Source organism: Pezoporus flaviventris, unplaced genomic scaffold, assembly GCF_033815535.1.
Source record: "Pezoporus flaviventris isolate CSIRO_AGI_PZ_B2104156 unplaced genomic scaffold, CSIRO_AGI_Pfla_v1 ptg000083l, whole genome shotgun sequence".
Lineage (NCBI taxonomy): Eukaryota > Metazoa > Chordata > Aves > Psittaciformes > Psittacidae > Pezoporus > Pezoporus flaviventris.
Window position 1 is genome coordinate 1,690,146 of NW_026892631.1, and position 72,089 is coordinate 1,762,234.

A 72,089-nucleotide genomic window follows, 5' to 3' on the forward strand; every position below is an offset into this window, starting at 1 on the left:
TGTGATCTTATATAGTGATGATAAGGACACAATACTGAAAAGAACTAAAAGGGGTGTGTGGAAAGATCCAAATACTTGGTATTTATACTTCCATACCAAAATCATTGCTTTTGTCAAAATCACCTAAATGTAAAGATAACCAACTAGATATCAATTATACTTCTTTGTAATCATCGATGAAGCATTTGTGGGTTAATTCACTTACCAAAATATAATAACTGTACAATATCTACCAGCTATTTTTCTCTGGGGGGTTCAAGAGCTTTAGTTCTGCATATATAGCTACAGCAATGTTTCTGGATATTTTATATGTACGCATGCAGTACATAAAAAACACTCTGCAACATACTGTTTTCAACTAAAGTTAATTTTAAAGTGCAAAGCCATTTTAAATGAGAAAAATATCAAAATGGTTGCAAGTAAATTAAACTCTTCTGGTTTCTTCTGAATAGAGTCAGTGTGAGAGAACAGAGAGCACTGTGAGCAAAAGCCCATCCTAAGGAACAGGACACAGCTCACATTCAACATTGACTTTCTTTAGAAAAGTTAAATATGTCACATACTTACATGTTGATATTTATTTAGCATTTAAGTCAAAATTTGATCCATTTATTTCATTAAGCCTAGAGAAAAATAATAAAAAGAGAAGCAATTGCAACCAAATATATTTTTAAGGGTGTGGGAGGACATTTTATTGACACTATGAAATGTAATAAATTCCTTTTGGAGATGTTACATGTCAGCAGTGAAAGGCTTGTAAAACACCATAAGCATCAGAACTTAAGCATAAGTTAGTTTAACAAAATTTGCAAGCTATTTTCATATTGCCTGTAATTTCCTACAGTTATTAACATACTTTTAATTCATTCAGGATAGTTCTTTCACTTAGTAAAGCTAGGTGTTAGCAGCAGCCATGATTTTCATGGTTTCCATCGGTTACATCTGCACTTCATAGGTTTGGCCTGGGAAAATAGTTATAACCCTTTTCTATCATGTTCTCTTCTTCCCCTCCTTCAGGCAGAAGGCAAAACTGGGAGGGAAGGGGACTTTATCATGCCTCTAATTAGTAACAGAAAACTCCCCCAAATGACAAAATCATCTTGTGGCCATTTCTGAGCACTTGATACAGACCAGTTAGATGTTTAGATGTTTGTGGGGTTTTTGGTTTTCTTGGTTTGGTTTTGTTTGGTTTGTTTGTTTTTGTGTTGTTTTTTTTTGTCATTAAATTATATTTTTTAATATCATTAACATTCAATATAATTAATATACTTAAAAACACCCCAAGAAAAGATTTTCCTCTGGTATAAATAACAAGTTATTACTGTAGATTTGTTGTCTTCATGTAAGTCTGTTCTCTTCCATTTATGTTTGTTCAGAGCTCCTATTTTCTCGCTGGTTTCTTTAGTTGGCTATTTTCTCTTTAACTTTTTTAAAATACAGGTCTTCTCCCTGAAGCCCTGGAGTCCTCTCCACTTAGGGAAAATACAGATAACCCTTTGCTTGCTTTTTAATGGAAAAGAATGAATAAATCTTATGCCTTTCTGTTTCTCTTTAAAAAAAAAAACACAACAAAACATACAAACTACTCTAAATTTAGAGTACTATTTTTGTATGGCTTGATGTTTTATCCTTTGTTTTGTTCCTGGCATCAAGCTTTATTTGTTGGCACAAAGAAATCTTGTACCTCCAAGCTTGTAACTCAGAGGCAAGGAATGACAACCCATAAGTTTTAAAAAGGCCTAATCATGGTTTACTGCCATAACTGTGCAGGAGAGATTGTCCAAAGCCACACATAGCTATTGTACCTTTGTTTAGTCACCCTTCATATCAAATAGCTCTCAAAAACTACAATGCTCATTAAAGATGGCAAAATAAATTATTACAAATAAATACAATTAAATGAGTGAATACTGCCCATAGTAATGATTGAACTTTCCTGCCAAGCTAATTTATTTTAAAAAGGACCTTGATGTGTCAATTACCACAATTATGTTTGTATACTGCAAGTCAGCCGAAAGGTTTCTCTCTGCTAATAGGCACTGGCAATACCGACTTGTTCATGATGGCACTACTTTGCTGGGATTTTGTATTCTTGAATCAGGCAACTAACACTGAAGAAAATTTTAGATGAATCTTCTATTCTCCTCCACCATGCAATTTTCTCATTTCCCCAAATACTGGATTTTTTTTTCCTTCTATTTACTTCTTAGACCTGCTGCAGCATGCTTGTACATATATTAGAAAGACAGATGACACACGTTCTGAAGGGGCATTATATGTAACATGCCATTTGTCAGTGCACATTTAAGTGGGGCCCTAGTATTTCATGGCCTAAATACATAGGAAAATAGTAGTCAAGACAGTAACTTAAACAGAAATATAAGCACAGCATGCTCTTCATATTACACACACACACTGATGTTTCATCTACTTAACCCAGAGGCGATTCCGAAGGTAATAACATGCTACCTCAAGAGGCTAAGGTTTCATTACATTTTTAAGGACTAGCAGGTGTGCCCCTATGGCTTGCCAAAGTCCTTCTTCATGATGAACTGCAAAACTAATCTGTAAACTTGCTGTTCACCCCCTGGGTCGCACTGCACCTGCCTAGTGAAACAGCAATAGCAGGGTTTATGCCTGGTCATTCTTATTCCACTGCCACAGACCTCAAAGCACCCAGCCAGATGGTTAATCTACACATCACTAGGGAAAGAAGTAAGTCTTACAATGTCGGGTATATATAGGTTACCGAAAAATGCAAAAGCTGCTACCCTTATGCCCCTACATCATACCCAGAGCATCACAGTTTTGCTCAGACATGGATTAATGTCAGACAAGCTTTCAAATGTCTATTAGGCCTTTTTAACACCGGCCTTTGCAGGCTTTCTGCAGTGCCTCGGAGGAGCCATCAGAGCCCTCTGCCACCTGCCTCCCCTCAGTTCTCTTGCCAACCCACCCTTCACTCTTGAAAGTATGCACCTGAGGAGGCTGAAGCCTAAATCGCTTTTCCAAACGCATTCAACATGAACGGAGCAACTCCGGTTTACTGTTTGATCACCGATTTGCCTGCTATATAGCACTTCTAAATACGTGCTCTGTACATACCACCGACTGTAAATAGGCTTTGGTAAGGGAGAGCGGTGTAAAAAGTGAGAACTTTAATGTTCTGAGATCGGACGCTCAGCCCTGTCAAACAGACACGGCCGGCGCCCAGGCCCGGCACTGGTTCACCCGGCTGGGGAGTGCTGTGCGCCGGCGCGGTAAGCCACGCTACCGGAGGAGGAGGAGAGCGCTGGGCATGGCGGCGGTTGCGGCGCTGCAGAGGAGCGTGGTGTCCCCCGCGGGCAGGCACACTGCCTCCCTCATCTTCCTGCACGGCTCAGGTGGCTGCTTTGTACCTCTTCTCTCCCCTGAAACCCTGCGGCGGGGCTGGGGCGCGGGGCAGGGGGCTCGGCGGGCGCAGAGGGGGCAGCTGCCGCCTGTTTCTGCGCTGTGCGGGGAGCGGGACAGGAGCAGGGTCGGTCTCTTCGGTCCGCGGTGGCCATGTGCTGCGTGCGGGGCAGCGGGACGGCTCGTAGCTGGGAAGCGGTGAGAAGCGGTGTGAGGTGTCTTGGGTCCCTGCGGGTCTCGGCTCCCTGGGATTAGAGCAGCGCTGGCCGAGAAAGAGAAATGCGCTGTGGGCAAAGTAGTTTGTGTGTGCTCGGCCGGGTGTGACGGCTGGGTCTCCTCGCCCTAAGCGGGGTCCTTGGAGTGTGTTTTAGGGATGGTGCTGTTACCCGCCGGCATGGTTTGCTTCACCGCGAGAGCAAATACTTTCCAGAAGATAGTTGCTTAATTGCTTCACTCTATGCATAACCCCATGCAAAGGGTGACTTTCATAATTAAGGTGAATCTTAGTGCTTTTTGGGTCAGATTGAGAGTACTGCCCGCTTTTAAAAGCCACTGTTTATAGACTGACTTCTGTCTTTTAGAAGGCTCCTAGCCGTGTCCGAGCTGGGTTCATGGACACCACCTGCGGAGTGTAGGGAGTTACCTGTGTCAATGACCAGGCTGAGGCCAGGCCTGCAGTGTGTGTGTTTTGTTTCTTGTTTGTTTCTTAGACATTTTCTAACCTACTAAATCACAATAAAGTCCATGTGACTTAAAATGACAAACCAACCAACCCAAACAACAATCAAACAGTAATGACGGGCCTTGAGCTGGCCATGTGCATATGGCAACATGTTCAACACTTTCCATGACTAGCTTTCAGTTTTGCTTTTGGCTGAATCTTCTTTTTAGCTGAACAAAGATGTACAGGCTTATTAAATTAGCTTCATTTTTATAAACTAATAATTTCATTTTATATCTTTAATTTTGCTTTTTTCAAATTCTGAGTTAGAGAATGAAAGTGGAAGAGAGGTGGCAAGATGCATTCGGCCCTCTTGTTAAGGCTGATGCTTTAATGCTTGAGGAAATAATTTCCCCTCGTCTCGGAGGAGTAAGGGAAGATTATGGTTAGAGGTTAATTCCACATGTGGTTAAAGTACTCTACAATTTTTCATTTTTGATATTATTTCCTTCATAATGTTTGGAGTAGGGAAGCATGAGGGTACTTTTATTTGGTTTTATTTAGTAGTTCAGCAGAATAGAATCTTAAGTAGGTACAGTGCCACTGCTGTGGGCTGGCCTGTAAACCTTCTGTACAGTGCTTGTGATGGAAAGTGGCAATCAAATGGCATGAATCCATTTTGTTCATAATGCTTGCTGCAGACAAATTATAACAAGTGGAGAATGTAAATGCAAAATGATATAAAAAAACATTAGGAGATTCCCAGTCAGAACTGCACTTCAGATTTAGGTGGAAGATCCATTTGGTAGCTCAGCAGGGAAGGCAAGTGGACATAACAAAGGTATAATAATTTTTTTAGACTTAGGTTTACAACTTTGCATGCTGTCACATACATAGAATCATTCAGGTTGGGAAAGACCTTTGAGATCATAAAGTCCAACTGTTCACCTAACACTGCCAAGTCCACCACTAAACCATGTCACTGAGCACCACATCTACATGTCTTTCAGATGTCTCCGGGGTGGTATTTGGTGGTAACTTGCCACTTCCCTGGGTAGCCTATTCCGATGCTTGACAGCCCTTCCAGTGAGGCACCTCTTCCAGTCTACATGTTGCATGTTGTTAAATTTAAACTTCACACAGAAAGAAAATTGGAAATTCAAGCTGTATTTGAAAGGAAAATAAGTTGTTTTATTTGGGAGGGAGAGAAAAGGATAATATTGCTGCCATAAGTTTATTTCAAGTTTGTAAATGAACTCAAGACTCAAGGCAGAATTCTCTGTGCATTGTTTTCTTCTTTTCAGTGTTCATAAGAACATATAATGCTAAAATCAAAGAATGGCCTGAAAGACACACCTTTCAGAAGGTTACTGGGTTTTGTTTGGTGCCAGTTTCTTCTTTCTCCTTCCCCTCCAAATTCTATTCTTACAAATCAAAATGCATTACCTCTGCAGGCAGGTGCTTGCAGCAGTTGCAGAGCATTAGGACCATAGGGACTCTTGGCATAAGGTCATAGTTAAATTTTCTCTCAGTAAGTTTTCCATTAACTTTTCATGGACAAAATAGCTTCATTAACTGTAAGGGTTTCTGCTGATCTTGGCGAAGCTCAAGAAGTGTGAATGAATAGTAAAAGATGTGTCCTGCACTGTTAGGGAGTTTTTAAAGGCCTAAGTAAGTCCCAGTTTTGTAAGCATTCAGATGCTGCTTAAGCTGATGCCTACCTGAGAGTTAGTTGGTCCTGTGAAAGTATTTGCGAAGCCTAGACTTTTGCTTTCAGCTGAAAAAAGAGAAGTGTGTAGGAAAACAATGTTTATTAAAACCTCCTTAAGAGATGTTCATAAATTAGGTGACAGCAACCATGAGGAAACCCTTGCGTGTCAAGCATGTCTACTTGTAAGAGGTGTGTTTGGACTTCAGACCATACTGTGCATATAAGTGAAGTGCTGGTGGGAATGTGTTTTGAAGCATCCAGGTTAAAGATGAAGCTTTGATGTTCCTGCTTAAGGTAGCACAGAATAAGATTTGTGTCAGTTTTATGACCCTATTACTTACTTGTTACTTGGAATATCTTAAGTCAAGGAGAAAATGGTTATACTGTTTGTGCTTAACAGTTAAAATGCTGGGTTTGACTCTTTCTTGCCTTCTGTTTTAATTCTGAAGATGCATTAATTGTATTTGTAAATAAAGATCACTGAATTTTGTTCAAGTGCTAAAGCAAAACAGATCTTTTTCCACTGGGGAGTTATTGTAACAGCAAACTGGTGTATTTGTGGGATATTGTTCAAATGAAACCGTGTGACATGGCAGTAAGCCTGGCTCAGGGCAGTGGTATTTTTTTTCTTGTGGTTTGGCCATTTTAATGAAAAGAGTAGGATGAGTCCTGAAGTCAAACTGATCATCTTGAGATGATAGAGAATATCATTAACTCAGATTAACAGTTTGAGTTGATGAGAATGAAGGAGCCTTGACTTCCAGCAAGACTAAAGTCCTGTGGTGATGTCTAATTGGAGACGTGTGTGAGCATGCTGTTCAGAAGGGTGGCAGTGAAGTTATAGCTGAAGATAACAGTGATGAAAAGGCAAGCTCTAGAAACTGTCTAATGTATATGTGTATAGTTTTTTGAAAGGAGCATATGCTGTCTGCATTAGCACTTCAGTCTGCAGGGTTTTGGCTATAGGTGGAGTTGATAAGACTAGGTAAAAACACATTGACAGCCAAATATTGACTAGCTTTGAAAGAGAACCATGGGATTAAGGTTTTAAAGGAGTCTGACAGATGTTTTAATGTGAACTCTTATGCACTTCTGCAAAATGTTATGTTTGACACTTGCCTTAAGTTCTATGTGTAATATTAGCATAATTAAAAGTGAAGATTATTGCTCTTGACTAGGTTTTGAAGTGGGTAACATAAAATTCTGTAGTAAAAATAATTGTATTTTCTAAGGGGAGCAGCAGGTTTCTTTTAAGATGTTCATCAGTATTTCTTTATCACTGTTACCAGGAAGTAAGGTAAGTTGCAAGTAAGAGGGAAGGCCTTGTGCTTGATTAGGAGATACTTAAGTAAACTATTAAACTTATGCTGTGGGACCTCTTAAGTAGTCTATTTCTATGAAGTTTTGAGTTTGTCTTCCCTGGAAAGGGGATTAAAGTTATTTTGCAAAGTTCTTTTTTAGCATTTTGGAGGATTAACTTTGTGATTTAGAAATTGGGTAAATCTGGTCTGAATGTATTTGACATTGTATAGCTTTCTTTCCAAATGCACAGAATAATTCTTGTACTCTTCTGTGTGATACAGGTGATACTGGCCAGGGAGCAAGAGCATGGATAAAACAAATTTTGAATCAAGACATGGCTTTCCAACATATAAAAGTTATTTACCCAACGGCTCCTGCCAGGTATTGTTTAATATATTTTAACTGTAGGGTTAAATTACTTCATTCCAATACTGTAAAATATGCTTGTGAATATTAGTGTGGGCTGTCATAGCACTTCATTCTTCTTTCTCATATATATGCACCTTTCGGCAAAACTGGAGCTCAGCAGTGCATTGCTGCCCAGGCACTGATTTTTTTTTCAGTGTTAAGACTCTACATGGTTAAGACTTCAAAGAATTAGCAGTCTCTAATTCAGATATTACCCTCACAGTATCTTTCTATCTCCTTGCTATAAAGAAGATACTCCAGTGTGTGTTATAATGGTATAGAGCCATGTTCTGGATCACAGTCCTACCTATATTAACTCCCAGAAATTAACCACTAAAATATGCTGTTGTATTTAATGCCAGGTTTCTTGGTAGGTTTCACATCCTACTTGCCTACTTTTGGCCAGTAGGATGGGAAAGATCTTCAGCTGATGGAGAAAGGACTGGCAGTTTAAAATTACACATTTCTTCTAGTTTCAGTCCTGACCCAACTGTTTCGAAGAGAATTGAGTTCAGCATTTGCTGTAGGCACAAATCTTTGTCTGTTCAGTGGTAGACCAGAAATAAAAGTACCAACTGTTGGGAATTTGAAAGTTAATGAGGTCAAACCTGAAGGCTAAAAGTTGGGCACCTACCTCTCCATTTAGCTACATAAAGACATGGCCTTACATTTCAGTGATGATTTGTGTTTCTTAATATAGTCTTATTTCTAAGGTGTCTCTGGCTCTTAAGTTAGAAAAGTGCTTCCTTGAAATTTAATGGGGCTTAAGTTTCTTTCAGAATTTGGGCATAAGTGTGGATGAATGCTGAAAGGAAAAGGGAATTGTGACATTCTGCACAGACTTCTGAGGTACAGAGGTTTGAAAGTCAGAAAAAGCAGCTCTTGTCTGTGGGGAAGAAAATAATAATTTCCTTGACCACGTAGGTTTATGATCTATGTAGGCAGGAAAAGCAATTGAGAGATGGCAGTGTGAATGTACTCACTTTGTTACAGAAAAATCAAGCCCAAGAGTGGAAGTCTTTGAAGCACTGTGTTTTGGGTTAGTAGGTAATGAATATGATTTTCTGTAAATAATGTACTCATTACTTCATTGATGATAGACTGAAGTATACTAGAGTTATCAGTGGCATATCACCCGTAATCACAGGTTCAATTTCTTCCCTGTCAACACAGCAGGTAACTGAGAAGTGCAGGAGGTTTTCTTTTCTATGAAATGATCTTTCTTCATGTGTTACATGCAGTCAGAGCACCTCAGAGCACATCTGTTTGATCTGTGCTTCACTCTGCCATCCCAGTGTACTTCTGGGATCCAGTCCTTTTCTTATGTGTGTATGTTTGGATACCTACAGATGTAAAATATGTATAAATGATTAACCAGTAAGATCTCCTGACTCCAGTGAGTGGCGTTTATGAGGAATTTCTTTTTTTGTCTCAAGACTTTGGATGTCAGTACTTTGGTAAGCAGTTGGGAAGAAAGACACTGTTGTGATAAAAAGATGTGATTAAACAGTTCATTTCACCATCTTTTAAGTCAAGGCTACTCTTGTTCTTCTGAGTTAATACAGAGGGTTTTTTTAGCAAAACTGTGGTAACTTGTATATTCAAAGAATGAACAAATACCCACACTGTTTGTCTTTGACTTGCAATATAAAGTATACTTGGGAATATTAGTGTGCAGCCTTCTGTTGCTGATAAGCACTATTAACTGATATAGTGAACTAAAACAGATGCCCTTAAGTACCATAATATTTACCACTGTTTGCAGTAATGCTGAAGTGAAGTTTATAAGATACGTGTTGTTGGTCAAAACCAAATTAACAGAGGCTTTACAGACTGATTTCATCTTATTTTGGTATTCAGGTCCAAAACGCAGTATAAGTTTTGAAGCATTTGTAATGGTTACTCTCCTTTCTTCCACAGAAAGGAAAAACAAGGCTTAGAACATCCAAACTTGAGTGGCAGACATTAAAATATTATTTGCATGAGGAGCTTGAGTATATGATCTTATCTTCTGTATGTGCTTTGATAATTTCAAATGCTTCTGACACCAACAGGGGAATTTGGCATCCTTGATAATGAGACCTATAGGTAGATGGTTATGGATGTGCAGATACGCTGAAGAAGATTCTGATCCAGTCTTTGATCATATAGAGACAGAGTGACATACTGGTGGCAGGCTGTGCTGATGTGAAAGTCTCTGTGGGTGGCACAACCTGCAACTGCTTGGTCAGTTACAGGAGCAGAGTGCAAAGCTTGCCAGCAGATTTTTACACTGATGATGAAATCAAAAGCTTGAAGGTGGGCAAGACCATACTAGGATTGCTTGGCTAATGTGCTCTTCTGGCAAAATACTGTGAATGTGGATGTAGTTCATACTCTATAAACTCCTGTCTTTCCAGCATAACTTACTACATACACATTGAGCGCAGTCCGTCAAAGTAGTTATGCCAGCAAAAGCAGGTTTGACTATATAACTGCAGTGCTAGAGGCTTTGGCGGGATAAACTGCAGGTCAGGGATACCTTTTAAATGTTTTTGATGGATATAATTGTGCTGATAGATAGCTCTATAGATTTAGTCTTATACATTTCTTCATCTCTGTTAAAAAGAGTTCTGAAAAGCAGTGGAATTCACTTTTTTCTACAGAATATTGACTTTTATTTCCTTTATGGAGGATGGGTGGGGTTTATATTTACATTTTGTTTCTGGTTTACCCCAGGCACCAGAACAGATGTATCTTCAATTTACTCCAGCATCAGAGACTTAGACATGTTACATGTTTGAATTCAATAGTCAATATGTTTGAAACTTACCTTGGAAAATGAGCCCAATATATAATCTGGAATAAGTCTAAACCTCTTTTCTCCCTCTGTTAGCATTGGTTTCAGCAAACACTGGAGAGGATACTTCCGTTATACAGGTAAAAGCAGTTGAATATTACTAAACTACATTTTATAAAACTCTTTCTTTTACTGTTCTCTCTAGGTCTTTGTAAAAAGTTACACTTTTAAGAAAACATTTACTGTTCTGTAATCATTCTTATAATGTGCAGGGTCTGTGTAGAGACTCATCACCAGATGTCCCATGGACTAGTAAAGTGTTTGCAATGTTTTGTCCAGTCATCCCTTACTGTTTTTGGGAAGTGCTGTGAGTCTCTTTTTTTTTTTTTTTCCTGAGTAAAAAACAAAAAGAGTGTAAAATAATGCAATTTGCTATCAAAAAAGAAGAAACTCACAAAATTTCTAAATAAAATGATGGTAAAAGCCATGCTTAGATAAAAAAGGGGGAAAAATGAGGATTTGAAGTCTCAGTGTAATGTGGTGAGAAGATTGGCATGTGAATTTGTAATAAATGCATGTAGCTGGGACATGTAAATTTTGCTTTACAAATGAAAACTTTTAGATATTGCTTAGAGAGGTTTTGTTTTTTCTCTGTAATGTAAGCCACTGGGATACTTAAAAATGAGTAGAGAACTTGTTTTAATAGGTTGGGTTTTTAACTTTATCTAGCTTTATTTCAAGACCCTTGATTCTGTACATAGATTAAACTTCTTAAACACAACAAAATTCTATTTCCTCTCCCTTGTAATGCTAATATGTATCTTTAATTAAAAAAAAAAGCTCAAATTGTAGCCTCAGCAGCTGATGCAATCCCTAGAACCACGTCTACAGTAATAGTTTTAGAGGAAAGGGTTTCCTTTTTCCCTTTATATTTGGGTCAGGATGGCTACAGTTTTAAATACTGTTTCAGCTGCTACAACTGTGACTTAAACATTAGGTTTCTATTGAGTTTCTAAATTAGAACTGAATACCACCCAGTTTAACCTTTTTCTTTTTTAATAGAAAGTGGTAGTTTAAATTGGCACTGCAGGAGCTAATGTGGTAAAGTTAAAACCATTTATGCTCCACTTGTTTTATCTTGCCTTCCATAATTCCCTTTCAAAATCTAGGTCAAAGATTCTTTGCATTGTCTAGCATTCCATTCTGACAGTCCTCCTCTTTTGCAAGTCAAAGTAAACTGTAAATACTTCTGGGTTTTGTTGTTTTTTTTTTGTGGATCTTTTGGATATTCACTCAATATACCTTTCTGTGTCAAATAATCTATATACAGGGTTTGTTGTCAGGTTTTTGTTTTGTTTGTTGAGGTTTTCTGTAAGTATGTGGCTGGTAAGGACAGCACTATTCCATCCTTTCCCGAGTTCACATCTTTGCTCAGCTCATGGGTGGAAGTGAGTTTCATCTCATCGTAGTTCCCATTTGGCTATATCACAAAACCACCAGACAGTTTGGCACCACTCAGCTGCGTTGGCAGTCTCTACCTGTGAGAGGCCTAGGACTGGAAAAGCAGCGGGGGTACTGCAGGTCAGACTGGAGATGGATTGGCAGAGCTGTGTAGGGGAGTGTGCATGGTGCCTATCATACTATTTTTGGCCCAAGCAAATGTTATTAATCCTTTGCTTTTGTAAGCCCTAACCTCATTCATAAATTCCACACAAAGAAGCCTTTTTAGAGGTGGAAGCTTGAGGGACAGATGGAAAGGGTTTTGGTTGGTATCATGGGGTGGTTCTTTCATCTGCTTCTGTAAGCTGAAGTTTAGCACATTCTGCATTCCTCCTCTTGCATTAGGTGAGGCAAATGGGGATATCCATACATGTAAGGCTTGCATCATATGCTAAATACCATGTGGAATTCAGTAAACACTTGTCAGAGATGCTTTTGTCATGCTTGAGGAAAGCAAAGTAGAACATGATGGCAGTAAGCTTGAATTTCTAATCCCTCTAACTGCGTTGTGCTCTTAGACATTCTTCCTCTTGTTTTTATTCTCTTGGCTGTTTTCAATACAGAAGAATTGGAGACAGTAGGTTTTATATGGCAATAACCCTTCCACTGCTTCCACAAGCAGTTACGGGGTTCTAAGTTATGTGTCATTCTGGTTTTGTCTTTACAGCCTTTTCAGGGGTTTCTGTTCTTACTGTGTGTCATTCATCTATCCTCAATGTTGTCATCAGCTTGTGCAAGATACTACTTTGAATCCCAAAGTATCTTTCAAACCCCATAATAGAAAACTGATTCAGATTGGACCATGGTTTGCCTCTCGCTGCTTTCTTTCAGTAAATTCATAAAGCAGCCACTGTTAACTGGCTGCTGAGGAACTGGCTGATTGTAGGAAGGTCATTTATGGTCTTCTTAACCATAAAGTTGTTGCCCTTGCTCTGATTAGTACAAATCCCCACCATTTACACAAATACAAAACAGAAAAGAACAAACCCAAACCAATCCAACAAACCAACAGAGAAGCAAGGAAATGGAAAGAAACTTGGAATTTGTCCTGATGAGTTTTATTTCAGCTTGTATTGGGCTTCATCTTCCGTGAGTAGGATTTGTCCCAAGTAACAAAAGTTGTGAGCTTTAGTATTTCTTCAGGTAACCATTCTGTACTGGCTCAGTTAGCGCTCATTTCAGGCAATATACATCCAGAACTATCAAAAGCATTTGTGTGTGGTTGAATGAACAGGCACAGCCTTTTCTGTGGAACAGAAAGTACTTGTCCTGTAGATGACTCTCACCTTTCTGATTTTTGAAGTGTACTTCGAAGTTTAAGCTGTTTGAATTTCTGACACATCTTATGCTCTGTTAAACTTTATTTTTAACATAAGATATACCTTGGACTGGAGCTTTGAATTGTACTTCTGATAGAATAGGTGGATTCTCTGCCTGCCCTACCTTTTTCTTTTAAAATTCACTTTCAGCTTCAAGCAGATAGTGGGAATTAAAAAGCAGATTTATGAACTAGATTTTCTATTGTGGTGTACTAGTATCAGGAGCGAGATAATGCTAAAAGAGAATTTGGGACTGGGGAGTAACTTTGCTTTCATTGGAAAAACCTGCCACCAGCTTTTGAGAGAGGAAGGACTTCTTTCTAGTGTCATACAATAGTTTGGGTTGGAAGGCATCTTTTAAAGTTCATCTAATCCAAATCCCCGCAATGAGCAGGGACACCTTCAATTAGACCAGGTTGTTCAGAGCCCTATCCGACTTGACCTTCAATGTTTCCAGGCATGGGGCATGTATCATCTTTCTGGGTGACTTGCTCCGGTGCTTCACCACCCTCATTATAAAACATGTCTTTGTTATATCTAATCTAAATCTACCCTCTTTTAGTTTAAAACCATTACCTGCTATCACTACATGCCTTTGTAAAAAGTTTGATCCCATCTCTCATGTAGCCCCCCTTTAAGTACTGAAAGGCTGCATTAAGGTCTCCTCTGAGAACTCTCCAGGCTGAACAAGCCATACTCTCAGCCTGTCTTCACAGGCTTTAGCCCTCTGATTTGTCCTCTGGACCCACTGTAACAGGTCTATGTCTTTACTATGCTGAGTGCTCCAGAGCCGGATGCAGTGCTACAGTGGGGCCTCACCAGAGCGGAGTAAAGCAGTTTGTCAGTGTGATCTGTGGACTTTTTTTCAAAGGGATGCATAGTCTTCCAGAAGAAGACATTACAGTGTCTCATGTGACACTCTGCCTCATGACTGAGAGGAGATGGGTTTGGGAAGGAAGCAGAAGTGAGGCTTTAAAAAATGTTGGTCTTTCTATATTTGAATCTTGAAGCCTAGCGTCACTGTGAATCCCAGTTCTGTCTGACATCTCAGGAAGTTATCTGGAACTTCCAGAAAGCTGCAAGCCAGCGCCAGCAGTCTGTTTTATGTGACTGCATTAGCTGGTGATCATAGTGCTGAGTGTGAAGAAAGTGATACAATTGTGCATCAGGAGAAGGAGTTGGAGGAAGAATAGTTGCTGTTTATCAAGGTGCTGCCTGCTACTCTTGCATTTTTTTACCTAAAGCAGCTAGCTTGTCGTTTAGGTTGGACAGGGACTGATTTATTGCCTAAGGAACAAAACCACCTATAGTTTTATGTGAATCATTATGCTAGTTGGCATCGTTTTGAAGATAGAATTTGACATGGTTTTAGATCTGAGTGTAAATATTTGTGTAGCATTGTTCAGTTGCTTTCCATTTCTATTAAATTCAGGTAATCTCAAACTATGTAGCACAATTCTAGATGTGATTTAGAAGGTCCAGAATATATAATCCATGCTCCAGGAAGGTGGAGAATGATGGTGCTATTGCTTCCTGCTTTTCATTGTATTTTCATTGTTAGGTTTGTTTCAGCTAATGCAAGTTATCTACTATCTTGAGTTTATTAAAGCTGCAATGATCTGTATTACTTTGAAATTTTTCAGGAAAATCAACAGTGAAAACTACTTCTATTTGAATATGTTTAAAAGATTGAAAGGATGATAAATACTTAGAGATATTACAGGATATGTTTTCCATTTAAGACATTCAAATATTAGGTGTGTATGATCTTGAAACTTCAATCTTGTGCAAGAAGGGTATGTGTGAGGAAAACTACTGTAGATCAATTCACACTCTTAAAAAAAAAAAAAGACCTATAAATAATCAGAAAACAGGGTTTAGAGTGATTTCAGGATGTTGGGAAGCTTTTTAAAGATTCTTTTCCTCAGGGTGTCTACTTTTGTTTAAATGCTATTTGATATTAGCCGTGTTTCCTTTACATCTTCCTTTCTCTTTACTTTTATATAAGAGTTAGTTGAATTTGTAGAAAATTGTGTTTCAAATGTCTCTGAAAAATGGCTTCAATTTTGGAAGTTGAATATATCCAGATAAAGGAGTTTCTAAGTTTTGGTTTTGTTTATATGGGTTTGAGTCTTCCATGTGCTTCAGAGCAAGCAAAACGAAACTGCACTCACCCTTTAAAACTAACCAAACAAAAAATAAAAAAACACCTACAAAACTTGAGGGGCTATATATTTTCATTCCAAGTTTCAACAGCATATGTTGTAGAGACATGGAGCTTTATTTTTAGTATCATTTAACAAAGGGAATAAAGACAGTGAAGTGCAAGGAAAAAAATCATTGGGACTCATGTTATGAGTTTAATCAAACCTAAAAAAAGCAAAAAAAACCCCAAACTTAAAGCTGACCATTTGGTCTGACACCATCCTTAGCTTACCATGCTGATCTTACCTGATGGAGTTTGCACTCTGTATTTCTTTCATGTGTTTCAGCCGAGCCTCCTGTGTCACTGTAACGTAGGGTTTGTTTGTGTTTTTGTCTTTTGTGGTTTAATTGTATGAAAAACTTTTGTGCTGTATTCTTGGAGCTGTACAGATGGTTCCATGCCAAACATATTTGTTTACCATGGTAATGTCTGAGTTGTAGTGTGCCAGCTAATAAAGGGATTTTTTTAAGGAACAAGGTGAATGACTAAAACAGATGTGCCAGTTGGGTGAACTACTAAAAGAATCTCACTTCTCAGCTTTATGTAAAGATTATTTTTAATGCATTTATGAGAAATCAAGAGGGGCTGCAAGGATGTTCTAGAGACTGCTGGAAGTGTCTTGCCATTTGCAGGGGGGTCTCTTCCTGTGGGCTTAAGACCCATTAGTCTTTCATCTGTCTTACTGGAGAATTTGCCAAGACAGCAGGTAAAAGTCCTCAGTTTTGATGCGTGATCAAGTATTATAATATCATAAATTTTTGTCTTGTTTATAAACTATATGAATCTTTCAGTTGTGGAGAAAACTGAGTATTTCTGTAATGTGAGTTTCTGTAATACTTCATTCTGTGGAAAGCCTGGGTCAACTTGCTATAATATTACAACCTTACACATCTTTTCTTACACAAATACCAGGTACTCTGGATTTACTGGAAAATGAAGCACTCTGGCTGCTAACCGGGATTGCTGTCAAAGTGTTTGAGAAAGAAGCTAAAACTATGAGTTCAGCGCTGTTTGCCCAAGCGCTTAGTCTGATGTACAACACATTGTCCAAGTGACTTCCAGAAACTCCACTGATTCTACTGTTATTGATATCATTGACTGGAATATCTGCTGTTAGAAGCTGACTTTTGTGAGTTAGAGATTTATAATCTGGGGGTTTAGGTGTTGATCAATTAATTTGAAAAGAATCCTGGAGACAGTGGCAATACTAAAGAGAAGCTAAGAAAACCAAACCAAAAAAATCAAACACACCAAAAAACCCCAATCCAACAAAACGATGGAGGAGAAAAAAACCCAAAAAAGCAAAAGCATTTTAAGAACATTTTTTAAACTGAGTTTAGGCTTATTGGGAGTATGAAGTATTTCCACTGAATTTCCTTTAACTTAGCATTCACTTTTTTTTTAATAGATAAGTAAAGGCTCATTTAAAATAATTGTTAATTCTGGTGCTTAAGTATACGGTTTGTTTTGGACTGAGCAAATGAAGGACCCACTTAAGGCACACACTGTACTGAACTTGACCACGTTTGTATGCCATTTTAAACTTCAACATGGGAAGTTCAGGTTGGATATAAAGAAGAAGTTCTTTACTATGAGGGTGGTGAGGCATTGGCACAGGGTGCCCAAAGAAGTGGTAAGTGCTCTGTCCCTGACAGTGTTCAAGGCCAGGTTGAGCAGAACCTTAGGTGACGCAGTCTAGTGTAAGGTTTCCCTGCCCATGGCAGGGGTTTGGAACAGTATGATCTTAAGGTCCTTTCCAACCCATCCTATGGTTAGGGACTCATTACTGAAGCTGTGCTTGTCTGTTACTGTTTGTTGCCTCTTTATTTATATTTGGCTTACCGGCTTTTCAAGTCATTGACTTCATTTATTTCGTGTTCATGGTACTGGGCAGATAAAAATCTGCGTTTTCTCATTTTTGACTTGCTTGGCTGCATAATGCAAATAATATACAGCCACTTGTACTAGTGGAGTATTTCTGGTTTAGAAATATCCATTTACATATGTGAAGCCTCTCTGGTATTAATAAAGGCAGAATTTATTCATTCATTAAGGAGAATTATAATAATGGCTTTCTTTTTTTTTTTTAGGTTACTTGCAGGTTTTTTTAATCCTAGCACTGAAAAGAAAGCCCAACACAGAAAGAGCACAGAAGTCAGTGTTAGTGTGTTCTCATCCAGACAGATTTATCAAAGGTGGTCTGTTTGTAGAAAATGATTGTCATATGATCTGAAATAAAAATGAAAAACCTGCCCCCTCATTAAACATTGCATACAAGGATTTTAGGGGGCTTGGTTTTGAGATGGAGCAGCAGTCTCGTACCAATATATGTGGTATTAAATTGTAGAGCCATTGCATGGCAGTAAGTTCACCTTTCTTGGGATTTCAGGGCTCCAGTTGTCATCTATATTTAAAAACAAGAGCTGCTTTGAATTGTAGCTTTCCTGATTATGAGATTTGGGCAGCATGTTAAAGCAGTTAAAATACTAAAATGACAACACAGTATTATGGTGGGGGGGAGCATCATGTCTCTAATTTGTACCTCTGTACCAATCCAGTAAGCACATGGCATTTTGTTCACTTATAAGGTACGTGCTCCATTAAGGTGAGGATGGCTGTATTTATTTAAGAAAAAGAAAAACTGAGAGAAGAAAGAAGATTTTTTTTATAAATACCTGGGTTTTTTTAATACCTATTTCTTGTCAATTTTCACAAGAATAACTGAATCCCATAAAATTAGCTCCTACAAACCTATCTTGTTTAGCAGTTATTTCAGTTTGTCCTAATCCAGGGTGGATTTCAACCCTAACTGTTTTAGGATTAAGAACCTCTTGGTGGGGTTAAGATTTAAAATGGTTAGGTAACCTGATCAACCTTCACATTTTACTGTTTCACACAGCTTCCAAATGCTGTCTTCATTCTTGAATGACCGTGTTTTGAATGCAAGGAAATGCAGTGTGTCTGGATATAAATTGAGTTGGAGCCAAAAGAGGTTCCTTCTGTCCTTTGTTGGAGAGTTGCTGAATTGTTCTTATCACCTATTTAGAAGGCTTTTGGTTTTAGGCTTTGTTAATAATTTGTTTTCTTTCCTTCCAGGCCATATACACCTATGAAAGGAGCCTTCTCCACTGTCTGGTTTGACAGGTACAAGATCTCCATTGACTGCCCAGAACACATCGAAAGTATTGATTCTATGTGCCGGGGACTTACAGACTTGATCAACGATGAGATTAAAAATGGCATTGCAAAGAATAGGATACTAATAGGTGAGACTTACTTCTAATGTGTTTATTAGGAGATTATCTACTTTGAATTTACTCCAGCCTTAAGGCTCATGAGCATGCCTTGCAACTGCCAAACACCCTCTTCAACAGCCAATCCTCAAGAATATTGAATCATTATTTAAACCTGTATTAGGTGGGGAATGTGGCTAGCTATAACTAAAAACGGGTTTTACTGTAAATAGTCATTTGTATTCATTATTTAAAGTAGAGTGGACAGTGATTTGCTTTAAGAAGTACATGTTTTTACTATTTTCTTTTAGCCTTTTCAAGAATAGAAAAGTTTATTTTCCCAAAATGACTTGTATCTTGGAGAGTGGAGATGTAGCATATAAATAATCATTGGCTTTTTCTTACTGCTCTAATAATTTTGAGTTAAATCATGGGGAAAATCATGCATGCAACACATCACTAAAGATTAACGCTTGCTAACAAATGAAGTATTTGCTGTCATAGTTCACATGTGTCTTTCTGTTCCTCTTCATTTCCACAGATTTCCAGTAACTTCACACTACTTTGGTGAAATATATGGTGGGATGTTGAGGCACAGTAGTTGAGGACAATGTAGAACCTGTGTCAGAGAGGGAATGAGAATTCACAAGTCCTTAGCTTCCTATCCCATCCCTAGACCAAAAACTGTTTCGGGTCGGGGAAAAAACTCCTAATGTGGGAATTTATAAATTTATGGCCATCTGAGTCACGCCATCAAAATCCTGTGAGATGCATCCACTACCCCTCGGACTACATATTTTCTTGGTTCAGCCCCATGTTGCTTTTTGAAGGCCTCTGTTTACTTTCTCTTTTTGGCTCTTTACCCTGGCTACAGAATGCATCGTTTTGGATGGCTGTCAGCACAGCCTCTTTGATCTGTCTTTCCTGTGTTATACCTGCTGGCTTGAAAATGGCTGAAGAAGTGCACGTGCTTTTGTGCTTTTCTGTAGAGTGAACTAGGAGATATTCTGTGTACCAACCCAACTTGCTACCAGGCTTTTCTGCTTTCTCTGTAGCCTTCAACATTAGAAATGGTGAAACTGCAGGGTATGAAAGTTGTTTTACAAGTCAGAAGCAGAGTAATGAAGTTGGTATGCACTGATTGTTTCAGCCCATAAATTCTTTGGAAGTCCCTGTCTCAGGGTGTTTACATTCCTTATCTGCATGTCAGAAATAATTTGTACTTGTTTTCTCACTCTGGAGGCTTTGATTTCAGGCTTCTAGAGTAAGATGCTGTTTCCTTGCCTCTGTGACGGAGCCTACGTGCATATATGAGAAATTCACTGGTGGAAATGAATTGTGTCACTTGTGGCTGCACAAGGTTGAGTGTTCTGACACAAGAACTCTCTGTCTTCTTTGCACTGGTTTTGATGATTAATCAGTGTGTGATGCAGTGGAGAGTGAAGCTTAAAGATCCCGTAAAGTTTCTGTACATAAAAGTTGGATTTCTGTCCAAGTCAACCTAATGTGACATTCTTAGTTGCTTTAGATGGGACTTTTAATGCAAATACCCATCTTCTGGAATTGTTTCTTAATGGAAATGAGGAATTCTGCTAAGGCACCTGTTGGCTTTATAACATTTTTGATAAAAAGAGGATATGAGGCTAAGGCTTGGTTATGAGGGTATAGTCAATGAATCACCGAACTGTAATGCCCACTGGGAAATGGGAAGATGGGTGGTCTGAAGTTTTTGAGTTTCAGAAAGGTTGGTGTACAGGACACAATAGAAGATACAATCACTCACTTAGAGTGTCAGAGAATAAGTCCTATCAGATGCTTTTAGATTTTTCTTTGAAAGTTGGGAATATCCATTTGGTACAAGAAGAGGAGGCTTGAGGTAACAGGTTGGGAGCAGACAGTAGAATTGTGGCTGCTGGTACCGAATAATTGGAGGAGGCAGCCTTCTTAAGGTGAAGGGAAAAGTAAGGAAATTATAGTAGAGGAAACAATGGTAAAATTTTGCTATGAATATTTCCTCAGTGCATTTGGTGATGTTGAGTCATTACTAATGAGATCCATAATGGGAATACTGGTATATATCTTACTGTGTTTCTACTTTCCATAATAGTTGAGAGAACAGACTGGAGGACTTGCCTGTGAAGAGCAGTGGGGGCCTTTTCAGGTAGGTCACAGAAGCCAAGAGAGCAGAGCAGTTTTGTGAAGATGTAGGCACAGAGAATGAGCCGATTGTTAAGGGGTTAAGGAAAACTGGGTTGTGGGACTGTGTGTTTTGTAATAAGTGGGAGTTTTAATGAGTGGAAAGAAAATGAGTATGAGGAGGGTAACAAGATTGAAGGTTATGGTTTTATATGGAATAGCAGACTAGAAATTGCAGGCTGAGGATGAGTGTCAGATATTGTTAGATGAGGGCAAGGGAGGTGTTAGGCAAGCAGGAAGGTGGGTAGCTGCTGACAGCTCAGAGGTGTGGGATAAGAAGGCAAGATCTGAAGGAGCACTGTGCAAAGAGTGAGTGGGAAGAGAGGGGAAGCAGGGGCAGGCTCTCAAGCGCTGGAAAATGAGAAACCCAACAGCTGGTGTTCTGGGGATGATTCTCCTTCTGGAGCCATTCAGACTTTCCACAAGGCTCAAGATTGTGGGTACATAAGATAATTTGTTCTGAAAGAAATTATAACCTGTACTGTTTGTTTCGGTAGCACAGTTGTCTCTGAAATCCACAAATGGCAAAAGTCTAAAGCTGAGGATAGAGTCCAGGTTGTGCAATGCCACTCCTCCTTATGTCAAGAAAAATATTGGTGCAGCATTGTTCTTAACAGCTGCTCTATGAATCTACTTCTGAAGAATTAATTTACTTACTGTACTGGAGGTAAAATCTTATTATTAAAGCCTCTGCATCAATTTAGTATAGCAATCAAGACACAGTAGTACAGGGCTCATCTACCCATTCCTATTTCCTGATGGCTTCATGAGTTGCTTTCCTGTTAGTACAGAAGTCTTTTGAAGAAAGTAGACTTGTGGTTCATTGAGGTTTATTTCCCCTGACCTTGGAGGAGGAAGGAAGGGAGACTTGACTGCAATATATAATTATTCAAAAATAATTATATCATCCCCAGAACTTTATAATGGAAGTTACTTTTTAGCCAAACATTCCTGTTGAGTTACTTTTACTGGTCTTCCTGGCTAAAAGACTTCTTGCAAATAGTCCTGCAAGTAGGTTTATATTGACTTTGGAGATAGAAGAGGGTGATAAAGTTAGTCAAATTCTGACACTTGGAGTTTTGATAGTATCCCTTCTTAAAACCTGGATTCTTCCTTCTTTATAAATGCCTGAATTCATCACTAAACAAGCAACCCACAGTTTGAAATGTGGGACAATAATTTCTTTTTCTATTTAAAACTGAAGTGGTTTTTCTGGTGGCTTTGCTTTGTTTTGTTTCCTTGTGGATTGTTTGTTGTTTTGTTTTGAACTGCTTCCATAGTGTTAGTGCACTGTAAAATAACTCCACTTAGGTGGAAATTGACACAGATTAACAATCTTATTCTGGAATATGTTAGAAGCTCTTGAAAGAAGTGGCCACTTCACATTTCGAGCATTATGATAGTGCTCTGTTTATTTGACTACATTTCAGGCAGTCTTTTTGTTCTCTCTTTCCTTAATTTTGCGCTACTTTCCTACTTCTACAGACCGCTTCTGATGTAGTGCAGAAATGCTGATCCAGGCGTGTTGGTCTCTGCCACCTGTAGTCACTCGTATAAGCAGCCAGGGAAAATAAACTTTTGATAACAGTCCTGTAGATTTGACTGTATGCCAAAAAACACATGAATGATTCCTGACCTGGTGTACTGTAACAATAACACAAGACACACAACCACTTTTTGTTTATTGCTAGATTTCTTACATAGCTACTGAACCATGGTGGAAGTAACATGAAAGCTCTGTGCTTCTTGTAAATATTAGCATTTCCATCTCAGTGTGTGTGAGAATGAGGTGGGGAGGAAATATCTTTGCTTTGATACTGCAGAGAAATAGGATTCTGTAAATATGGGAAGGTTAAAAAATCAACAATAAGTTTTTAAAACGTTGGGCAAACTATTTCACCTGCAATCTCAGTATTTTATGTCTTTTGGCTTCTAAGCCTTTTTCTGTCACTCATCCTATCTTGTATCTTCTGCCTTTATTAGGAAAAAGTGGTCTTTCAGTTAGAGGCACTTACTACCTTGCTCTTGCAGAGTAAATTCATGGGTTTGTTTTGCCATTTGTCAGTGCAATTCAAATTACATTTCTCTTTCTGTACCACCCATTATGTGGCTTTGTGGTTTATCTAAATTATGCCTATGAGGTGCTGGGCTCAAAGCAATACTGTTGGTCAGTCTCCCCCATAATAATAGGAAAGGTTACATTAATTTTCAGTGCATCAGTGTAAATGTGCATTGCATTTGTACTTTGGGGAAGATATTTGATGCTCTGGTTTGTTTGCACCTGAACTGGCCATTTATTTTTCTTTACTACTCTTTACTACTCTTTTTACTTCCTGATGAGCAAGCAAGAACAACAACAAATTTCCTTCTTAAATCATTCGGTAGGAGGTACAAATGCTAACAGTTTTAACCAAAGAGTAGGATCCACCACTTGTCACTTTGTTTCCCGGCTCTTGATGGAGTCTGTAGTAATGTATCTAGAAATGAAGGTCTTTGAAAGGTGGCACATTCTCAGTCTTGATCTGCGTGGCGTGTGACAGGATTAGCAAATGATAGTGATGATCAGGAGTAAATAATGCTCACAGCAGTAAACCCCAAAATAATTAAATCATGATATAGTTGTAAAGTCATTTCTTGACTTCGTGAACGAAGATTGGGGAAGGGCTTTACACACGCTTCCTACAAGTGCGCTGATGACTATAAAGACCAATGTGGGATAGGCAAATCCGGTTGCAAAAAGTACAGTGAAAGGTGTCCTTGGGTGGTATAGGTGGGGCGTGATTCTTTCTACGTTGTCTTTTCTTGTCAAGAATAATTCTGTGTGAGTTCTCAAAGGAGACAGCGGTGTTATGGAGCGACCAATGTCCTGAACCATCTGCATGCAGGGTTGGGTCTGCAACTTCCAGTGCACCTTATTGCCTGCCGTTTCGTCCCTCTCCTGTCGCTACAGAGCTTTGCAAGTGTGGGTAAACCCTTCAGGCCTGTGCAGTGGATTTTTTAGGTGAGGCACAGCGTGTGCAGAACTGGCCCCACCCTTTACACCTGAGGTTTATCTGCCAGGGCCTAGCGAGCTTGGATGGTGACAGCAAAGTCCTCAGGTCGTAGGCTTGATTAGAGTATCCTTCTCTTAGATGGATGGCCTTACAGGGCTAAACAAGCTCCATCTGCCTGGGTTTGAAGTTAGAGTTGTCCTTCTCCTAGAATGGTTGCCCGAAGGCTAGTGAGCCCATCCTGCCTATGGACACACTTTGACCCTTCGGTAGAGACATGTCTGGAATGGGAGACACTACTGGAGGCATATGCCACCACCAGCATAGCTCCCAACCTCACAAGGACATGCAAGCTCTTTCCCCACAGCAGGGGGGTGTCCGTGAAAGAGTGTCATAGTGTATTACTATCAAATAGTGTCTTTGGGGGAAGAAAAAAGAATTGCGAAGTGAATCAACTTGGGATTTTTCAGCCTTAGTAGAATTTTTGCTGAAAACATACACTTACTCGTGTTTAATAAATGCCTGAGTTCAGTGCAAAATTAAATGAATGGATGGGCTTTTGGAATGGGCTTTTTGGAGTGCTTGAGAGTCACGTGCACCCTGTGGCACATCTACAGATTTGTGTTTACTTTCTTCACAGTAGTGCCTGCAGAATCGTAGAGTGGGGCTTGACAGCATTTGCTAATCCATCTTCATGTGTCATTGCAGGTTCAGTTCTATTTAGGCAAATCCTTATCGCTTTGCTGCCTTCTAAAAAGTATCCGTTAATGAAAGGTTTACAGCTTTCCACAGCATCCTGTTCCTCTGCTTCTCTGTTCTTCAGTATAGAAAGTCTATTTTCTAGTTTTCTTCCTCTGATTAAGTTTAAAATAATGAATACCATGAGCATAAAGAGGTTATTCTCTTCCTTTTTCCAAGTGGTGCAATTGCAATTAACTGTCATTTTTGCAGCCAGCATAAGTATTGCAGCAGGGCTCTGCTGTCATCCTCATGAAAACACACCAGGTAAATAAAGCAAGCCATAGGTCTGATAGAGTAACATGTTAGTAAAAATTTGTTTGAGACTTTTCATGGATTTTATTTTCCTTCTAGTGCTAAAAATTATGATTCCTTAAGTATACACGTCTGGTTCCCCCTACCACCCATATCATATGAAAATGAAGCTGTAACTATTTCTGATTTTACTGTAAATCAATACATTAGAAACTATTGTATTCTTGGTTTTGACAGAAAGCAGTAAAACTCGTACTACTTAAGCATGCGTTTAAAAATGTGCTTTGTCTGGTGAGAAAGTTGGTTAGTAAATTGATTCATGCTCCTAACAAGAGGAAGTGGCTGAGCCCCTCAAGGGAAGTTGCCTTTGTTCTCAGTTGCTGAGTAACAAACAGAATAAAAAGGCTATCAAGGGAGCAGACCATTCATTGGAGTTCTGCTAGTGTTTAAGGTTAGTATTTAATGATGTTCCATGAATAGATTAAAAGGGGAAAATCACTGCTATGAGGAAATTCACTGGAGACAAAGTACATTTTTGAGCTTTACATTACACAAAAGCATTGTTCAGGGAGTTCTGTGGAGGAGGGAATTAGCTGATCCACTAGCATTTCTACTCTTTGCTGATATTTATATATGAACACTGTTAAAGGTGTATAATATTTCCATTCATGGGTGAGAAAGGAAGGTCAAAACAGAAAGTCAGCTTCTTTGTAGGTGCGTAGAACAAGGTTTTGCTGTTACCATTAATAGAAGGTAGATCACAGAAAGTCCCAAGGGACAACAGAAAGTAAACTGAAATGTAGGAAAATATCAGGAAAAAATCCTGATAACAAGCTGATTAAGGTAACTATGTTGAAATATTTAAGGAAGGGAGAAACTGAGAATCAAAAATGTGGAAGAATGGAAAGAAAATGAGGCAAGAGTATGTAATGTATTGTGATGATAACAGAACAGGCAAAGACAGTTTCTAACTGCTTGTGTAACCTCACACAACAGAGGAGTGTTTGTCTCTCCTTGCATAGTGGTGGTACACGCACTGTATGCTGTAGCATTCATCTCTTGCCACTTTGTTACTAAAGCTGTATTGACAAACTTGAAGAAATAGAGGGAAGGTGAAGAACAACTACTGTCAACTGGAGAGAAACTAGTGAAAAAATAGTGCTTAAAATAAAACGCCTCAAAATCTACCCCTACACACAAGTCTCATCCTTATCTCCTAAAAATCTGAGGCTTAGCTCCTCTTCCTCTTGGTTCTGTGCTGTAATGAAAAAGTTTGTACTCCTGCCACTCAAATTTGTGTGAAATCAGGTTGTTTCTGCAAGGAGCAGAAGATCTGAACTTGGCAGAATTCATGCACTAAATGGTATTGGTAAATAAAATTTGTTTCCTATGGCTGTGATTTCTAATATGGCAAACTTTTCTAATATGGTCACACTTTAGAATTACTCTGGAAAGAAAGACCAAAGAAATGGTCTGGTTTGTTGTTTCCCATATACGTAGACATTATCTGTAACAACCTGACTAAGGTATTTTGCAGTTAGATGTGTATGACTCGAGAAGCAATCAGCAATGTCAAACCTGTTTGTTAGAGAGGTGGGTTTTTCTGTAAAGAAGAATGGAAACCTGAAGAGCTTTCCGAGTATGTTGCAGGCACTAAAGTGGAGCATGGGGGAGAAGGCAGACTTTTTACTATTTCCTCATTCTCTTGTGTCATATACAATATGAGATGCTAAATGAAGAAACCTTTGTGCTAGATAATAGTTAGAAAGTTTCTGATACACAAACACTGTTAGACCAAATACAAAGAAATTAATAAAGCTGAAATTTAACAGTAGTTAAACATTTGGTTTCCTGAACTTGATATAAGGTCAAAGAGTCATCATGGACCAGATTATTATTGCAGACATTAATTTGCGCATTTGTATCTAAACCGAGATCTTTAGCAGAAGTGAACTCAAGGTTTTATGCAAACACTTTGTTTAAAAGTCCCTGAAGGCATTTGAAAACTCTGGAAAGAAGGTTTTATTACTGAAAAAATGGCAGCTGTGATGTGGGTTTCTCTTTTATTCAAGCATAAATAAATTACATATAAGAAATTCAGTCTCTATTCACTCTATTACATCATTGTATGGCTGGGGTTACCTTAACATAGTTACAGATGATATTACAGCAAAGAATGATTTGGTTTTAGTACGATATTGCATGGGAGTTCCCTTCTGATTCAAACTCTTCAATTTGGAAGTGTGACGGTTCTGTGATTTCAGCAGGTCTTTTTCAACTAGCAGTTTTATTCTCACTGCAGAGGGGCGTTGACTAGAAACCAGCACTGCAGAGAAGTAGATCTGAGGCCATAAATGAGTACTTGAGTGAAGTTTCCTTGCAACTATAGGAAGAGTGCTTTAATTGAGTCTGTTCTGTATGTGCTTAGTGCTGACCTTTTAGACTGTGCCTAGGCATCCTTTCTAAAGCAGGAAAGTTAATGCAAATAATTAGATGCTTTTTTGGACTTGTGTCCTAAGCACTGAGGAGCCAACCCTTCTTCACTGTTTTGAAACATTAATCACAGGTCTCTTTAAAAATGGATATAAGGGGGCAAATGGCTAATTCTGAATGTCTGTGCACACCCTTTGTAGTTTTGGAATGAGACTGGTCTCAAGCAAAGGGCTGGCTATTTTCTGCCCATCTAAGGTTGAAATGATGCTGTGTCATTTTGATCTTAACACTTGTGAGACAATCTGCTTAATGCTGTGAGGTTTACGTGTTCCTTATGCTGAGATCATTGGTGTACATAAGCCTACTTGTCCTTTCCTTCTGTGTTTTGCTTATGTTCTGTCACTTCATAAATTTGTGTAATATCTGTACCTGCCTCCTATTTTTTCTTGCTCCAAAATTTGAATTCTTATAAAAGGTCTTGACTTTTGTGTGTTATATCATATTTATGCTTATACTGAAATACTTCTTGTAACTGAAAAAAAAATTGTCTGCAACTACAAATGTTTACTGAAAGGGTTGTTTCCAGAGCATTTATTATACAGTATTTATTCAAGAGATCATTGTGGTATCAAGTAGTGATGAACTTCAGGTTTTCCCCTGGAAAACCAAACTCAAAGAACTAGTCCTTTGTATTACATTTTCTTGTAGTAGTATGAGCCACATAAAAGAACCATTACCTAATATTCTTCTAAACAGAAGGTGACTGCATTGTCAAAGACTGCTGGTGAGTAATTGCAGATAGTGTTGCCAGATTGTGACTAAGTGGGTACAAAATTTTAGATTAAATCATTTACAAACTAGTAATGAGTTTTCAATGCAGCTTTTTTTCCCCTCTATTCTGGAATACTTAAAATGGACTTCAGTTTATATGTGGGCAAAGTATTTCTGTAGTTACTTGTAAGCAAATACAAAATGGTGTCTTAAGAGTATAAGTGCTACTTTTGGGGATTGGGGATGACATAACCATTCAGAGCAATCAAAAGGAAATGAAGTAAATGATTGGATTCCACAGGAGAGAATATAGGGAACTTCAGCACAAGATGATGTTGTTTACATATTAACTTTGCATAGCTTTATTTTATATGCTTTCTCAGAAGGCTGTATTTTTCTCTGTCTGTAAATGGGGTCAGTGATGGATTTTTGTGGTTAATATGGCATTTGTGAGGTATATCAGTTTTGGGTTTTTTTGTTGTAGACTGCTTATATGTGGCAGGAGAACATGTCTGATAGGAAATGGTGTTGCAGATGAAAGGCTTGCAGTGGTATTTTCAATATTTTTATTTTTGTGAAGACAAGTTTGTTCAAAAATGTCAGGTGTGGGCTGTGTGTGAGTTTTTAAGATGTGCTCTCAACTTGTTTACACACATTTACTCCTTTTCCTCAAGTACCTTTGTTTTTGAACTGCCAGTGAGTACTTAGACATCATACACTTAACTTTAACCTGGTTAAAGGCTAAATAGCAGGTCCTGGCTTTCTTTACCAAAGATAAATATCAGGGTATTATCAGCTCCCTGGGTGCATAGCTAAGGGGTCCCAGGTGTATCTCCTAGTTTGAGGATACAGTTCTCAATTCAGTTAAGGGCTTGTTGTGGTTTAAACCCAGTCAGGTAATTCGTTCGCTCACTCCCCCCCCCCCCCTTCTTGCCCTCCCCCTGCTCTCGGAGGGACAGAGGGGAGAATCGAAAAGAATGCAACTCCCACGGGTTGAGATAAGAACAGTTTAGTAACTAAGGTATAACACAAATCACTACTGCTACCACCAATGATAATAATGATAAAGGAAATAACAAGGGAAGAGAATACAACACCTCAGCACCAGCGAACCGATAACTCGCCCCCCAAGCCCGACCAAGCTTCGACCGATACCTCCTCCAACCCTGCAGTCTCCCAGCCCTTCCGGCTCACTCCCAGTTACATCCTGGGCATGACGTGCTGTGGTATGGAATACCTCTTTGGTCAGTTTGGGTCAGGTGTCCTGTCTCTGCTTCCTCCTGGCTTCCCCTCCTCCCTGGCAGAGCATGAGGCTCACAAAGTCCTTGGCCAAACCAAAACATCCTTGTTATCAGCTCTGTTCCTGAGCTGAAAGTCAAAACACTGCACTACACCAGCTACCAAGAAGGAGAAAAAATGACTGCTACTGCTGAACCCAGGACAGGGCTGTGTTTGAAAAAGGAAAGCGAGACTCCAGTTTTCCACGTTGCGTGGTCTTGCTCTTTCTCCCTAAGATCCACATTCAGGAACCTGCAGTTACCACTTCTGACCATAATCATCTCTTAAGACTACAAGGTGACAGTAAGTAGAAAGAAGAATCAGAAACTCAGTAGAGATTCTGAATCCATTGGAAATAAAAAAAATAATGTGTGGGAGAAAGAAAACACTTCATGTCTGGGTTAGACTAGTGTTGTCAGCAAAATTTCCTACACAAATCCATCCAGATATTCCACTCACAACTTAGCGTGAGCTAGATGGGCCTCAGACCTGCTGGGACTTGCAGATAAACGTGCTAGAAGAGGATTCCCCATTAGGAACAGTCTAACCATGACCCAACTAATATTTCCAAAGTGCAGTGTTTCCTGCCTCTGAGCTGGTGTGTGTGCCAGAGATTTCCTGTGTGGTCCCAGGATCCAAAGTTACAGGGTGTCACTGGGCTCAGAGTGCCCCACAGTGAAACTTTCTGCCTCGGTTTTGTTTAGCATCTATGTCAAACTTCAGCACGGCACATAAGTCAGCCACAGAGGGATTACGTAGCCCTTGAAAAAGAACTATTCCCATTCTGGAATCTCATTTTAATCTCTTCAAAAAGATAACAAGCTGAAATAGTTGTCTGCTATTTTTGTATTTCTTCTTCCATCCCTGATCTTATGCCTCTTGTGTGAAAAGGTCTGGGCTCAGAATCTTAACATCTAATTGACACCAGTTAAGTGCCTGGTACAAACCACTTGTATCACCAGTACCATGGATGCTAATGCCCCCCTAAGTAGAGCTGCGGTCATAGCCTTTTTGCTGGTTGCAGTCTCTGTGCTAGAAGAGATTTCAGCAGCCAATCATTCTTCACCCTAGTCATTATTTGAAACAGTCAATATAATAGCCTGTGCACTGTGTCCTTGTGAAGTAATGCAGTAGTCTGGATTTATTTCCTAATGAATAACCATTTGTCATGTAAAAACTATCCCTGAGGAACTCTCGCATAAGGAATTAGTGCAGCTGAAGAGACATATGGAGCACAGAAGGTCATTAATTCAGAGATCCTGTTAGAGCTCAGGTGGGGTATTTGCATTTTTTCCCCATTTATTATATACTTTAAGATGTAACAACAAAAAAACCCTCCAACAAACGTAGTACACCTCTGTGTTTAATGTGGTGAATGTTCATTGATTATGTACAGTAATGATACAGATCTCATGTGCATGCTACTAGCCTAGGGGAACAATAAATTGAATAAAAAAGCATTGAGAATTATTTGTTCGTAGAGATTTGCTTTGTTAACGGCAGAGAGTATATGATCATGGTGTTTAACTGCCTGATAGGGACTATACATATACATACAGTAACTAATCCTTAGCGGTACTTTAGCTATCCAACTTCTTAATTGAATCATGCTTTAAAATCATTGCAACCTTTATGTTACTCAGTGGCTTTTGATTGCATTGTGTATAAAAGAAACAAGCCTGAAGATAAAAATTAATTGGACACTGGGTTACAAAGTCATATAGCAAAATCCAATCTTTGTTTCTTTTGTTGCATCCTAGGAGGCTTTTCCATGGGAGGTGGAATGGCAATGCACTTAGCGTATAGGTTTCATCAAGATCTGGCAGGAGTCTTTGCTTTGTCTAGTTTTCTCAATAAAGACTCTGCTGTTTATCAGGTGAGTGTGTGGAAGTCTTTACAAAAAAACTGCTTAGCTAAAAGCAAAAGAGGATAATTGAGTATAGAATGTTTATTCATGTGATGCAGTTCATTAATATTCTCAATCTGTGACATTTCCTGGAAACAAATAATTAGAGTATTAGGAAAGTGAGGCTTAAAAAGCTGCCCTTACATGAGGTTTTGTTTCTTTTTTGCACAGACAGTGCAATTATTTTATTTGTAGTAAGTTAGTGTAGAAAGCAGATGAGGAAATGAAATGATTTCTGAGTTCTCTTTAATTGTTAGAGAGTCCATGTAAGTATAACTATTATTTGAAAATTTGTGATGAATTACAATTCTCATGGGCTCCATCTGCTGTCATGATTTTTTTTTTTCTATTTCTCTTATTGGAGAGGGGTATAGACCTTAAACCCTATCATTTGCCGAGATTTAGCACATTGGAATTGCATATGGAAGTGCAGTTTATTCCCAGTATTTCTTTGTTTGCTGCTACTAAAATGTATGAAAATTCTCACCATGTAATTAGCTATTAATTAAAATTTTTTAATGATGTGTCTGTTTTTTTTTACATTTAGGCTTTGAAAAGAAATGAAAGTGTTCTTCCAGAATTATTTCAGTGTCATGGAACTGCTGATGAACTTGTCCTCTATTCATGGGGTGAAGAGACCAACAAGATGCTAAAGTCACTGGGAGTATCAGCATCACTTCATACTTTTCCAGACCTTAATCATGAGTTAAGCAGACCTGAAATTGAAAAACTAAAAACCTGGATTGTAAAGAAATTACCTGTTGAAGCATAAGCACAAATGAATAAATAAGATGCAGCTTTCACATACTTTCTGATTTTTGTAGTTTTAAGAAATGCTTGGCATGTATGTGAGTGTACCATGTACCTTATATAAGCACAGCTTGATGCAGACACTGTTACATTCTATAAAGTTCACTTAAGTGCTGAATTGATGGTGCTGTTAACACTCATTACACTCATTCTATCATCTGGATTTCTTTTCCTGTTTTCTTGTCCAGTTTTGAAATGCATATTCATGTCAGTCTATGGAAAAATAATGACTAATATTATTAAAGCCATTCCTAAATAATCAAAACAGTATTCAGGTAGGATTGACCTTAATTTCCCAGATACCTTTCTTTTTCATGTTTGTGTGTTCTAAGATGGAAAAATATACAGTGTGGTCAGCTTTGCAATAGCATTGGAGCATAAAAAGGCTGCTATAGTCTGTTATTTAAATAATGGACTTTTTACTCATGGGAATATATACATATATTCAAGTTACTTCACTTAGAGGAACTTTATTGGCTTCAGTTGTGTTTTCAGAATGTGGGAATGAACCTGCATCAAAGCAGAGCTGTATGTCACCTCAAAACCTAACCAAAGTTAGTGGTGAAAGCCACAAGTAGCTGTGTCTAGCTATACCAGAGGCCCTAGTTCTTACTCATTCTCATTGATTTGTTACTCGGAGATCTAGTTTTATGCAGGTTGCTTGAGCCCTGTGTGGTTTATAGTGTAGGCTTAAACCCCAGTGGATAAAGTGCCATCATGATAGTTAAGTTCTATCCCGTTTTTGAAGAAATCATTCTTTGGGCACCGTTCCTGTAGAAACCTGTTTTTGCCAACAGATTTAGTTTGGCCTGCAAGATAGCATTTGAAATGAAAAGTTGAGGATACTTGACTCCTCTGTGAATATTTAAGAGTTGTAAATAATGATTGTGATATAAAGAAAACTTGTATCCTGTTATTTTAATGGTGGATGATTCATTTCTATGTCATTTTCATAAATTAACTCAGGGTATAAATATCTCTTATGTAATTTTAAGGCTTTTTTTATTGCCCCCCCCCCCCCCACCTTTCTCCTCCCCAAATTTAGCAATTTTTTTAGCATTATAAGGTATTCAGCCTTTTGCCAAAGCAAATAGATCCAACTCTTTTGCTTAATCTTGTCCCTCCCCCTTTTCTGAAGAGTGGATCTAGGACACTGTTGTTTGCCCTGTCACAGCAGGTTGCTGCCTATACTGGCTCTGACTCCACAAGCCTTAGCCAGCTCTGCTGGACTGAGTTTTATTTGAATCCTCATGCACCTAAGCCAGCTTTTACCTATCTTGAAGAATACGCAAAGGGGAAAAAAATGTCACTGTTCAAGCACAAGGCATGTAATTGGCAGTAGCAAGTAACAACTTCCTGCTGCTAAAAATACTTTACTTTATTTCATTTTGCTAGCATTAGCGAGTCAGCAGGCTATTCTGAGAAACAGGGTTTTAAATGGCACATGAAAACTCAGCTATTTGAAACAGTAACCAGGCAGCACTTTTTCCTGGTGCCCTGGGCTTCCTAATTACCACAAATTAAATGGAAGCAGGTGTGTTCCGAGGCAGCTGAGCTAATATTGCCTTGGCCCAACTCTAATTGCAATCCTTGACAAGTGAAGGTGAAGGCATTTTAGGGCTAATACATCATTTTGAGGTTTGCACTGTTTTCTGCTCGTCCTACAGTTCCTGTCGGTAGGCTGTTTAAACTGCTAATGCAAGGTGGCAACTCATTTTGGTGACAAGTGCATTCAGACGAGAAAGTGGTGGCCTCCTGGCAAGGTGGCTTTTTGCAAGGTCAGAACAGCACAAAGCAGTTGAAATAAGGTTATGGAGGGAATAGAAATTATTACGAAGCCAAACCCAGTTCTTTTGATTGTTTTTGTAGTGTCTGTAGTTGCAAATACAGAAGATATACAGAGTTTGGTTTTGTTCCCCTGATATAGGCTGAGAAGCAATTTCAAAGGTTTGCATTTCATATCTTGCTTAGAAAACAGTGAAGTCCCCAGTTTGAATCTTTTTTCTTCCGTCTTCCTTGGCTTGTGAGTTAAACACTGTGACATGAGATTGGAAAACTGTTGGGTTTATGCTGTAAAGGGGTCCCAAATCTCAGAGTTTTGAGGTCACTTTTGGAATGTTAGGAAACTTCTCAGAGTTTTCCATCAGTAAACAGGTAGCTGCAGTGATGACTGTGTGGCTTGGGCATAAATGGGCAAATGCCCAGCCTATTTGCCAAGGATTGTGTGGTTCTGTTTCTCAGATTGTGCCTAGCTCAGGTTGAACAAACAGATGAAAGTTTAGCCCACAAAAAGCTGGACTGCTGGTTGGTATTGAGAAGCAGCCAGAGGCAATGTTGGTCTGTGAAGACACTGGGCCTGCTGTTAAATTTCTAGTCATATGAAAACTTTAATAGCCAAAATCAGCCCAGGTGCTTGACAGCATGTTTCAGAAGGAATTCAGGTAAGTTTTTGACTGACTGGCCCCTTTTTACTACACTTAAAAAAGCAGCGTACACTTAAAAAAGCTTAAGAAGTCACTACAGCTCCATGATTTATCTTTTGGTTGCTGGGTGGAGTTTGAAGTACTTTGTAGCATCTTTAAGGATTAAAGAGTTTCCTTTTGACTAGGTCATTGCATGTTGTTGGGACAGAGTTACAGTAGCAGAGGCCAGGGCATACAGAGCCCTGAGCTGGTATGTGATATTAGTTGTATCTAGTATAGAAAAAGAGAATGGAAAAGAATACAACTGTTTTCATTCATCCCTAGTATTTCAGACCTGTTATCTTCACAGGTGTTTATGTTTATGTTATGTATCATGTGATGATATTAAGGAGATAGATGACATGTACTTTTAAGAGGAGCAAACAACTCAGTTGTCTCTTATTTTTTTCTTTTACATAGGCTTTCTCCTGTTTCTTTCTTACAGATTGAAGGAGAAAAACATGTTTAAAGATACAATCCTGTACATCATTGTGAAGAGCAAATTGCAAAATTTCAGTGCTAAGCATGGATCTGTATCACTTGAGCTACTGAAGGTACGAGAGCATCAGTAGAACAATGGTGGCTCAGTGCTGATCCAGAGGAGACAGGAGCAATTACCTGGCATGCTGTTTATGTTCCTATTGTAACTCTTTGGGGATTTTTTTCTTTCAAACTTAGAAAAGAGTTTGGCATTTAAGTATGAACTTCTAAAACCATTTAAAAATATAACCAAAATAACTGAGTAAATCCACTCAGATTGATGTTACTTTATTGGAGCTTGGTACTGTTTCAGTAAGCAAAAGAAAACCAGTTTACCCTTTAACTCTCGTGGGCTCTGTTGGTGTGTTCCATACTGCTTCAGAAACAAAGCACTGAGTGTTAGGACTCTTTTCCTTTTTAATTTTCTGACAGTACCCATTTGTATTTCATATGTTTGCAGCTTGTGACTAGATCATTGCTTTGAACCTGAGTGCCTTCTGAATAAGTAATGTGCTAGTACAGACATGTAAAGCCAGAGAACAAATGTGAATAAGGCAGAAATTGACTAATCAATGAGGGAAGCCAGAAGTTTTTGGTAACATAATTTTAACATTAAAGTAAGTTCTCAAATTAGTCACTTCTCATGCTAGATCTTTAGCTTTTTTAGTAAATCATCTTTAAAGCCATTTAACAAGTCTCTACAGATGGAGTGAGCCAAGTGAGTGAATATAGCTTGCATTTATAAAGATGAGATCCAGATGGCAAAACACAGAAATGGGAACCTAGTGGATGATGTTAGAATTAAATTTGTTAAGATATAGATGGAGGAAAGCAATAAGAGTTTATTTCCAGTTGAGCCACGTTCTAAGACAGCTGAGAAGGCTGTTTGGGAGATCTTAAAAGAAAAATCCATTCCATTAGTTTTCCAACTTGAGTAAACCTTAATTTGTGATGCAGCTGGTTAAAGGTGCCCTAGAGAAAGGAAATAACACAATTACCAATTCATGTAGTTTCCTACTTTTGTTTGTTTCCCAAACTCCCTTCCATTGTAGGAACCTGATATTGCTACTCAGAAGAAACAGCAGCTAGCAGCTCTCTTTTCAATACCAAATTGTCTGCTCAGATATTTCTTTATACACTGCAGTGGGACTTAACAGCATCCCGTTCATGTCTTGGTTACCAACTGATCAGTAGCACTCACCGAGCATGTGCAAGACAAGTGCTTCTTCTTGTACAGAGCTGTGAAGGAGAGTATTTGTCTTTATAAATGAGAGCTATAAGGAAAGGAAAAGTCAGTGGCTTTCCCATCCCCATTCTGTACTTCAGTGGCCAGCATTAGCTAAAGATGTGAAACACCTGGATTTAATTCCTCTGCCCATCTGAGCACGTTCACCTGTGTACCAGGTCTTAAAGTGTTACCTGTATAGCCAATTTATCTGGTATATTTTTAGTATAGACTGTATTATCATTCAGTAGAATGCAGAAGGTATTCCACATTTTCTTTTGCCTAAGAGCTAGGCTGCTTCTCTGTCTTTCTCTGAAGGAGTGTTTAAGTGTTGAAGTGGAGAAGACAGCATCCTGCATCAGTGTGCTGATGACTGGTTTGAGTCATTTCCTGTGAGCCTGGAATACCAGCCTGCATTCTCTCTTGCAGAGGCAGGAAATGATCTTGTTCCCTGTGTCTCGGGTGAGCACTGTGTTTAATGAACAGTTAGATTAATAAAACAATTTCAGAGGAGCCGGTGGCATGGATCTAGTAAAGCCCTTTATTCCCCAGGGCACAGCAGTGAGCCTGACTACCTTAGCTAATGTGCCACCATTGGGACAGGTTTTGTGAGTTTGATTTAAAGTGCAGAAATTCAGCTCCCTTGTTAAGCATTTGAGGGCTGTAGGCACTTCTTTGGTCAGGCGGCAGCTGAAATCTTTTGTGAGTTCATTGTGTAAATCAGTTGGCTCTTTGAAAATACAGGCAAAAGCTGGTTGCTCCTTAAGCCCTCCAAAACAGTTATGAAATGAGCGTTAAGCATTATTCTTGGATCAGTAATGGCTTGTGATAAGGAAGTTAGATTCCTGAGAGCAAAGCCAATGAGACTTTGTAACCTGGGCCTTAAAAGATTGTCAAAATAGACCAGAGAGTATACTTACATCTTTTCCACTACTTCATAAGGCCAATATTTTGCGATTGCAGGATATCTTGTTCAGGCTTCTTGAAAGTGCTTATTGTTGGGGGTTGGAACTAGATGATCTTAAGGTCCTTTCCAACCCTAACTATTCTATGATTCTATGATTCTATGAATGAGTCTAATACTCTAAAGCTCAGAATAAAAACATAAGCTAATTTATTGGTTGCTTGAGCTCTCTCGGTATAATTAAAGATGTTTTTCAGGATGTATGTAGACATCAAGCACATCAGATAGTTTGAATTGAAGAAAGACATCAAGAGGTGTTACTGTCATGTATACAGCAGTAGGGAATTTATAAAAGTATGAATTCTGCTGCTTCTTGGCCTTTAAAACATGCAGAAGAAAATCAGACAGCAAGGCTTACCTGCTGTCATTGCTAATCTTAGGGTAAAAAATCCTTTCTGGAGTGCATTTCAGCCAAATACTGATACTCAAGTCTGTGAATAGCCTCTGCTGCCTTAGAGCCTATGTTTCCCACTGATGGATCTATGTAGAGAGTCTGGCTTCAAAGACTGGACGAGGCCTTGGGTGATATGATTTAGCGTAAAGTGTCCCTGCCCACAGCAGGGGGGTTGGAACTAGATGATCTTAAGGTCCTTTCCAACCCTAATGATTCTATGATTCTATGAGAGTTTGTTTTGTTTAAATTTGGAGGGTTTGGGGTGAAGTTCTTAATGTAGCCAAGGTCTTGTGTGAGGCAGCCAGAAGAATTATGAGCCTTAGTTACAGCAGTACGCCAAAAAAGCAAAGGCAATGATTTAATGCTTCCAGAGTAGTAAGAATGATCAAATGCTCACCTATCCTTCCCTTCCATGGCTGTGATTTCTAATTGCTAATCTCTAGCCCAGTTAAGGTATGCTTGTATCTGAGGAAGGTCTCCCTTTTGGGTTTACTTTTTTATGACATGTAAGTTAGAGTAATTTGCAGGTTAATGTGATACGCATCCTTCTTCATTTATACTTAAAAGAAAATGGAGCTTCCCTTAATTTTCTTCGCACTGCAGAAATAGCCATGGCTGATGGATAACCTTCTGGACAAGAACTGTTGCATAATCATCAATAGGGCTTTTCCAGATATGCAGCAATTTAAATCAGGTTTATCAGCAGGCCCCTTTTGATTTAAGCTTTGATCCTGCGCTTCTCAGAGAAATGAATGGGTTTTACAGTGTTTTCACTGAATAGCTCTGGACACCTGCAGCATGTACTAAGGTGATGTGGAGTGGTGTGTGCTAATCTAAAACAATTCCCTCAGTAATGAACTTGATAAAAAATGAAGGAGGGTGCTGCCAGTATTTTCAATAGTATGTTGACATAGTTTTTTGGAAACAATGTGGCCCATGCTTCTGTTTGTGTTTATAATTTAGCATGACTCATACCCAGAAGTCAGAACTGTCCTGGTGAAAAGAAAAGGATGGATATTAAGATTACAAGTGCCCAGGCAGATTTTGTGTATCGAAAGTTGACAAAAAAGACAATTTGCAGAGGTTTCAGTAAGTGTATCATTAAATCATCCTTGGCTCCTGCTCAGTTGTTTTTCTAAAATGATGCTTCTCTAAGCAGAAATATAAACATGTGAACCACTGAAGGTGACTTTCTTGGAAGAACTGGTTTTTTTCCCCACCAAGGAAACATATTTTTTTCTGAGATGTCCAATTGATTAGTGCCAGACCAATGGAATTAGTAAGTGAAATCCTCAAGATGTTCGATTGTTTTTATAGCACAACTCAGTTCCCAGTGTTTTTCTATATGTGAAAATATTTGGCAGCTTTGTTGACCAAATAGGCAATAGTATGTGAATTTCACTTTTTATCTAAAGGCCCTTTGGTTTCATGTCTCAAACGTAGGAGTTTGACATTCAGCTAAACCAGGGTAAGTGATTGTCTTCATAACTTCTGTGGAGTGTCATGAGAAAGTAGAGCCTCGTGTCATGCTCAGCTGCATCAGAACTAGACATACATGTTTGGCTTTCCTGAAGGCATTTGCATACACAGCAGGCTGTCAAGCCTGGAATTGCCTGTGTAGGCCTGCTGGCCTCAGCAGCTCTCCCCATGGCCCATGTGGAGACTTAGGTCTGCTCTCCCAGTGTTATAAGCAAGTTCCATCTTCATAGAGGACCCCCCTTCCTATGTTTGGCTTGAGCAGCACCAAGGAACATACACATTGAATAAATTCCCTTCTTGAAGTAATACCAGTACTTTGGTTAAGCCACTGTAAAACTACTGGTATGCATTTGTTCATAGTTTGGAAAATACTGTTTTCATTACAGTAAACCAATATAAACATCAGCAATATTGCTATCAAACAAATTAGTTCTCATGTGAAATGTATGGTGAGTAAATTTGTTATGTAGCTGAATACAGTATTATTTAATGGAACTTGATTTGGTGCCAACCAAACATACGGATCTTTAAATGTGTTCCCCTTGTGGCTGAAATCATCCACCAGTAACATGTGCTGTATTCCCTTCCAGACTTACAGGCTGGCTGCCCTTATTGTATGAGGTTTTGAAATGCAACAAATAGCACTGGTGTGGGGGGAGGAAAACAGTGCAACAATTTCTGTTTTGTTAGTTAGTTTTCAAAAAAATTGGCATGACTAAAACTTTTCTTCTCTCTTCCCCCATCTTTCAGCCTGGAAAAGCGTTATGTTTTATCTTCAGAAGCCATAAAGCCATAAAAGTTCTTCATTCTTTTGAGGATCCATTTCTCTTCTTTCCTTTTTTACCAGGGGAAATTGATAGAAGAGCAAAAGAGGAGATAAATGGGAGGCGGGGAAATGCAGGTAAATCTTTTTGTGCTTGACTTTTTGCAATATTAAAATAATTACTAAAGGAATATATATTTCTGAATAAATATGTTTTTCAGAAAACACTGCCTTTCCTTTTTTTTTCCCTTAGTTGTGACTGCTCTTTGACAGGAAGCAGTATTGGGAAAGCTACTTCAGCAATCACATTTTTAACCACAGAACTTTAATGGGCTAACACAATAGCTGACATTACATTTGCAGCAGAAGTAATAGCATAAATCCTTATGTAACAAACGCTTCTGTGCATACTTATATTGATCGCTGTGAATAGTAGTAATTCAAATCAGTGTCGTTCCCTTTTTGTAGTAAGACATACACAAGTATCAGTGAGTTTAATAGTGTTCTTCTATAGCAGTTAGTGTGTTAAGGTGGGCTCTGAAAATTACTGCACTGTAATTAACCTCAAGTCATTTAAATGTAATGCACTGCAATTTCTTTAAAACCTTCCCTTTGCAATTAATCAAATGCTGAAGTGGTGCTAAGCAGGATGGGCCTCATTTTACTTTGTCAAATTCCCTTTACTGCTATAACCACAAGTGAGGGTGCTGTAATGATTTACATGTACAACATCTGCACGCACTAATGTCTCTTGTAGTCAAAATTGTGTTTTGGCTGAGACAATCAAATGGTGAAAATTATATTCCCAGATTTGTGCTCAACATTGCATTCAGGGCTTTGAATGTGTTCTTTGGCCAGACCTGGTAAAAGTTACCTGATGGTGGTGTGCAAAACTTAAAGGCACTCAAAAATCCAGCTCCAGGCACTGGATTGAGACCACCTTAGAGAGATTTGGCTTTAGAGAGCAGCAGGAAAATAAAATGTACTTTCAATAAATAATTAGGATGACCTGTTAATGCTATTGGGAGTAGAGTGGAGTTGTCTGTGCCAGTTCCTTCTGTAAGCTGGTGTAGCTCCTTTGGGACCAGTTGAACCTTGCCAACATACATCAGCCAAGGACCTGGTATGAGCGGAGTTACTTCGGGTTTGACCCTGTGCCAGCTGAAGAGTTGCTTCTCTTGGATAGTACCTCAAGTAGAGGAGAATGTTGAAGGGGCAATTCAGCAGATGTTGAGGTTTTTTAAACCTCAGGAAAATGTCAGTGAAATGGTGGCATAATATTGACGGATGGAGAGGGAGCATTTGTGTTGCAATTGATATAGCAACCAGGGGCAAGCTGAAAGGTGTTCTTACTCCCTCAAAAACAGTTGGGGGCTAATTATAGATCCACTGATGTAATGGGAACATTCTGACCCACCATTATTGTCATAATCATAGTTGTAAGCCTGGTAAATTAAAAGGTCTGTTTTCCTTGCTTTCTGCGTACAAATTCCATTTCATAATGTTTTGGGCTATTCTGGGGAGGTTACAGGGCCCTGAAGGTAATTAAACTTACTCAGTCATCAGCAGCTTGACTTGTAACCCACCCAAGGAGTGCTTATAATAGTATTGCTTCATTTTGTTATTTGTCTTGAAAGTTGCTTAGCTGAAGGTGAGATGCAGTCCAGGGAACCTCACTAAAATATTAGAGTTCTGTGCAGCTAATACTGTCTATCTTGTTTAAATCTTGGTAGAAAGGGGATAATGAAGAAGGGAAGCAGTTTGGGGAACTTGAGTGTTGCGTGTTGTCCTCCTATGGTGAGTATGGAGCAGTGTGTATATGGTAGTGGTGTGTGTTGTGGGGCACCATCCGGAGCAGGACCGAGAACGGGGGCATCTGTATTTCTGTGTAAATCCAACTAAGTCATCACACGTTTGCTGATACACAGACTTTGGGTACTTTTTTTTTTTTTTTATCAAGTGAGTCCACCAAGTCTGTCTGCAGTGTTAGGCTTGTGTTTCTGCAAGAAAAATGTGGCTCATGTCTCACGCTGTCTCTAGTGGCAATTGATTCCTGAACTGTTTCAAGGCAAAATCAAACTTTCAGTGTAGTCTGTACTGTCACAGATGACTTAAGCTGATTTGGTCAACTTTGCTGTCAAACAGTTTTGAGGTGCTCAGCCTTTGTTCTGTTTGGACTTATCTGGGAAGAGAAAACTAGCCTTTTGCCAAGGTGTTTCCAGATTAAAGCCCATGTCCTCTTCGTGCAGGTGATGGTTTGGACTCAAGAGTAGAACTGTAGAAGAAGTGGGAACAAAATGCTCAAGTTTCTTCTTCCTGCAGGGTTGGGTTTGGCATACGGATGACAACGTCCAGTCAGCATCACAGTAATGAGGGCCTGGGAATGAGCTATCAGGTTGGTTAGCTGTGAGTAGGTTATGATCTTGCCTGTTCAGTCAGAATTAAGCTGGACTTTACTTGCACAAGCCAGATGCAGAGACAAAACATGTAGGTCTTGAGTTTGGATCTGGTGTTGCAACCTGAGTTACACTGAGTAAGGTGGTATGATAGCAGTATGCATGGGTGAGAAACACAGTCCAGGAAGATCTGATCTCCTAGGAAGAAAAATTATATGCATCACTCTTTTCTTGTGGGGTCTGGGATGGAATTGTTGTGGGGTTCCTTTAAAGGATCAAAAGTGATGTGTGTGTTGAGCCAGGATAGAGTTTGAAGCTGACAGTACTTAGAAGGCAGGTATCTGAGGTACAAGCATGATGCAATCCAGTGAGACATGGTTGGAGAGGGTGAGAGAGGACAGCAGAGATGGTGAATAACCTTCAGAGGAGAGACCCTGGGGGCCATAACCTCAGTTCAGAGAAGAGGTAATACTTAGAGGGGCCAAAAGGGGAGCAGAAAATATCAGAAGCTTTTGAGAGGGGCAGAAGGTTATGATCTGTTCCCCAGCCACCACTTGGAGATAAGCTTCTCTTTAGGAAAGAATCAGCAATCTTTAAAATTTATGTGATGTGTATAAAATGAAGTGCTTTCTCAGCTGATCCCTTAGCCAAATGTAAAACAGTCTGAAGCTTTTCAAAGCTTCGTAATCTTTAAAATTATAAATCAGTGTTTTTATACTGTATTGAAATGGCCACAAACTCCCAACCTTTGTGATAAGCTACCACAAAAAGGACTGGAAGCCAGCAAATATTTCTTGTTAATAATCTCAGAAGAACAGAAGAAACTGCTTTTTTTTTTTTCCCCCCAAAGACTGAAAAAAATGATTCCCAAATTCTGCTCAAACTGTTGATAACTTGTGCTTTGGTTAATTAGGGAATAACCCTTAAGGTTATTCTAAGAGTGCTGGTTAAAGACACTTCAAATTATGTTAGTTGAGCAAAGTGAAACAAAACACTGTAAAAAAGAGAAACTGCTCGCTGTAGTTTCTTGGTCACAAGTAAAATGTGGTAAGAAAACTGGGTAATGGAATAAATGCAGAGCTAAAAACTCTTGCCATTTTGTGATATATTGCATAAAGCCGCGGCTCATATAGAGTCATAGTTATGTGAGAATTTTTGCTTATGAGTGTATCAGCTTTCTAGGCTGAATTTCAGGGAAACTAAAAATATGCTCTAAGAACTCTAGAAATACAAAGCAAAGGGAAAAAACCCTTCCAAATGATACTTAGTAAAAAAGATAATGTGGTTTTTTTTTAAGCTTATCACACAACTTCAGAGTGTGTACCTGAGTGCTGTATTTGAGTAAACTGTATTTGAGTGCTGTGTTTCACCACCAACTTCAAAATGATGATCCAGCCTCAAGAGAAATATTTGCTAAGTAATATGACCAGGTCAAAATGAGGGTGATTCCACTGCATGATTTCACTGCCATGTGAATTTACAGGCATGTAACTTAAAACCCCATTCTTGCAGATAAACTCAATTTTTTTCTTGCTCTTTGTGAAGTGAACCTGGAAGGCATCTGATCACCATCCTCATTACATTTTTGTTTCTTCATATTGGGAAACTCTTGCCACTTATCCCTTGATTTCTGTTCTGACATGAACTCTAAGTTCCTCAGTCTTTATGTCATGTTTTGTAAGTCTGTATAATTTTTATTGTTCTTCTGTGGTTTAATCCTTTTTTAACACATAAGGCTCAAATTTGGTATTCTGGGTGAGACCTTGCCATTGCAAAGCTGCACAGAATAGCTACTGCCTGTCTCTTAGGAATGATGGTCACATTTTTAACACAAACCAAAAAGACCTTTGCCTTCTTTCATGGTATTAATATGTATTTGGTTTGTTGTCCACTATAACCCTAGATCCTTTGAAGTTAATCTGTATTTTGAAATAGTACAAAAAGTGACAAAAAATATCTATTGGCAACTCAGCTGGCTCAGAAATAAGCAAATTCAATTTAACTCTCTCCTTCAAAAATAAAGTGGGGGTGGGTTAGAATTAGGTTTTGGGTGGGGAGATTTTATTTCTAGTTTCATCCCAAAGCAAATTTCTATGGCTGAGTTATAAACCCCTGAAAATTGCAGTTCATAATGGAAACGTTGGCAGACCCTGAACGCTGCCGCTGTAAAGTAGTATGAAGCTTTAAGTTTTTCCACTTTTAGACCTGGAATATAACTAAATTACAACACTTTCCATACAGACATTTGATTTCACCCCCAGTAATTTCTGCTGGATCTCTCCAGTGATTCCTGACTTCCTGTGTTGCCACTGGACTTTTTCCTATTGACTAGGCAGTTTGTTTCATTCAGTCGGTAGATTTACCAATGGAGATACTCAAAGCATTGTTTACTGGGGCAGAGGGTGCTAGGAAATGCTGTGCTGGCTTGAGGAAAGTTACAGTGCAGATTTATGGAAGGAATTTACAGCAAATGGGGCTGGAATGAGTATTATGGGATTCACAAAATATGTGAAATGATAAGGGTACCTGCAGAATAGAAATGTTCTTCCAGACTCCATCCAAGCCCACTGACAAAGTGGATGCAAAGGCACTCTTAAGAAGGGAATATCAAGATTGTTTTCCTTTCCCAAAGCAGCAGAAATAGAGCAGCAGTGTGACTTCTTACAGCATTGCAGTATGCTAGGGTATTCCAACAGGAGCAATTTTATGTGAAAGTGGATGTGAAAGCAACAGGGAGAATGGAAGTCAGCAAGTGGACAGGGCTTTTTTCTGGAATTATTCCTGGAGTCATTTCTCATACTGGCACAGGCTGCAGGAAGTCAGACATCAACGTGTGGGTTATTTATAGCCATTTTCTAGCTGACTTCAGTGCAAATGATCTGTTTAGCTACTTCAGTCCTTAAGGCAAGAGTTGCAATGCCACTCATTTGGCCCCCATGGCATTCCTCTTACAAATTACGGAATCAGGGCATAAATAAGTAACATACCCTCACTTTTCTGGTTTGAATCCCTCCATGAAGATGATTTTTTTTTGTTTATTGTTGTTGTTATTGCATCCTGATGGGTCTGTGGTGACTTCCGGCACATCCCCTGGGTGACTGAGAATCATTTCTAAATAGTGAATTACCTTGGGTTGGATTAGTACTCCCACTGAAAGCTTTATCTGTGTCCATGCTATTTCTGCATCTGCCTTTTCCTGACTGTAGGAGTAAAACCTGCAGTCCATTTTAGTGGAAAAAAAACAATTGCTCTTTTCCAGTCAATTGGAAAACTTTGTGCCTTTATGGGAGAATTATAGTAATGACACTGAGCAACTAAGAAACTGGGCAACTCTGCTTTCCCGTATTTTTTCTCTTTACTGCAAAGTAAGTTGATTTCAGCACGAAGCATCTCCAAAACACAGACCCTTCTAAAAGGATTTTAGATCCAGAGAGAAGATAATCACTGTCATTCAGATGTGGCGGTGTTTACTGGATGGAAGCATATGTAAGCCTCAATCTGCTGAAGGAAAAGTTAGTTCTTTGGCTTTCACTGGGGAGCTGAGCTATTCCAATTGACTTTGAAGATGAACTCCAATGTCTATATCTGAAAAATCTCTGTATAGTGTTAAGTCCCCAGTGAAGATAGTGACAAACTGGTGCAAATCCAGAGGAGAAACACCACAATGGTTAGGAAGCTAGAACATGAGAGATGCTAGAAGCTGCTGAGGGAATGGGGCTTACTAGTCTGTAGGAGGTGATTGAGGGGATCTAGTTCCTGTCTTGTACTATCTAAAGGGAGTTTTTGGATTAGGTGGGATCAGATTCTCTGAAGGACAACATGACAAAGGTATAAGAGGTGGTGATCACCAAGTTGCCATGAGGGAAATTGTGTTTGTATGTGAGGAATGTATTACTTCATTAGGAGACAAGAAAAGTCCCCCCTAGGAGGTTTTCAAACCTCAGCTGGACCTGATCTCACTTTGAACAGCTTGAAGCTGGCACTGCTCTGAGGAGCTTGAAGCAAGTGACCTCCTGAAGTTTCTTCCAACTTTATTTTTTACTTTATAAATCTGAATTCCTTTTTACCAGAAGTAGCATCAACATGAGAGGGGAAAAAAAATGGTACCAAAATTGAGGATTTGAGAAATGGGTATATATCCACACAACCAACTGAGGGAAATAGATTTCCAGCTATTTACTTTTGGTGGTTTAATTTTCCTTTGGAAAATAAAAGCAGGAAGAGCAGAGAGTCTGAAAGTGAGAAGTCTGGTTACAATCAGAAGAGCTTAATATTTTTAGCTCCTGTTTTTCAAAGTAAAATATCATTAAAACATACTATATTTCCATTGCAAAGAAGTGAATGACTGTCATGTTCCTTAATATGCACTGAAAAGAACGAAAGTCACATTCTTCAAGGATGTTTATGTGTGTGTGTATATTAAATATACCTAAACTTTGTTTTATGCATTTTCAGTCACTTAAAGTACATAATTTTACATTTTAAAGATCATGAGCATGCAGTTGTCATATGGGATATTTTGGAAAATGGCACGCTGAAGAAAAGATCTAGTGTTATGAGAAACTAAGGTGATTTATACTTACTATTGACTTACTTTTTTTTCCCTTCAGCTGAAGCACAATTGTGAGAGGTAAGAAAGGTAAAGAACTGGCCTTTTGCTGATATGTCACCTGCATAGTAATCAAAGTCTTGTCACTTTGCATCAACTTTACTTATAGCTTACCATAAAGATCTCCTGCTCTGTGAAACAGTCTATTCACTGTTTATTCACCAGGTGAATTAACAACCAAAGACACAGTAACTGGTGCTTCACAGTGCTGGTTGTGGAGCCTCTTTAGTGAAGGAAACAGGAGGCAAATTTGGGATCAGAAAACAGGTCTTCAGTACTTGGGGCCCACTTTTCTCTGTCCTGCACAGTGCATTTGTTGTTCATGCAAGAACCAAAATAAACCAAAAAGCAGATAACCTTTTGTTACAGGATCCCGATTGGTTTTAAACAGTGATAAGGGCACTTTGTAAGATCAGCTTTTGATTTGTAGCTGTTTACATTTGGAAGAGACACAGAGATGCTAATGTCCCTTCTGGCATTTGTAGCTATTTTGATTTCTGAAGATCTGTGGGTTTTACATGGCATGAGATCAAGCAATAACAAAGCTATGACAGATAGAATTGAGGTACAGAATTACTCTTTTGGCTCCAGACACATTGCTTACTTTGCAAGTCAGTGTCTGCTCACTCCAGTGACTCCTTTTGCGTAAGGGTCATCACTTCAGATGTATGTAAGATTCTGAAAAACACACAGTTGGGTTACATCTGCAAGTGGATGAAAGAAGGCTCTGAGCTGGGATTTCTTTTCTGCTCAGGTAGGCTTTTTCCTGCTCTATAGATGTCCTCACAAGACAAGCAAACACAGCCTCTGTTACTAAGCCAAAAGGAGCAGATAAATCTGACAAATTTTGCTTTTCTGCTGTTTTTCTCTTCTTGGTTTATAAAAGGTCACAGTGTGAACCACTTCAATGCCTTCCACTGTTTTCTTTTACATTTTATAGTGCTTGCATGATCTCAGTGAGGGAGCGTATTTATTGTGCATGCCATTCAGTTTAGATTCAACTGCAGCACATGATCACAGCAACTTAGAGGGGAAAAAACTGGAAAATAAGTCCCTGATGTAAAACTGGTAACTGAGCCAAAACAGTAGTGCCAGTTATTTCAGTGCCTCACATAGTGATTTACGAATTCACTGCAAACACATTTAATGATTTATTGGGACAACTGTGCATAATAACCAGCTCTCTTGAAACCTTGGATGCAAACTGCTTTTGATGGTAATTTTTCCTTTTAATATTTTACAGGGAGGCATTAGAAGGTGACAGTAGGGAAAGATTGTGTTTGCGTCATACTTCTCAGTGCCACCCGTAAGTTTATCCCTTCAGTCTCCACTGTATTATTTAGTTTGGGAAAATATACGCAGTGTCTCATGGAAGAATGAATACCTACAGGACTGATCTAAATCCTATAGGCATTTGCTAAGATGACACATTTTCCACATGTGTATGGCACATGCATGTGCCATTTAGGGCTCTTTTAGGCTCATGAAGAGCAAGAGAAGCAACTTCTAGGTGGCATCACTGATTGTCTTCCAGCATTTGCCTGCTCTTTCCTAATTTGCACAGATTAAACCTGCAGGATTTACAAGGAAGGACACAGCTGGATGGAGGATGGCAAGTAAGGACAAAATAATCTTTAGGAAATGTCTGCCAACTTCCTGATCTTATACCAGCTCGCACACAGTTAAGTTCCTTTTATTTTAGGCAGGCATTTATTTAGCTTTATAATAGTTTCTATCACACACCTCTTGTCCAAGAAAGATATTTCCAAATTGTGTTTGTGTTTATGGTAAATGCAGAAGCTCTGTCAAACCTTTCAAACTATATATGAGACACCAGAATGCCTTTTTAAGCACCAAGTTATTTCTTTAGGTTCTCAACTTAGAGGCTGAGAGATGCAATAGGTCAGATTTTTTTGACCCAATAAGATCCTATCCCATGACCTTATGTATATGATAAGGTAACACAGAGCAAAGTGCTAGCACAAAGTAGATGGTAGGAGCTAAGGGTCATAGGAGGAGGTTGGAATTGAAGACTTGTTTCTCATGCTGTGTGAAAGCTTGTTACTTGTCATCCCATCTGGCTGGTTACCTGCAAATAAGGTAGATACCATTATAAACATTTCAGATGATAAGTTTGTAAATGTTCAGTGAGCTTGGGTGGTAACAACAATAAAAAAGATTCCTTTACTCTCACTGCATGCATACTGCATATGTCGAGGGCTCAAGTAGCTCAATCCTGTCACATATCTATTTTTAAAAGCTGTATTTTCTTATTGCTTACATATAGAGTCTCCAGTGCACATTTACATGCTACAATGAGGTCATTTTTCTGGATAATTGGGAAAGTTAAGTAATTGCTTGAGAAAGTAAACATTTCTTTTAACATCCATGAAGCAAGTCTTAGAGCTGTTTGATACCTATACTCCTAAAATTAAACAGTGATTTACATCAACATGAAATCCATCTTGAGCTATCCTATGATGTCATGTGGCATTGCCAGGGCACGTGCAGGCTCCTTCAATACCCTTCATTCATGATGGGGAGCCTCATTGTGATTTCACTTTTCCCTTAGACAGCAAAAGGCAATACGTAAAATGTGGAATCAATATGATTTGTGTGTATTTGTAGAGTACGTGTTGACAGCTTAAGAGACAAGTGGGACTGACTGGCAGAGGTTTTCTCTATCATTTATTGCCTTTATGCTTTCTAAAGCATGACCTTGTGCCTTTGAAGTAATTTACCTGTTGGCATACTCGTGGCAGCAAGACACTTTGAAACACCCCCCTTTTTTTGTGATCATTGTATTTATCCAGGACCAGACAGAGCAATCTTGGTCTGTGTTCAGGCTTCCTTATTTTATGTGGTTTAGTCATAATTCCCCATTTCAGCCCTGGTGGTGACTGCAGCTTCTCTGCTGGTATGCCCAGCTTTTCTGAGCCACTTCTATAGCTTCTTCAGCAGGATTTCCCATAAAAGTTTCCTAATTCATCAGTCTCTGGATAAGATTTAACTATAAGATCAAGATTTGTCTTTGCGTGTCAGAAATGTTGATTCTAGGATTACTGCTTCTAATTTAGCATCACAATCTAATCACTTCTTTGCTTCCACCTACTCTGTAATTTTTAACTACCTTATGTCCTTTGCCAAACTCTTAGACTTAAGCTCCATCAGACAAGATGCATCTTTTTCTCATCTCACTTTGATGAGCTAAACTTTGACAGGATGTCAGTTAGCTGTTTCTACTGTGGTTATTTGCAGTAAACAGTAGTATTCAATGGACTGAGACAGGAATGGTTTCGGGTAGCAAAAAGCCAAATGCAAATTTAATAAGGCAACGGCAAAGTTTATGATCTAAAGATGAACTTATTGTAAATTCTGTTGCAATAACAATGGATGCACTACTTAGGAAAAAGGAAAATAATCTGGTTTCAGAGGCTGTTTCTGCATAATAGAGTAGACACTGGAGCCCTCAGTTACAGAAGAAATCCAGGGTGACAATGGCTAGTGAAGGGGAACCATGGCAGCTGAGCCCGAGTAGTCATTCTTGACAATAGGGAACAAAAAGTAAGAGAAGAAACAGAAAACAAATGCCAGAAGTGATCCTCAGCAGAAGTCACTGATAAACTTGGGCTTCTAATGGGTAGTTGGATATCCTGTAATACTTAAGAGGATGCTGACATATTAATCTAACAAATATTCAGAATTAATCAAAGATTAAGGAGCTGATGAACATTTGGAAGCTTTTACTTAATTTGAATTCTTCTTGAAATGCCTGGGTGTAATAAACAGTTGATTTGTGTGCTTGATGCGGCTTTAATTACATCCTGCAAGGGAATCAAAATCTCTCAATTTTGACAAGTCTGGGTAGATCTTGGTCACCTTCATTCAGAAATATCTGCTATAGACTAAATAAGCTTGTGTTGCCCTTTGAACTAGCTGACTGTATGCATCACTTTCTAATCCCTGCACAGGTTTACCTTTCAAACCCACACATTCCCTTAAAAACTTTAGTTAGATTTGCCACGGTACCTTACCATACTTCTGTAACTATTTGGTATGATAGAGGGGAAAAATAAAGGAGTTTCTAGTTCATTGTTTCAGGAAATGAGTACATAATGAGCTGCTAAACTATGGCTGGTTTCTTCTGACACTTAGTGGCATTGTCAGCATTATTATGAATTGAAATGGGGCAGTACAGGAAATAAATGTAATTGCAACAGATTTATACATAAAGAATGCATGTTACCAACTAGTGTCTTAAGGATAAGTTGACCAAAAAATATTTTTAATAAGAGAAGCAGAAAACATCACTATAAACACATCACAAATTTTTGGAGAGCGTAGATAAGCAGAAAGTATAAATGCCTCAACCTGAGTCTTTGAGAACTCTAATGTGAGTCAGCAAATAACAATTAAGATTGGTTCTGTCTTCAGTTAGAGGTTGAGCTGTGCAACATATATGAATACTGCACCCTTCCACTTCGCAGGTAGATTTCTTAGTTTGCAGGAGTGAAGAAAAAAAACAACTATGATATACTTAGTGACATATTGTCAGATAAAGATTGAAGTGCTGCCAGCCTCTGAATGCTAGCTATTTAGCCCACTTGTGTTAAAGTGCTGTCTTTGGTGCATATCAGTAAATGTGGCAATAGGGTAGTACATAGTAATGGACTCATTAGCTTGTCAATGTGTTTATTCAGCCACCAATCAAACCTGACTTATATATAGCTGAGCAGTTTCCATAAAATATGTGATCATGAGCACCCAAGAACCAATTAGAAAACTTGTGGGTTTTTAATGGGTTAGGTTTTATTATCCTACAGCTATTACAAGAGTATGAACAAAGCAGTTACTACAGCACTTGAGGGTATATAATTAACTTAGAAGTATGTTTTTTTTAAGATATCACAGAATAAATCATCTTCCAGATGATGTTCTAGATAATGTCTGAATCAGACCCCTTCAAATATTTTTATAATTAAAGACCCAGAATTAACCAAATCTTAACAGAAACAATGTTAGCTCTGAGCACAGAATAGAGTTAGCTTATTAACAATTAGTATTTGAAGAGCAGCCATATCCTGACTCATAGCAGCCAGTTCACTGATCAAAATAAGAATATTTCTCACATGCTCTCTGGTAACCCCCCAAGCTGTACAGGCTGCCTGCAGAAGAAGCTGCCCCAGGTGGTTTGTAACCACATTTGCAAGCATCTCCAACTACAGAGATCTTGGTACAGGAGGGAAGAAAGAGCCTAAAATGAAGTGCAGAATCCCATTACCTTGAAATTTGGTTGCTTTGCCCTCCTCTCATTACAGGTGAGCAAGTGGGTTTAATTATTTGTTTTCTACACATGCTTTTCATCCCAAAGAGGGCAGGAATGATTTAGAAAACATCCAAGTAGTTCACTATGAAAAGTTTTAAATGCAGATTTCCTTTCAGAAATGCCTTTTTTTTTTGTCACTTTTGGAAGTGCAGATGATTTTTATAGTCCATTCTAAGTCGTTAGCCAATTTTCATGACTAACCTGTTATCAAGATTCAGTTAAGAATTTACATCAGCTCTTAGAAGAAATTAGTATCGTAAAAACTTAGCCAAAGAATGAAGCAACACACTTTGCTTTTTGTGTGAACAAAGTGTTCTTGGTTAAACTTGAATTATTTTTATGAATCTGAAATAAATAAAACTGAAAGTAATTATTAAATTGTTTAGGATGGAAGTAGGTAATCAGTTAAATACAGGTCTGACTAGGACCATGCCTGTGTCATTCTATGCCATGATAGGTATACAATTACATGTATTTCTCAGTGAAGTAGGGATTCACATTTCTAAGTTTCCCTAGAACGTAAGGAACTGGTTGATATCCTTGTTGATAAACTTCTTCTGGTAAGCCTTCAACCTTCCTTGCTTCACTAGATTTCAGTAAGAGAAGGACCACCACCACCATTGTAAAAGGTGCTAGTGAGATAGCATCAAAACTGCAGTACACAGCTCTGGTCATCTGTGTTCTGGAAAGATTAACTAAATTAAAGCATGTGAAGGGAGGAGAAACCCTTGCTTGCCCAGCACAGGAAAATGAGACAGATGACTGATCTATGCGGGCCAGTCATGGGGATTAAGGGGAAAGGAAAGAATTACTTAAAGGATACTCTTGGCCCACGAACAAATAAGCTTGAACAATTAGTGAATAAATGAAGCTTTCAGAACAAGCTTAAGTACAGGGTCTGGAACAGTCTTGTAGTCAGAAGTGGGTGAAACACTGACCCACTTTAAGTTGGAACACGGTTAGCTATGAAAGGAGCTTGTATAATGCAGCTATTGAGTGGCCCAATGAGCCCATGAAGTTCCTGTATTGCAGGGAGCACAGGAACAGTAGCAGCATCCTAACAGAGCTATCAACAATTATAGTTTTCCTCAATGTTTTCCTTTCTTTTCATGTGTATCTTTGTTGCTGTTTGATTAAACAAAAGTTAACAAAATCCCTACACTTCAAGACTGTAAAATATTTGAATAAGGGAGCAAGAAAAAAAACCTATTTGTTGAAAGAAAAAAAAATGAAGTAGAGCTGTCTCTTCTTTCACCTCTTGAGATTTTTGTTCCTTGTGCATGTTTCTTATCTTGCCAAGAGCATGTGCTGTTGGCCAAGTGTTCTTAGCTTTTAGTACGGTGAAATAAAGAATAAGGAGTTAAAGATACTTGCTTGATCTTTCTTAGAGGTTCTAAATTTTTGAGAATATGAAATTAAAACTTTCTACTCTGATTAAGTTTGCAATGTGGGTGACAGTCACTTCCATCTAGTATTGCAGGTGCATTTTGTCTAATGAACCTAATCCACTTTCTCATTAGGATCACAAATTCAGCTACTGAAACATGCTAATTAAACACCCATCAAAGCAATTTTAGCTGAAGCCAAGTGTTATTTGGGCACAGGCAAGGATTAATAGGCAGAGCTTTTTGTCTGTAGCAATAAGATCATTCAGGGGAGATCAGAAGTACAGTAGATTAGCGTCTCCATTATATGCCTGCCTCCTTTCTGAAGCAGCTCTCCAGTCAAGGCAATAAATCAGGCTTCAGTCCCCATCGTTGTTCAGCTGAAGGCCATGTCAGGGCGCATATATCAGCTTTCTAAAGCAGTAACCACACATTAGCTTGTTAGTAGCTTCATACAAAACAGATCCGGAGTCCGTCAGTGAATAGTATAGAGCTGCCTTTGTGTAGCGGGGATTTTGACAAAGCACTACAAAGAGTTTCTTAAGCTGGAAGGAGGAATGAGACAATGACAAAGAAGAGACAATAAAATGTGGTATATCCAGTTAGGTTATTGCCATAAACCTTCTTCCCTGACTGAATCTCTAAAAATGCCATAATGTCTCAAGACAGGCACTTTTATGTTTAATTCAATGATTTGAAGTAAAAAGAAAATAAAAGCACCATACCTCACTTTCCTAATTTTCATAGGCTCTGGGGGATGAAATCACATTAGATTTCTGTGAGACTGATGTTTTAAAGTGTTGCTGTCTTTTTTTAATGGCATTTTAACATAGTCTATTTAAAATAAGGTGAAAATAGTTTTCAGTTCTAAATTTCTCCCTGCTGTCCATAGAAGGTAGGAAATTTTGGTTGAAGCAGAGTCAGAGGGAATTTTGCTTATTATACAGTATTTTGTGATTTGGAAAAGGCAGTTGATCCAGATTTTATGGATTAAATTTTATGTTTAATCACCAACAGAGACAAAAGTCATCAGATCCTACTGAAGCTTTCTTTCAAATATAGTTCATTTATGGCTAGGCACTTTTGAAAAAACAACTCAGACATGCCTGCATCTTTAGAAAAACATCTAACCCCCTTTGAAATTTAATTGTAATATATGCAAACTCTGGTTCCCATTAGGCACTGTATATTTCCACAAAAATTCAGCATTAATTTTCTGTATGACTAGACAGACTTGCCACCTTCCTTAGAACAATTACCTCCCTTTGGCACAAAACATATTTGCTACAAGCATGTATTTAATGTTGTAAACAAATGTTGTAACTGTTGCAAAATCTGATGAAAAAAAAGCAACCCACTTTCATGCAAATCTGATGGCCATGGCAGAGCGGTCATTCCAAAATGCCGCTGGTAAAAAGAAAACCATTTAAGTGATACATGCTGTAAAACATCCACTTCTGAGTACTCTCAAAACATGAAGGCTAAAACTGATGAGGGTAATATAACATTATAAATTCTCTTATATGAATAAAAAGTTTAAAATGTAGTGTTCATTTGCTTTGGTTTGCCCTGTCTTCTTCAGCTCAGAATAGTGACTAAAAGGAATTGGTTTACTGTGGACAGGTACAATGTTGACAAAGGATAGATTAATGAAAACCAAAAAAATGCCTTCTTTCTACAGAAACTGGAATGTCATGCTCTTTCTGAAGACATTACAGAAACACAGGGTGGCATTTGAAGATATTCAGCCCCCCAACTATGTGAATGAATTCCTACTATCTTGGGGCTGGATTAAGGGCTGGAATTTATTCTGAAGGCTCTGAATCTAGATTTTTGTCTCTGTTGTACTCCTAAATTTTGTATCCCTGCCCATGCAGGGGGTTGGAACTGGATGATCACGAGGTCCTTTCCAACCCAAACCATTCTGTGTTTCTATGATTTTTATTTAGTTATTGCTTGCCATAGGGCACTGTGAAAGCAAGCGGTGAGAGCAATGGGAAACAACGTGAAACAACCACATCCAGTCATCCAAAACCCAGCAGGTTTGCCCACTTAGTTCTCTTCCTGTTGCCAGTTTCTGTGAGCATGAACATCAGCCTTTAGTCATTTCCTGAGCATTTGGCTAGTCTGCAAGGCAAGCTGTGTGTCTCAGTTTAGCTATTCATTGCGAGCTTTCCCATTTGGTCAAAGAGGATACCTAATATGTATTGAATAACACACTACAGTTTCAACTCTTCATAGAGTCCTCAGTTTTGATAGGGGACTATACATATAGCTAATACTGATCATAAAGTAGTAATGACAAAAAATGACTAACACCTATCACCTCATATGTGCTAGCTTTTATCTGACCTTTGCTCAAAATTGTTTTGCTCATTTTTAATGTCATCATTAATCTGCCGAGTTTCACAACATTTGCAGGAGGTAGATGACATTATCAATAATTTGCAGGCAAGGAAAATAAGATAGAGATGCTGCATCCCCTCTTGGGAAATACCAGTAACTTAGCTACAGTGCTGGGAATCATCAAGGGAATTCTTACAACATTTCCTCGGAGAATAAAAACACTAAGCAACTTGTCCATGAGTCACTGGAAGCTCCATGTAGTAACCTTAGGCAGTGTGTATCACCATACTTATTTGATAAATTGCTCAAATCAAATTACTTTTCCAAAATAAGTATCATATGGCTCAAGTGCTGTAGCAATCATTTTACTTCTTCCTACATAGAAACTTTAGAAAAGGACACTGTTCGATCTTATCTGAAACAAAATTTCATTCAAGAACTCATGTATATTATCCATTTTATTCCTTTTTTTTTTTTAAAGGGACTCCAGATTGACCTCCCTGTGGCACAATAGCAAAGCTGAAGCAATAAAATACAGATTGTTATAGTAAATTGGGAAATAGCAAGCTCTTAGGTTCTGCTGTTTTGTCTGTGGGGGTTTTGTCTGGTTTTAATACATTACAGATAGTGTTTTGGAATAAAATGAATTTTTTTTCATCATTTTGATTATTCTTATCAAGAGAATAAGAGAGGATTGTTGCAAAGGTCTAGATACTGATGGTAGATATAGTTAGAGAGCTGAGAATGAAGAAATTGCTGTGTGAGGAAGTAGTCTTTTTTAAGATAGTTATGGGTTATTTGATTTGATTAGTAGGAGTTAAATAATCTGTTTATTTGACAGTGTATTTTAAAAGACCTTTGAGAGCAAATCACTGAAGGAGTTGGATGGAGGCCACCCCTTGTCTCTAAGACAAGTTTCCTGTGCCTTCATTTGGGAGAGAGGAAGGAGGCCCCCAGTGGACACAGCTTTCAACCCCGTAAGCGTGCTTTTGCCAAAGCAGGACAAATCTGAGTGTGAGTCAGAGGGGTAACATGAGATTAAGGTCTCTGAAACAAATGTATGAATAACTTGGCTTATTCATTGGTCTTTTTCCATTGTTTCAAGTTCACTAATAAAGTGAATTTAATTTTTTAAGAAAGTAGGTGATATTTTAAATGAAAATGAACTTCGCTTATCAAATACATTTTCATTCCAAAACAAAGCAGAAAAAATATATCTATTTGAAGGGAAAAAATCAGCAAGACCAATTTCATAAAGCCATGACAAATTAGTGGAACACTGTCATATTGCACCTCTGCTTTTCCTGAATATAGCTCTCCCAAACCTTGGCATCCAACTCTAAAGAAAACTTAAAGACTGCCTATTTCCCCTAGCTCCCATTATCAAGAATATGTTTGGCTGGTCATTGCAGATAAATCCATCTATTTTCTGTATTGGAGTTCTCCACTGAGAATATCTGACCTCATTCAACCATTTGCTCTGCTTCTCCATAAACCAAGTATCTCACACTGTGACAAAGGAGTTTTTCCTGTGGTTTCCAGTCATCAGTAGCTGCCATCAGAGACAATCCACATCTTACCAGTCACTGACCTGGGTTTCCAGAAGGCAGATATCCCTTCAAATGAAAGTCAGGTCATTGGCGGACAGGCTGAGTTTTTATGTCTGGGATTTCCTTTGCCATAGAAATCCCTCAGTCTGATAAGGAGTCCTACTGGGAAGTCCTCACCTGGTACTACACAACATGGTACTCCTCACATGTGTGACCTTCACAAGGAAGAACCTTCTTTCATTCTTTAAGGGTAACCAATTTGGAGTTTCCATTAGTCACTTCTATGCAGCTTACCTGAAGCTGTATTTTATTTGCTAAATTGGAGAGGATTCCAGGAGTCTACAGATGCAAATCTGCAGTTATCTGCTAGCCAAGAGTTGCTGTAAAACTGTAGGTTAGAAAGTGTTAAACTGCCTGGCATTTACTCAAGCTTGCGCTCACAAAGCGAAGGACTTTATTTGCATTGTTTATAACTGGTTTTGTGTTCACCCTCCTCTGCAACTTCAGCTGAGAGCCTGGTTACGTATTGCTTTTAAATCTTCCTCTTCGGAATGTATCACAGTCAGTACATTGTTACAGTGTGCTTTGGAAATGCACACTAATGACCTGGGAAACCAAAATAGCCCTCAGAACAGTTAAGGGGAATTTGCAGGAATTCTTTCATGCAAAGCTGGGCACCCTAAAAGAAAAGTGCTTTCGAGTTCAAACTGTTGTTTATTTTGGAGCGTGTTTCTCTTTCTGCTTTCAGTGGTGACCTAGGAATGAGCTCACCATTGGAAGCAAATCTGTCTTCTGTTACCACTCCTAAAGGATTACCTACTCTCTGAAGCACATGGGGTTATTGATGGCCTTACACCAAAATTATTATTTGGAATTCTGTGAAAAAAATACAGACATATATATGTATGTGTGACACTGACAGATTTAAGTTAAAAAACTTGTTGAAACATTACAATAAGAGACTGAATTTGTAATAAATAGAAGGCTTCCTATATTCGCAAATGTTCTGCTTTGTGCTTTAGCAGGAAAATACCTAATCTAGCATGACTATGCAGGAGAACGCAAAAGCATATTGTTTTGTGATGTGCTTATAGGCTGTGTAGCATTTGGCAGCATCTCATACTGAGATCCATCTAACAAATAGCCTCTCTCTGCCTTTGTGTGGGGTTGTTTTACATGGCTTTCTACAAGCAGATCATGCGAACCAGTGCTGCTGGCAGCTCATGCATGCTTCAGTGACAAGGCTGATGACAACCCAAGTGGAGGCTGCTCTGACCATCACTCTGTGCTGCCCTGCAGAAGACAATTGACATCAAATACCAGATCTCACTAATACCACTTCTGGCAGACTTTAATCCGTGAGATTTAAGGCAAGCAGTGTCTGCCAGCAAGACCAGCAAATGAAAAGGCAGATTGAAGTTACCTGACATCGACCTAAGGTGTTGTTGCCAAAGATGCCCTCATCTTGATCTCATACCACCTCCTGCTCTCCTGACCTTGCAAGTACACACTCCTTTGAATCTCTTGCTCTCATGGGGACAGATGGGTCCAGGATCCACTCTGTAAATGCATTAGGAGCTTTGCTATTTCAGCCTCTGCATGGTGATGTGGGAGGAATTTGGGAGCCAGTGAGGGACAACTGGCCCACCAGCATGCAGAGATGGAAACTTTTTGTGTTAGAAAGATGGCTTTATTTTTCCTCTTGCAGCAGTTAAACTGACTATTGACAGAAAGCCAGATACAGTAGAGACTGACAAGTTATACCACCATGAGCAGAACAAAAGAATAGGCTTTAGCATCTCTATTTGGTGAGATCCTGCTTTGAAGTTACATATTCTGAAATTCCTGACACATTACCTGGCAGCTAATTTCTTAAGTTTGCTTTGGTGTCTCCTCATGCATACCTCTCCTTCTCCCTTCCCTGCCCTTTTGCCTCTGTCCTTCACATATTTCAGAAGGAAGGATTATAAAACCCACCATGGAACCCAAATCTACAGATGTAGGAGACACATCTCTTAAGTCATTCCTTTTCTTTTTTCACTGATGTATTCTCTCAAGAGTGATAATCATCTTTTTTGAAATGCAGGTCTAAGATGGAAGGAATTTTTATCTGGAAGAGTAATATAAATTAGCTTTGACTGCCAGTTTCCACTGATTATTACTTTCCAGGCGGAATTCCTACAAATTCTTGAGGCATGACCTCTGATGAAAAAATAAACCCCTTTAAAACTTGTTTGAGAAATTCCAGATAACTTTCACAAGAGATTTAATTTTAGAGCATTAACACAATCTTGGTTGGAAAGATAAAACTACAATGCAGCTATTTGGTAGGAGTCATTACTGAACAGTGAAGTCATTTGAGCTTATTTTACTGTGCTTATCTCTTCACTCTCTCCCCCCATCCCCCCCCATCCCCAACTAATTTTATTATGCATTAGTCAGTGCACTCTGGATTCACCCTCATAAAAGGATAAAGTATCTCAGCAGATATCCAGGCTTAGGCAGTCACTTTGAGAGTACACTCACAAGCCTTAGCTATCTACACCAAACAGCCGGTGCACGGGGTATCATCTACATATTGTCAGTTAGTGTTCATTAGCTTGTAAATCTTGGGTTTGTGAGGCTTAAGCAAAGGTAAACGCTGCCACAGATAGAAGTATTTTAAATACCGGTGCCAAGCACTTACTAATGGCAAAAGCATTTTTGAATCAAATTTTACCTCTCCTAAGCAAATAAATTAAAGATTGCACCAGCAAATCAAGAAAGCCACTCTCCCATGCCTCTGTTTGATCTGCAGATGCGTGAAAAAGTGAAAAGCACATGTGGGAAGATATTAGCTTACATTGCAATCATTTTCATACTACTTTTTAAGTATTCAGGGGCAGAGCCCTTGGTTCTTTACTTGGAAAGCATGCACACACTGTGCTGAGGTGCCCTGGCTCTGAAGATGCACAAGTTGAAGGATCTGTACCAGCATGAGTGCTGCCCACTGACACCCAGGTGTTTGAGCAGATCCATATGGAGTACGTGTCCATCTTTGACTTGACGTGCACTACAACATTGCCCAACAAAGCATTCACCATTTTAGCTGCTGCCAGGTCAGCACGCTTGCCTCAGGGCTAAGGGGCAGGAACTGCAGCACTACAAAGGCAACAAGATCCAAATATGAGGGGAGCTTTGTGGGAAATTATTTCTGTGTTCTTACATGTGACTTCCACTCTATCAACTGCATTATGTCTGGCGGAGGCTTTCCAAAGCAGAACAGAAGCAGCAGGCAGTGGTTTCCACTTACTGAGCAGGAATCACCGGCTGGCCCTAGCCCCATGGAGAAGTCCAGATGTGCTCTCACCTGTGCCTGAGGCACCTTCTGTCTCCTAAAGTTCTTCTCTTCCCACACAAGCATCACTAGCTAGTACTCCCCAAGGCCTGCCGAGAGATGACACTAGCTGCCTGCACATCTGCAAACTGATACTGCCCAGTATCAGTATACTGGTCTGTCTTATGTCTCTGTGGGAGTAGGCACCAGCTGAGGATAGGAAGCCACACAGGTCATTAGGAGTTTCTGTTATGTGTAAGGACCAGCTTAAAATAAAGCCTAGCCTTTCTTCCCAACAGCTGCTTACAACAGTCTTCTTCAGAAATTCACTGCCCTGCATGGAAGGAGCATGATCACTTTTTGGCTTGAAGAAATAACTTTTGGGGGAACACGTTTATTTGGAAAAAGTCCCTATTTTCTTGCAGAAGCAACAAATGTAGTCCTCCCTCATCCCATTTGTTTTGTTATTTTCTAATACCTTCTTTTCCATTAGCCCACACTGCTCATCTCATTGGCAAAATGGAAGAGCAGAGAACGAAGGAGGAAGGCAACCCAGAATTTCATAACCCCCAAAGAATCCTCTCTATTCAGGTCCTTATAGTCATCAGTCTTTCAGCGATGATTCTCTGCTTCTGGCTATGCCAGGTCAGAAGCATGTTACACCTTGATTTCTTCCTCTTGTCAGTGCTTCCCTATCAGCAGTCTGGACTATAACCTTCCAAAACACCATCCATACAAAGCTCCTTTCTCATTTTCAGCTCGTCCCCAGCAGATGCATTTCAGCTGGCTATACTGGTAGCAATGTAATTCTGTCTGAACAAGAAAGCAAAACTAGATTTGAGCTCAGTGGTTAAATGGAGCAAGATCTGCATCCCACAGTATCTTGACATACACATAGATGTGTGCTGGGTGTTGATATATCCACTTTTTTCCCCCCTTCAAGGATTGCCCTGCCACCTTAGCCAAATTAGGTGGTTTCTCCACTTATTTTGCTTTATGGAACAGCTTATTTACAACGTGTAGAGTACAAGTGCATGATTGATAGTTCAACTAAGCAGAACTCATTCATTTACCTGAAATAAATGCACCTAAAGAGCATAAATGGGAAGGGGTATTTAAAAGCCAAAACTTTCTCAGTTGTTTTATGAGTATCTCTGTAGAGTACCCACTGGAACAGGTCCATTCCTTGCTTGACCAAACTCATTAACCCAAGCTGGAATAGAGCTCAACCCCTCTGAGAAATGCAGACTTTTGTTTTTAATAAAACATGTGGGCCAAATTAGTATGTAAATAAATGAATGACTTTCAAGAATCCCAGATAACACTTGCTGAGCAATGGGTCAGGCCAGATTTAATCTAAAAATCTTTCTGCTGCGTGTAAATGATTATGTCATAGCATTTGTCTTTAATTACTAAACTGTTTCCAAAGGCTTGACTCATGGCATGTTTCTCAGTTAACCACAAAAACTTGTACTACAAGATCTGCCATATAGATTCTTTTTTTTCCTTACAGCATTGTTAAGCCCTGGCTCCTGAAAAAGGAATGTAACGATCTCCCAGAGATAGACACTTGATCTTTACAGTAGTAAGAGGGGGGGTTTTAAATGAAGTTTCCATCTAAAGGAAAAAAGGCACTTTTGACTCATAAATAATACTGCAACATCCTTAATACTGACAACAAACCACAGAAGTTAAAGCTTTTCAAGTGCATGTACTTAAATATCTCTGTAGAAACCCAAACATGAACACTTTTATAATCTATGTAAGAAAGATCTCTGTAACAAGCTGTACCTTTTTCTGTATGCCATGATGACCAGCCCTTGCCAATGGCAGATATCACAAGAATGGCTCACTTTCTCCATGTTCCTAGCTCTATAGTATCTCTTGGTATCCATGAACCCTTTCCTAGTTATAATATAATCACGAAGTGAGGAGAATAAAGTGTTCCAGCTACTCTGTGAATTAGCAGACCAGTCTGGGAACCTAAAAAAGGATTTGGTGAAGAAGGAAAAAAAAAAAGCAGGACTTTTTTGTTGTTATAAAGAAAACTGATCTGAGCTGGGGGCTTTGTAGATCACAGTGAAAGTTAGATGAGAAGGATGCAGGAAGCAGAACCAATTTGTGGGGGTAAATTAGAATTTTAAAGTATCTTTTACCTGCATCTTTGTAACTTGAGTCTGATACAGGGAAGATTTGGGTACCAAATGATGCAAGCTGACAGCATTTAGAGCTGTGTAAAAACAGGCTCCTGCTGTCTTTCAAAGGGAAATAACAGCAATTGAAAACCATCAGAGGACATTCCTCCAGTAAATCTATGCAGTGCCATAAGGTGTCTCTGCAGTAATTGCTCAGCTGCCTGTCAGGCTTTGGTAAAGCGGCTGATAAGGAGGACCTGCTAAGTGCCCTAAAGAGCATCTCCAGTTTTTCACCTTCTCTGCTTTCCTTACCCTCCCCAGGCGCAGGGCAGGAGTGCTCACAGAGCCACCATAGCCCATCACAACAGGCTGACATGCCAGAACACACAAGCAGTGAACAGTCACTAAAACAGGTAACGACTGAGAAAAAGAAGCCACTCAACTATTGCTATGCCAATAGCACAGTAAAAGCTGCCTGCACTCTGTGCAACACTCACTGCAACTAACATGTTAAGTCAGAGGACTTGGTAAGAAAGGGTGGTGTGGGGAGCCATCTGACCTTTGTAGGAAGCAGTGATTGCCACTGGTGAGGATAACCTTGTTCAGCTGCTGGCTTTCTCTGGCAATACAAGGAAGCATGTGCTGGTCTTTTCAGGTTGTAGAAGGGTAGAGAAGGTTCTGAGAAAGCTCTTTTGTTGTAGGCTTAATGTAGCTGGAGGGAGTAGGGTTCTTTAGAAGGTCAAAAGGACCAGAAATTTCTATCTATGATAATAAGCTAGTTCTGAAAGCTGACTGGAACAGCTTGTTTCTAAACCTGTGCCTGAGAGAGGGAAAGGCCAGCTTATGCACTCTGGACTAGCATGTGTTGCTAAAGTAAATAAGAATGTTCTCTACAAGAGGCAGAGACATCAAAGTCAGGTTAAGTGACAATACAGATCCAGGTATCTGCTGTTGGAATAGCCCTGAAGGGTCTAGCAGTCATGGTACTTCTGTTCCCTTCTTAATCTTCCTGTTCTCAGGGTAGCTTGGGCTTCTTTTTGTGTTTTTTTTTCTCCTCAGTTTAGGGAACAATTTGCTACCTATAGCTACTAGATCTTTCTCTAAATTGCCTATCCCACCTCCTTTGCTACCAGTTATCTTTCTCTGTAGCTATCCTCCTCACTGCATCAGGCAGTTCACTTCTGCTTGCAGACTTTAGGTGTTTCCCTAATGTAAGTCTCTGTGTCTCTTACCAAAGGTCTGTGTTTTGAGATATTGCTGGTTTTCTTTTGTGTCCTTGAGATGAGTGTCAAATGCGGATTGTAAGGTTCTGGGGCCAGACTTTAAATTATTGTGAATTGTCTGTAAATCATTCTAAGGCTAACAAACAAGGCCTACAACAGTAGAGGACTGACATTAATAATTTCCTTACTCCCCATCTGTCTTCCCACCTTGCATACACTGGCAAGGAAAGTGCTGTCTTGATTTGAACGTATGTCTTTTCAGTTGAATTCTTATAGATGCAGGAAGCTTACTACTGTGAGCACGTCTTAAGACTGTGATATGTTTTTACCTTCCTAGAGGATCGGAAGGGCTGACACTCTCCAGCTAGAAAAAACAGTCAAATCCCTCCTGTAGGTTAAAGTTTTCCCTGAAAGCATTCTCTGACTTCAACTGCAGTATCTGCTTTACGACTGCGTGTTTTAATGCTCTCTTTAAAATGATCCATGTAGCAGAGCAAAGCAGACTAATAGTTTCTATGGGTGGGGAGACTAACAGATTTACTTGTTTTACGTGTTACAGAAGGTATCTATGATCCTTCCCTATCTTGAACAGACTAAAGGGAAGTCCTGTGAGGAGAGTTTAAATATTTCACCCTTTTTCATGATCTCTAAACTTTTTCTATGACAACTGTTTTAGTGAAACCATTAAGCACACAGTAAATGTCATGTTTCTGTGGTGCTTTCTAGAGTCCTGCACCAATGTACTCTAAACACCAAGGATGACACTTCACAAACAATATGTATTCATTACAGTACAAAAGTTTCTACCTCTGGGCAGGGATACAACTAAGATAATCATGTAGTATTAGGGAAGAGCCACTCTGCACTGGAGATGTCTCCCTGGGAAAGGAGAGTGCTTTGGGCTGCCCTACTCTAGCAGCAGAGTATTGCTGTAGCTCAGAATTTGAGGAGCTGGTTACAAGAGAGGTTTGGATGATATCAAATGTTGCCTTAGTTAAATGTTTTAACTAAGATGTGCTTCGTTAGCATCCATTCATCATCAGGTGATTGCACTATAGAAGGGAAGTATCCTGGCCTTAATCTGAGTTATAAATTAAATACATTTAAGTTGCTGAGCATCTACTGTAACTTATGGACTGCATTTTCTCAATCATTGTATATTCTAGCTGAACAAACCTGGCTTGGACTCAAGTGAAATTTGGCATGGGGCAGTGGCCTACTGGCCTCTAGGACTTTCACAAGAATTTGATTCCACATTTTATGTGGCTATGTACTGGTGAATGGAATGTTTAAATAAATAGCAAATTGAGTCACTTAGCCCTGAATCAACAAATACAGTGTCCCAAAAGGGATTCCCCATAATTTAAAGCCATATCTTGCTGAAGAGTCATATTCAGCTGATTTTTAAGAGGCTTAAGAGTTCAAGACTTGGAAGATGGCAGGCAGACTCTGCTCCTAGACATTCACAAAGCAGAGCATATTGCTCCTACTGCATGAAACCTTTAGGAAAGCTTTGATTTAGGGCAGCCCTACCTGGACAGAGTATTGTATATATATATATGCGTGTGTGTGTGTGTATTCGTATTCTTATAACAAGAGCCTCTATTCCTATCTGCAGTGTTCAGAAATTCTCTAGCCCGTCTCCCTCTTCTACTTCTCTCCAGCAAGAGAATGCATTTTTAATAAGCAAAAGTAACCTATCCTCTGTGCAGCAGGTTAGTTTGTTCCTAATGGCTTAGTCACAGGTTGAAATAAGGTTGTATTAAAGCATTTGGCTTATTAAAAATAAAAAATGGAGGGGTGGCAGAAAGCAAGTTTAGGGAAGACCCTGTATCACAATATCACAATAAATTCCTGCTAAAATATAGCAATTTAAGGTACTGTTCAGTCTTTTTTCTTCATATCATAATGGATCTGTCTGTACATGATAAACAAGGTCTCTTACCAGTGTCTTCAGCTGTGTGCCTGTTTCTGAAACAAAAGGACAAGCTCTTCCTGACTGAGGAATATGAACTCCATCCCACTGGAATTTTTGCAAAAGTCATCTCATCTGCTTTTCTTCAAGCCTTAAAAAAAAGATGGTTCTAAAAGGTACTTTGCTTTCTGTGACTTAAGTTCGTGGCCATTTATCATCATGCCAAGTCAGTTTGTCTTCTAGAAGAAGCTTTCTGGGCAAAAAAAAAAAAGGATGACTTATGAATTAGGACACGAAGAATTTTTCCTGCTGCCAAAATCAGCCACAAGGCAAGTCAAATGCCATCCCCTCCATGGTGTGTGTCTGCCCAGCTGTTGCCTGGTACACAGATACAACCAGAGCCCATTAGGAAAATACAGTTTCTTGAAAAATTATGACTTTTCATAGGAATGAACAAATTCAAATATTTAAATTTGGTGGACAGGAGCTGAAACGCTCCATTTTCTATCACTAGCTTGAACCTCAGCCCTCATGAAATCTTCCTTCTCACTCCTGGTGGGGAAAAAAGATGGGAGCAGGGTGTTGGGTACTGAGCCTTGTAATGAAAACTGAGACTTTATATTGCAGAGTAAGTATTTCTATTGACTTGAAACAAAAGTTGGTTAAATGTTTATTAGGTAGTAACTAGCTGGATCTTGTAAGGTGGTGGTAGCTGCTTCATGGCTGGAAGAGGAATTAAAAGGTTTTGGCCTATAGTGTTGTAACCCAAAGTTGCAATTAGAGTGGAACACCTGATTAAGCATCCAAAGCAAATCTCTTACCTTGCAATTCAGGCAGAAAAGAGAATATATACACAAGTAAAATACACATTTTGGTCACTTAAAACCTTTGTGCTCCTGGGTATTTCAAACCTTCCACAGCTTCCCAGGAAAATGCATTTTTTTCCATCTGCACTACTCCATCTGCATGTTTAAGAAACACCTATTGCCTGGCTGCTACCTTTTCATAAGGTACCTTACCCTGTCACTGTCACTGCTCTTTCCCTTTCTCTGTTGAAAACCTCTTATTTTTGTTTGCTATACTCTCATATAGCCTTCTCTCTTGCCCTTCAATCTTTCTTAATCTTGTAAAACAGTTCCCCACAGTTTAAACTGAACATGTTGCCCCTTTCTGGTTGAAAGGATTTATTAAGAATTAATCTAGATTATGTCAACCAATTGTAACAAAAATGGCTTTGGATTTCATATCAGTTCAGATGCTGACTGGTGCTTGTGGGTTTTTCCCCTTTATTCAATTTGACATAAATATCCACACTGTGTCACTTGCCAGCATTTGTTTTCCCCTTTGCACCAAATGAAGAACACAATCATTTTGCCAGTGGATTTTGTGATCAGCAAAATATTTGCACAGCCTAGTTTATTTTCCTAAACAAAAGAGGTGGGGCTTGGATGACTCGGGGAACCCAATTACACCCCCTAGTTGTCCAGCAGTCTCTAATGCAGTCAGCTAAATGACTTGGTTCTACCTGGAGGGCCCATCACTGAGATGGACATGTTACCTAGGTATATCTAGCATGCTTTTCCTTGAATATTCATTTCATGCGGGACTCAGAGCTCAATAATAAAATCACCAGACCTGAGAGTTCCCTCCTAGTACAGACATAAAATATGTCCTTTGGCAGAGAAAACACTTTCTTTTCTCACAGAAAAGGGGTTAACCAGCTTTTTATTGCACTGCTGGGGCACACGCCACTCTCTAGGGAAGCGATTTGGAGCAAGGGGGGTGTGATGCAATGTTAATAAATGACCACTAAGTTAATAAATGACGATCAGTAAATGCTAAGATGGGGTGAAATACCGCAATCAGGCCAGAGTGCAAGTGAAGGGTCATGATGTGCCTCCAGGCCCCACTGGAGCTGGGGTAAGCAGCTGCAGTGGCTGGGCAGGAACAGTGTGAACTTTGCATATCTAATGCAAGCCCAAGAGTCAGGAGGCTGTTAGTGACAGCACAATCCCTGGTGCTTGCTGTGCCTCCTTTAAAGACCTATCTGGGTCTACATCTGTTGGTGGTAGGTGTGAGAAGCCCCTATAGACCACCTTCTGCTCTGTGGGTGGTGAGAACTCACCCAGTATTAAATCTCCAGTTAGTGTCCCCAGGACCAAAGGCAGCAGTGGAGGGAAAGAAAACTGAGCCTGTATGTCTTTTATGTCTCCAGAAAAGTACTAATCCTTACAGGAAAGCCAGATCATCCTCCTTGCTATTTATCTGTGCTGTGTTTAGCTTTGAGGGCATCCACAGTGTAGCCAAAAGGGGAGAAACTCCTCCAGTAAGGGAAGGCAAAGGCTTCTGGTTCACCTCCCAAAACATCATGTCCTTTTTCCAGGACACGTGGCAAAACCACAGTCTTGGCTCTGCTGGTCTTACCTAGAGGTGAGTCCAAAGGCAGCCTTTTATTTTGAGGACATGTTCATGCTTTTGCAAGGGAATGTTTTGCAGGCAAATGCACTGAGATAGGTGGAGATCTGTCTTGCAGAACAGATTCTGTGCAGTTATCGCTGTCATCGTCATCTAATTGGTAAATAGCTGCAGCTTCTAAAATGATGGCATTTTGCAGCTAGAAGAAAATGTGTATTCTTAATAGTTGCAGTAACCTACTGCAGTACTTGCCAGACTCCTGGATTTGGTGTTAGAAAGATTTTCTGTCCCAGGCTTTGAACATGAGGTTGTGTTACATGGTAACCCAGAAAGAACTAAAGTAACTCCTTACCAGACTGTTGAACCTGAAAGGGACCCTTTCCTACTCACCTATAAGAGATTGAATTTATCTAAACTGAATTACATACTTTTTCATTTATAGAAAGCAAAAACCATAAATGAATCTTGGGTTTTGTTATTTGTTGGTTTTTTTTTTTGAGGGGGGGGGGGGGGGGAGGTGGGGAGGAGAATGACTTTTTTTTTTAAGGAATAAACTCTGAAACAGAGATAACCATGTTCCTGTCTTGTTGGTCTCTGTAGTACCTAGCATCATGATTCCCCAACTCTAGCACAATACAATTAATGATCTGACATGAAGAACTGTTTTCCTGTTATACACTCAACAGAAAATGCAAAAAAAAAAATAAACTCTGACTTTTCTGAACTTTAATCTCTGAAGTCTAGGGGAAAATGCTCTTTACAGATGACCTTAAGGTGCTACTTTTTCAGCCTGTGTAAAAAATGCAGTATAGTCTTAATCGTATTTAAAAGACTTCTGTTACACTATCTCAAGCCTTTTTCTTGTACTGGATTATTCCTGCAGACCAAGTCTCTGGACACTTTAGCCTGGGTATTGGGAACAATTTCTTCCCCAAGAGGGTGCTCAGGCACTGGAACAGACTGCCTGGGGCAGTAGTGGAGTCACCATTCCTGGAAGTGTTCCCATACCACGTAGATGAGGCCCTGAGTGGGTTAGTGGTGGCCTTGGCAGTGCTGGGGTAACAGCTGGACTTAATGACTTTAAAGGTCTTTTCCAGTTGAGCTGATTCTATGATTCTATCTTCTACATCTTACTTCTTTGGAAAACCAGCCCCTTCTGCAGCTAACACAACTAGCCATCTGCCCTGGTCAACCAGAGTTCATGTGGGGACTTTGTGCCACATTCCTGGCTTAAGAAGAGTCACTACAACCCTTTTTGTGCTTGACAACTTCATCTATCACCTTGCAAACTGAGGCTGTAGTTGGACATGGGGCGATGTATGAGTTCGGTAGGTCATTGCCAGCTGCTGAGCAGCAGCGCATGGGAAGTAACCAGTTACACGTGTTTCCCTTCTGGCTTTCCCAACAAATTTCAAACAGAGGCACTTGAAAGTATATGCAGTTGGATGAGCCAACGGATGTCTGTGAGCAGCGCCAGCAGCAGGATGGGACCAGGCGCTGCCTGCGGGCAGGAGTGTGTCAGACAGGGGTTACTCCTGAGCACAGCAGTCACAAGCTGAGAATCTTATTTATAAAATGAATTCCACAGGTACAAGTCATCAGGAAGAGAAAAAAGCCCCACGGACACTATTATATAATCCAGATAAATTTACTAATAGGGGATTTTCCAGTGGAAGAAACCTTACATCATGCTTAAGCAAGTAAAAATAAACCTGGCACTTGCGCTTTGTTTTAAACACAAGAAGAGCCTTGATGAACTACTAGTTATGTGTTTTTGGCTAATTATTAGTCATGCTGAGCATTGTGATGTTGGTTGCAAATTTATTCCATAACTGCATCCTAACCTCAATATTAAAGTAGCACAGGCTTTACGAATCAGTTTCTCTGCAAGGCTCACTGTTTCCAGAGAACAATGAGCTTTCCTTTCCTAATTATTGCTGATGTTTTAGCCATTATTGAACCTCTTATGACCTTCCTCAGAGAAGAAAATAGCACTGGGATTTGAAAACAAAAGTGACTTGTCAAGTGAAATGAATCAAAAAGTAAGGTTTGCATAGCAAACCCCATATGCCAGATACATTTAAAAAGCTTTGTTATAGTTGGAGAAACAATTACTCTCACTGTATTTTGCATCTGAAGATCACTAGTGAAAGATGATGTGGTTTGGTCTATTAAAATGGTCTGCTCTATTTTAATAGTGCAGAAAAGCGAAAATCATGCACTGTGTTTGAGAGAGAGAAAAAAAAAAAGATGCAGATGTGGAAAAGGGTCCAAAGTGTGGCTGAAAAGGCATACCACAGCCTTAAGAACAAAGCAAACATGAGATGCAAAAGCAGGTCTGTTGTCTGGAAAAAAAAACAACCTGTATTTTTTGAGAAAAAAAAAAGGATCTGTATCGTAAGTTTGTTCCATTTGATAAAAATGGAATATTCATGCAGACCAGGTGATCCACAGCATGCATGATGAGGTGTTCATGACTTTCCATTGCTGAACAGTAGGATTATCCAGAGAAGAAAGCGTGTTTGGGTTTGGCAAAGCCTCACTGGCTACTTTTTTACAAAGCCTTATAGTTAGGTTCATCTGAGCAAACCCAAGTTAAAGGTGGATAGGTGTTATCAGGATGAAAATGGAAGTCTTTGCTCCACAGAGAGCCAAACCCGAGGTGGGTTCACTTGGGTGCCAGTTACAGCTTGTATGTGCTGATCTTACACCCAAGATAAGTTACGATAGCTTTAGACCAAGTAGCTATGAGTCCCAAAGGGTGAGATAAGAATGACGGAAGCACAGATGTTCCTTCTCCCTAGCACATTTGCTGGGGGTGGACAGTGGATTGTATAGGAATTGGCCAGTACCCATTGCAGCTGTCCAAGTTTGGCCATTCTATTTCCCTCCACTCCCACCTCCTCCTCCTTCCAAGTAGCAAATGGAGCATCTCGGGGAAACAGCTGACCTACAAAGTCCACATCAGGTACAGGGGTTTCCGACTGGGGCTGGTCATGCCTTTACCTCCTTCACCTTTGCCAAAGACATTTGCCAAAAGAAATAATTCCTGTCACATGTGAATTCCTCTTCCTACGCTGAGACTTGGCATCGCTAGCCTCTTAACCACTTCTTTCAGCTGTGAGAGAATCAGCCCAGCTTCTGTAATTCTCAGGCTTGCTCCAGGCTTCTTGAAAAAACAGACTGCTGTAACTGCTGTTTCCAAGCAAATAGAGGAAGCAAAGCCTATCCTCAGAGTTCACCCTTAGATACTAGACTGGCTTAGAAATGGAAATAGCAAGTTTGGTCACATCAGGTCCCAGCTGGCAGCAAAAGGTCTGAACGCAGCTGTAGGGCTCTTCACTAACAACCAACACAGCACCCCAAAGCAGGAACCCAGAGAAGCCACATCATCTGGCAGACTTCCTCAGAGGAAGACACCTTCCACACACTGAGAATGAGCCAACTAAACAGCTGTAAGTAAATAAGTCTTCTCTGAAAGGAGCTAAATGTAGATGCAACTGCCAGGAAGTCACCAGTCCCCCCTCTGAAGTTTCCTAGGGCGTGTGAATTAGTGTTGCGGCTCTTCTCTTAGCTACCCTTTGCTAGCAGGCTCTGCCTCCAGGTTAAGTAGTCCACTGTAAATAAAAAAGCTGGAGGTCTCTATGCAATGTACCTAGTTTAGGCTGCTGGTGTGAGAGTCTTCTCAATGTAAATTTTGAGCATGTTTTTTCTTTTCTGTCAGAGGTGGTTACATTTATCTCTGTGGGAGGCAGTGTGGGTACAGTGATGTAAGGAGTGAACAGTGTGGTCTGTATCCTCTGCTGGTCAATGTTAGGCA

At 39.4% G+C, this 72,089-nt stretch overlaps 1 protein-coding gene and 1 long non-coding RNA gene across 2 annotated transcripts; both read left to right on the forward strand.

The window, feature by feature from the left end:
- The first annotated feature begins 3,279 nt into the window (after positions 1 to 3,279).
- Positions 3,280 to 31,883, forward strand: LYPLAL1 (lysophospholipase like 1). Its single transcript, XM_061475562.1, has 5 exons — positions 3,280 to 3,383; positions 7,346 to 7,445; positions 18,373 to 18,542; positions 30,931 to 31,046; positions 31,624 to 31,883. Exons 1-5 carry the CDS (start codon positions 3,299 to 3,301, stop codon positions 31,846 to 31,848), a joined length of 696 nt encoding a protein of 231 aa, XP_061331546.1. The 5' UTR covers positions 3,280 to 3,298; the 3' UTR covers positions 31,849 to 31,883.
- A 4,455-nt stretch (positions 31,884 to 36,338) lies between these two features.
- On the forward strand, positions 36,339 to 39,878 carry LOC133280651 (uncharacterized). Its single transcript, XR_009747257.1, has 2 exons — positions 36,339 to 36,515; positions 38,571 to 39,878. It is a non-coding gene; the product is annotated as an uncharacterized LOC133280651 (long non-coding RNA).
- The last annotated feature ends 32,211 nt before the right edge of the window (positions 39,879 to 72,089 follow it).

Bases quoted from the DNA above. Each gene is read 5' to 3' on its own strand.
- LYPLAL1 (XM_061475562.1), top strand. From the start codon at position 3,299: ATGGCGGCGGTTGCGGCGCTGCAGAGGAGCGTGGTGTCCCCCGCGGGC. The intron at 18,543-30,930 runs GTGAGACTTACT...GTTGCATCCTAG, and splicing joins AAAGAATAGGATACTAATAG to GAGGCTTTTCCATGGGAGGT. The intron at 31,047-31,623 runs GTGAGTGTGTGG...TTTTACATTTAG, and splicing joins AAGACTCTGCTGTTTATCAG to GCTTTGAAAAGAAATGAAAG.